At 45.2% G+C, this 72,089-nt stretch overlaps 1 protein-coding gene across 1 annotated transcript; it reads left to right on the forward strand.

Annotated features, from left to right (window-relative positions):
* The first annotated feature begins 20,571 nt into the window (after positions 1-20,571).
* Positions 20,572-31,439, forward strand: LOC118476916 (nuclear pore complex protein NUP43). The gene is made up of 5 exons (XM_035967284.1): positions 20,572-21,450; positions 22,549-22,618; positions 30,269-30,503; positions 30,598-30,671; positions 30,753-31,439. Exons 1-5 carry the CDS (start codon positions 20,855-20,857, stop codon positions 30,825-30,827), a joined length of 1,050 nt encoding a protein of 349 aa, XP_035823177.1. The 5' UTR covers positions 20,572-20,854; the 3' UTR covers positions 30,828-31,439.
* Positions 31,440-72,089: the final 40,650 nt, after the last annotated feature.

Consider the following 72,089-nt stretch of genomic DNA (forward strand, 5'->3'; position numbering starts at 1 on the left):
CGTCCAGGCCTCACCGCCTTGGCATACAATGCTCCACTGACCCCGGCTGCCGCCGTGCAGTGACCGCACTTGTATCCACCATAGCTAGCATGGGAGACCCAGTCTCAGGTCGCATGAGGGATAAAGTCCGCGCCCGGCTTCACTCAGGTACTAGGTTTACCGGTTACCATTTTTCCCGGCATGTGCTTAGTACGTTCAAAAGCTTGACTCAGGTATCCACACATTAATCCTTAATTCATTTTTCCCATCTCATGGACAAGGCATCCTCCCTGGATCCAAGTCCATAGACCAACATATATCCCATTATCAAGATGAATACAATCAATTCCTGACCTCGCGCGAGTGCTAGAAAAATCACTCGACTTCTACCGAGATCCTGATTAGCAAGCAGCTACTCGACCTAGCATACTAGTATTCATCTCAAAAAGGAGTCCTAAGTTCATGCAACTAGAGGTTTCAAGCAACTCCTACACTTAAGTGCACATTACAGTCCTACAAGCATTAAGTGTAGTAAAGTAGCATATAATAACATGGTTATGCATAAAACCGGGGCTTGCCTTCAACTGCTGGGGCTGCGGGGAGATCCTCAATAGCAGCCTCTGAAGCCTGCTCCTGGTCCTCCTCTTGGACAGGTCCTTGCTCGGGGATGAGCACGTACTCTCCGTCGGCAAGATTACAATCTAATGAATGCAATGCGTAAGATATATGCATGATACCATATGTGCTTTAGAATTTACAACTTTTAAAGATGTAGGGTCTTTTGAATTTAAACAAGTTAACCTTACTTATGTAAAACCCTTTTAGTGGTATACTTAGTAAATTGGGTTGGTTTTAATGGGATGAGGTTTATTCCTTCTTCTCTTTTCTTTTATTCTCTTTAATGTTTTGGAGTAGGTTTGAACTACAAGTTGCTTTTATAGAATTCCAAAAATTCTGAAAAAATTACAGTGGCTTGCTACTGGTGTGTGCTTTTCTGTCACAAAATTTGGGGTTCAGAAAGTGAATGGTTTTCTCTGGACAAAATTACCAAATTTTAGGGCAGAAGGGGTACTTTGAACTACAACTATTATTTAACAGTGAGTAATTCTCTAAAACTTATTTTTGCTGGCTTTTAGGTGTCATAACATGACTTGATACAAATTTCTAGTCATTAATACCCTTTAATTCTTTCCCTATGATTTTCTTAAGGTTTCTAGCCAAAGGGGTGCTTTCTACTACCACTATGTTTGAAAAACATCAAACAACAGAGTTCTTATTTTTCTTAGCTAGTATTTTGTGCAAGAGCAATCATTCTGAAGTTTGGTTTCTTTTTGCTTAAGGGAAGGGGTGGTTTGCATTATTTAAGTCAAATGGTCTTTCTCACAAATTGCTAGCAAAAGGCATGGGTTCACTTCTTTTTCATGGGTTTGTATTTTTCTCTGGTGGTTTATCTCATCATGGACTTAGCTAATTTTTGGTTGCCCATTATCTCATTATTTGAGGTTGTTTATGATTTATTGGGAAAATGCCTTATTACCACTTTATATTTATTTTCCTTACTTAAAAAGTTAGGCTGGGGTGCTCTGTATTTTTGTAGTGGGGCTCTGGTGGTTATAAGTTCACTGGATTTTTGTTAACCACTTTGGTTATAGTTTTGCAATTCTAATAATTGATTTTCAGTCTACATAAGGCTAATTAAAGCATCTTAATTAGAAACTAGTCCTAATTAATGGTCTCTGCATTTTTCCTAGGTTCTTGGTTGCATAAGTAAACTAGGAAAAATATTACTAATCACTGTTCAACATTTTCTAATGCTTTTCTGATTTTCTCTAAATTGTGGACAAAATGGCTTTAAATGAAAAACTACATCATAATCTCTAGTGCTGGGGATCCTACTATTTTTAAACAGTGTCTAATTAGGGTATAAGCATCTACAAATTTTCTTAAGCTCAGCACAAAAGAAAAACTAATTTTCCTTAATTAAACAAGGTTTAGGGGGTTTCTGTTTTTAATTTTTAACTCTAAAATTTAGAACAGAAAGCATATGGTTTAATAATTTTAAATGATAGATCATAATATTCCAGAGCTAGCAAAATTGGTTTGACAGTTTTTCATTAAGATTTCATCGAGTTATGAATTTTCTAAGTTCTCTGGTTATTTTAAAAGAATAATAGAATTGATTAAAGGGAAAACCACTTTGCACTGGGGTCCCTGGCGGTTTTTCTAGGTTTTCCTCGCGAATCAGTCCTTAGGTTACTATTCATATGGGTCGCTGACATTACAGAAAACCCCTCGGGTTCTACAAAACCTAACCCGAGGTCCTTCTTCTACCTCAAACAGTAGCCGCGGCGAAGAAAAGGGCGGAGGGGCTTACCGGCGGCGAGACTGTTCCGGTGAAGTGGTCGAGGATGAAGGGGAGGTCGCGGGGATCACAACGGTGTGCGGAACGTCGACGGAGATGGCCGGAGTTGGTCGGTCCACGCGCGCAGGCGGGGATGCTCGTCGGCGGCGAGGAGACCGGCCTGGTCACGGCGAGGTAGTTCAATCAAATAGGTCAGAGAGGTCCACGGGATGCCAAAGAAGACATGAGCGAAAGGAATTGGGCGGAGACTCACTGGATAGCTCGGTCCACGCGCGGCGGCGGAAGACCGAAGTCCGATGAGGTTGATCTCGGGCCTCCGGTGAAGTCCGGTCGGGTCCGAGGGCTTGGCGAGCTTCACGGGCTACTGGCGGAGCTAGCCGAAGCACAGGTTGGGCTGGAGGGCGGCTGGAGTGGGCTGGCCACGGTGGCCGTAGCTCTAGCGGCAATGGCGGGCGGAAATATGCTCGCCGGAGCTAAGGAACGGTGGCTGGCCGGTGAGGGTGAGTGCGGGGCGAAGAGAGGTGCGCTCGGGGAGGCTTTATAGGCGCGGGCGGGCACGGCCGAGGGCGTGGGCGCGCGGCGGACTTGACCGGACGCCGGGGCGAGCGCGCGCGCGGGTTGGGCGAGCTCTGGCGTGCCGACCAGGGTCGAACACGTGTGCCCGTGCGTTCTGCCCAAGCTCTGGCGCGTGTGGTCGCTCATCCGAGCCTGCTCTCGCCTTGGTCAGTGCACGAAACCTCTTCTCCTCCCTACAAGCTACCATTCTTGTGTGGAGGTCATAGGATTTTGCCTACTGGTTGCAGAGATATGGAGCCAGGAAATCTGGTCTGTCTCCCTGCCTAAACCCGAGGCAAATCCCAAGTTTTGTCGTGTCTAGGGCTCGCGTCCCAATGCCATCTTCTGGCACACGACAGAGGGGTTAGTTAGACACAAATTTGTCAATGGGGCCATTAGGATTCGAGTTAGGGATCAAGGTGAACATCCCTGATCTTTGGCTCAAGGTCTGAATTTCAGAATTCTGAAATTCAGAATTCCCAATGAGTCCCAACAAAAGAAGCTTGATTTGGGGGTTTTCTTGAATTATTTTGGCTAAGCTTTCTCAATCTATTTTGTTGCTTATCAAATATACTTTAACTTATATAATTGGCTTAACTCAAAATTTTAAACTTTTCATTCCCTTTTGCTTATTTTCTTGAATTTTGTTCATGGGGTTCACTTAGAGTTCTTAATTAGGGTTGCACATTCTTATCTTTTCAAAGACTCAATTGTTTTGATCATGACACTTTTAAACATATACTTGGTGAATTCTTTATCACTTAAGTTATCTTGATGCTCATGCTTACTTTGGTTCACATAAAATAATGGCTCTTGGTGTGGCTTTTTAAGAGAAACCCTAGGTGACACTGGGGTGTCACATTGACTATCTTTATACCTTGTTTCACCACTGGTTTTACTACTAAACTTTTGGGTAGTACATGCTATTGCTTTATGTGGTTTTCGGTATAGAGATATTTATTACTGATGATTACACTTGTTATTATCTGTTCATTATTTTCTGTTCATGATAAGATCATTATGTTAATGGGAACATGGAGAACCACCCGGGAAAACAGTGCTACCACAAGGGTATAATGGGACGCCCTTGGCTGATTAACTAGGAAAGCTAGTGGATGACTATCTTACCTGAAAGGGGCAAGGGCAGTAGGGGAGTGGTCAGTGTAGGGAGGTCCTTGGGTTGATTTTGCTGCGATGGCGGTCAGGCGAGGGATTCCTGCACTGGAGCTTCCTATAAACTGTAGCGGGTTTTCTGAAGCTAGTGGAACTTTGTAAAGGCCTCGTAGTGGTACCCTGCCTCGCTTCCTAGGTAGAGGTGTATGGGGTCTGATCAACTCCGTGGCAAATGGGTAACACGACTTGTGGGTAAAGATGTGCAACCTCTGCAGAGTGTAAAACTGGTATACTAGCCGTGCTCACGGTCATGAGCGGCTCGGACACTCACATGATTAATTTATGGAACTTAAACTTAATCTGTCATTTCATTGCATTTGGGATTATTTTATTATTACTTTTACGTATTATTTCTAAGGTTTGGTATTTACTTACACTTAGTAACTGCTAATAAAATTTTGACCAACTTATAAAAGCAATGCTCAGCTTCAGCCTTTATTTCATTGATCAGCCTTACACTTCATGAACTCCCACCTTTGGTGAGTTCATGCCACATTATTCCCCATGACTTGTTGAGCTATGAACGTATGTGAGCTCACTCTTGTTGTCTCACACCCCCTCCACAGGAGAAGAGCAGGTGGTTCAGGAGGAGCCACAAGGCGAGGAGTTTGATCTGATCTAGGTGGCGTTTCTCAGTTGACATTGGCGCCAATTACGATCCTTAGTTCGTGTTATATTTATCTTTTATTTTGTAAGACTTCCGCTATGTAATAAATACTCTAATGTTTTGTGACATTTATCTCTATACACTCTGTTATTATATATGGTGTCTTCTTGGCGCATGTATGAGATGCACCTGGCTTTGTCCCTTAAAGTCGGGTGTGGCAGAAGTGGTATCAGAGGAATGTTGACTGTAGGACGAAACCTAAATAGAAATGGACAAACCCTTACCTACTTATCTTATTCTGATTCATTCTACACTTACCTTACTCTGATTCTCTATATACTTATCTTGATCATGTCTCACCTTCTACTGTTCTACTCTGATTACTCTTATCTTCTCTACTCTGAGACAAGATGGATTACACACTTTGAAATCCTACATTTATGACCTTTTTAAGAGATAAGAGGCCTAAGACCAAAAAAACCCAAAAATATTTTTTTATTTAAAAATGTTGGTTGATTGTTCTGATGATCAATGCCTGATTTGCTTCTTTGATTGATTGGAATAGTATAGACGGGCATCTTAGCATGTACCACCATAAGGTAATGTATTATCTTTAGTAGGACACACTTAGCTAATAAATCCCCAAAGTAACATGCTTCGTAATTACATGCCTTGTCTACAATCCTTTCTTTCTTACCTTGTGTTTCTAAACCAGATGGGCTACCCCTATAGTGTTAGAAGAGAGCACTATAGACGTGATCCTTGGTATGTCATGGATAAGAAAGGCAAAGGCAGTTTATATATTGTGCTAAAGGAACCATAGAACTCACCAGTTCCAAAGGAGAAAGATTTGAAGTTGGAATTGCAGTAACTACCGCCACCAGACTAGCGGCATTCTTAGTAGATGGGAAATTTGTTGGTGACAACATCCGTGTGGTTAAGGATTTTTCGGATGTCTTTCCAGAGGAGTTACCAGGGATGCCACCAGATAGGGAAGTTGAGTTTGTCATTGATCCCTTACCTGGGACTGTCCTACTTTCAAACGGCCATACAGGATGTCTGTAGAAGAGTTAAAGGGACTGAAGAAGTAGTTAACGGAATTACAGGAGGCTGGGAATATTCGTCTGAGTTCCTCGCCTTGGGGAGCGCCGGTTTTGTTTGTACAGAAGAAGGATGGATCACAAAGAATGTGTGTGGATTATAGATCCCTTAATGATGTTACTATGAAGAACAAGTATCTGTTACCCCGCATTGAGGATTTATTTGATCAAATGAGAGATACTAGGGTATTCTCGAAGATTGATCTCCGATCGGGTTATCACCAAATGAAGATTAGGCCATCGGATTTTCCCAAGACGGATTTCTCAACCCGATATGGATTATATGAGTTCACTGTTATGTCGTTTGGATTAACTAATGCACTAGCTTATTTTATGAATTTGATGAATAAGGTGTTCATGGAGTATTTGGACAGATTCGTCGTAGTAGTTATCGACGATATTCTTATCTATTATAAGAGTGAAAGTGATCATGAGGAACACCTGAGATTGGTGCTACGGAAGCTACGAGATAATCAACTCTACGCCAAGTACAGTAAATGCGAGTTCTGGATTGACGAGGTGTCATTCCTTGGACATATCATTCCTAATGGAGGGATATCAGTGGATCCTGCTAAAGTCAAGGAGATAGTGGTGTGGAGCATACCCACTACAGTTATGGAGATTCGGAGTTTTTGGGACTTGCAGGATATTATCGAAGATTTATTGAAGGATTCTCTAAGATTGCCAAACCTATGACCTCGCTTCTGGAGAAAGGAAGAGAATTTAAGTGGGACGAGAAGTGCCAAGAAAGCTTTGATCAATTAAAGAAGAGATTGATGTCACCACCAGTGTTGGTTATGATAGATCCACAGAAGGGATTTGACATTTATTGTGATGCATGTGGCCAAGGATTGGGATGTGTGCTCATGCAAGAAGGACATGTGATCGCCTATGTGTCTCGTCAGTTGCGGAAACATGAATTGAACTACCCCACTCATGACTTGGAACTGGCAGCAGTTGTGCATGCTCTTAAGATTTGGAGACATTATATTATGGGAACCAGGTGTCAAGTGTACACGGATCATAAGAGTTTGAAGTATATATTCACTCAGAAGGATCTCAACCTCAGACAACGTCGTTGGTTGGAGCTCATTAAGGATTATGATTTGGAGATTCACTATCACCCGGGCAAGGCGAATTTGGTTGCAGATGCCTTGAGTCGGAAGGAGCATGTTCACTCCGCTTTTGTTGTCCAACTACCCGATGAATTAGCAAAAGATTTTGAGAGACTCAACCTGGGAATTGTTACACACACTAAAGGAGTCACCATTGAATTGGAACCTACCTTGGAGCAAGAAATTCGTAAAGGCCAAGTGGGTGATGCTAAAATTCAAGAGATTAAGGATCTGATTACGGAAGGTAGAGTTCCGGAATTCACGGAGGATGAGCAAGGTACTATATGGTTCAAGGATCGGATATGTGTTCCGAATATTGATAGCCTTCTTGAGACTATATTGAAAGAAGCTCATGATTCTGATTACTCTATCCACCCTGGTAGCACTAAGATGTATCAGGATTTGAAGCAGAAATACTGGTGGTATGGATTAAAGAGAGATGTTGCTGCTCATGTGGCTAAGTGTGATGTATGTCAAAGAGTAAAGGTCGAACATCAGAAACCAGCTGGATTATTGCACCCATTGAAGATACCCGAGTGGAAATGGGAAGAAATTGGTATGGATTTCATTGTTGGATTACCCCGCATTCCAGCAGGATACGATTCTATTTGGGTAATTGTGGACAGATTGACAAAAGTGGCTCATTTCATACCTGTGAGGACTAATTACACGGGAGCCAAGCTAGCAGAATTGTATATGACTCGGATAGTTTGTCTACATGGAGTGCCTAAGAAGATCGTGTCTGATCGAGGATCACAGTTTACTTCTCGATTTTGGAAAAAGTTGCATGAGAGCTTGGATACATAGTTGAATTTCAGTTCAACCTACCATCCCCAAACTGATGGGCAGACCGAGAGGACAAATCAAGTACTGGAGGATATGTTAAGAGCTTGTGCTCTTAAACATGGTGGAAGTTGGGATAAGAGCTTACCATATGCTGAGTTTTCTTATAATAACAGTTACCAGGCCAGTTTGAAGATGTCACTGTTTGAGGCTCTGTATGGCAGAAAGTGCAGGACACCACTGTATTGGGATCAAACTGGAGAAAGACAGTTCTTTGGACCTGAACTTATTCAAGAGGCAGAAGAACAAGTTCGAATGATAAGGGAAAATTTTAGAATTGCACAATCCAGGCAAAAGAGCTATGCTGATAATAGGAGAAGACTACTGGAGTTTAAGGAGGGTGATCACGTGTATCTGAAGGTGTCACCACTCCGGGGTATGAGGAGATTTAAAGTTAAAGGAAAGTTGTCCCCTCGCTTCATTGGACCCTTCTTGATCTTAAAGCGAGTGGGTGAAGTTGCATATCAGCTAGAACTACCCGATCACCTGTCAGATGTACATGATGTATTCCATGTATCTCAGCTGAAGAAATGTCTCAGGGTACCTGAGGAGCAACTACCAATGGAGGACCTTAGTGTTCAAGATGACCTGACTTATGCTGAGTACCCTATCAAGGTTCTGGACACCCTGACTCGAGTTACAAGAAATAAGGTGATAAAGATGTGCAAGGTACAATGGAGCCACCATGGTGAAGATGAAGCCACTTGGGAAAGAGAAGAAGAGCTTCACATAGACTTCCCCCATCTTTTCCTTAGATCTTCTTAAATCTCGAGGACGAGATTCTTTTTAAGGGGGGTAGGATTTGTAATACTCAAAATTGTATAAAAGGATTATATAGTGAATTCCTTATTTTATGTGCCATATTTGCATCATAAAAAGAGCATACATAAAAGTTGGAGATGAATTAAAACAAATGATAAAAAGAATATGCATCATGTTGGAGTTTTATATGTTTGCACATTAAATAAAATAATAAGGATAATAACAATGAGATAATAATTCTAAAGGTTGGATCAAACCCTAAATGGAAATTAGAGTTTGGAAATAAGAAAAAGAGAAGGGATATAAAAAATATAAATAATATATATATATAAATAAATATATTCAGAATTAATATCCCTAATTTCACAAATATAAGGTGAAGTGATGAGCCATAGAAGTTTGAATTTAAGTTTGAATTCAAATTTAACTTGGAAATGGAGAAAAGAAATTAGAGCATAAATGGAAAAGAATAGAAGGGCTTCATGGGCCGTTTCTGCCTGATTTCGGCCCAAGACCAACACCCTCACACGCGCACCACTCGCACTTACACGCGGGGTCATCACGCCAGCCTCCCCGCGCGCACTGGGCGACAGCGCCGACCCATGGGACCCACTGCCAACCACACCTATGATCCACCCGCGCGATCGGCGTGGCCCGCTGACCGGTAGGCCCGGCCGGTCGGAGGCGTCTCCTACGCCTAACTCGCGCAACGGATGGCACGATTACAGCCGCCATGACCGGGTCGCCTCCTTCACGCTCGGGGGGTTAAAGGCCGGGGCTCTTGAGCCTCACGGCATCCCTCCTTGCTCTCGCCTCTTTCTTCCATCACGAATTACCCGAAAGTCGTTGCTCTGCGCCTATCGCCCTACGCGCCGGAGTAGGAGCTCACGCCGCCGCCTTGGCTTTCCTTCTTCTGCTCCTTCCGGTGCTCGCAGAGAAGAAAGTGAGGTTCACCAACGGGCGGGTGGCTGTGCGTGCTCGTACTTCGGCACTCGGAGCCATCAGTGTGACGGTAATTCCTCACCGTGCCCCTCCTCCGCTGCGGAATTGCCCCTCATCGTGGGCAGCGCCGTCTCGGCCACCGTCTCTGGTGAGCCTCTGCCCATACGAATCACTATATTCTTCTCTTCGTGTAGCACCCTCTTAGCTTGAGGTTGGGATCGGGGAGCGCGTAATCGCTTAGTTCCGGCGGGGCTCCGCCGCATGCCGTGGGCGGCGCCGTCGTCGCGTTGGAGGAAGGGGGCGGACAACTCCTGACCGTCCGATCTAGATGTGTGGGTAGGATTAGATCCTGATACCGATTCGGCCATATTCACCCATGACCGTCGATCGGAGATCCAAGGGTTTCGAATTGGGCGCGTGGTCAGATGGCCAGTCACCGTTGATCCTACCATGGGTGGCTAGGATGGCATGGAATAATTCAGTTTAACAGATCTGATATAACGCGTTCAAATCTAATTCAACGGCCAGGATTGATGTATACCCCTTCGCGGGTGCGAATTGCTAAAGAGACCCTGGTTAAAGTGAAAATCAACCCGCTGTCCCATAGGGAGTGTAGACTGTGTCTTGGATTAATTTCGCAGAGACCCCTGCGCTTCACAGATTTTGGGGCCCGATCCAGAGACTTGGGAAAATAGGAAATAATCATAGAAATCGATTTTTAATGCATAAATAAATGTTAAAACTTGTTTAATTTGTAGAAAATTCTTATGAACTCCAATTTGGACCATTCCAGTTCCTAAATTTTTATAATATTATTATCTAACCATTAGTGCCTCTGTTTTAACATGAAAGATGATTTAAAATTTATCTAGCACTTAATCTTGTTTTAAATACATAAAACCTAGGAAAAATCATAACTTAAAATCTATACCTCCAAAATTAATAATTCCAGCTCCTATGATCTCATTTTAATGTGTAGATTTTTACTGTATATTTTATTTTCATGTTTGATGTGATGTTAATTTATGCTATGCTATGTATGTATTGTGTTGATGCGAGTAGACGAGCAATCCACTGTGGAATCTGAGGTTCAACAAGTAGAGATAGCTGAGCAGGAGCTCATTGAAGGCAAGTTGTTCCCTTGATCACTTCTTTTACCCATTCATGTTCTTATTAATCATAATGATCTGCATAGGTTAATTTTGCTGGGACCCAATAGGTTACCCTAGATTTTGACTATCTTTATACCTTGTTTCACCACTGGTTTTACTACTAAACTTTTGGGTAGTACATGCTATTGCTTTATGTGGTTTTGGGTATAGAGATATTTATTACTGATGATTACACTTGTTATTATCTGTTCATTATTTTCTGTTCATGATAAGATCATTATGTTAATGGGAACATGGAGAACCACCCGGGAAAACAGTGCTACCACAAGGGTATAATGGGACGCCCTTGGCTGATTAACTAGGAAAGCTAGTGGATGACTACCTTACCTGAAAGGGGCAAGGGCAGTAGGGGAGTGGTCAGTGTAGGGAGGTCCTTGGGTTGATTTTGCTGCGATGGCGGTCAGGCGAGGGATTCCTGCACTGGAGCTTCCTATAAACTGTAGCGGGTTTTCTGAAGCTAGTGGAACTTTGTAAAGGCCTCATAGTGGTACCCTGCCTCGCTTCCTAGGTGTGTATGGGGTCTGATCAACTCCGTGGCAAATGGGTAACACGTCTTGTGGGTAAAGATGTGCAACCTCTGCAGAGTGTAAAACTGGTATACTAGCCGTGCTCACGGTCATGAGCGGCTCAGACACTCACATGATTAATTTATGGAACTTAAACTTAATCTGTCATTTCATTGCATTTGGGATTATTTTATTATTACTTTTACGTATTATTTCTAAGGTTTGGTATTTACTTACACTTAGTAACTGCTAATAAAATTTTGACCAACTTATAAAAGCAATGCTCAGCTTCAGCCTTTATTTCATTGATCAGCCTTACACTTCATGAACTCCCACCTTTGGTGAGTTCATGCCACATTATTCCCCACGACTTGTTGAGCTATGAACGTATGTGAGCTCACTCTTGCTGTCTCACACCCCCTCCACAGGAGAAGAGCAGGTGGTTCAGGAGGAGCCACAAGGCGAGGAGTTTGATCTGATCTAGGTGGCGTTTCTCAGTTGACATTGGCGCCAATTACGATCCTTAGTTCGTGTTATATTTATCTTTTATTTTGTAAGACTTCCGCTATGTAATAAATACTCTGATGTTTTGTGACATTTATCTCTATACACTCTGTTATTATATATGTTGTCTTCTTGGCGCATGTATGAGATGCACCTGGCTTTGTCCCTTAAAGTCGGGTGTGACAGTTGTATTAGTTGGGTGAGAGACGAAGGCTGTTTCTGGTCTCTTGCACATTTTTGACAATTTTCACATTTTTGAATTAGCTCTGCTACATCCGAAGCTGCCTTCGGCCAGTAAAATCCTTGTCTAAATACTTTTCCCAGCAAGGGCCTAGACCCAATATGAGATCCACACAGACCCGCATATATCTCCTTCATTAATTCAATACCTTCAGTTCTTGATAAACACTTGAGGAGTGGAGAACAGACTCCATGTTTATATAATTCCCCTTCTATTATCACATACGGTCTTGTCCTTGCTTCCATTCTCTTATTGTAAGCTTCGTCGTCCGAAAGACAATTTCCTTGGAGGAAAGATATGATTTCAGTCCTCCAATCTTCACTATGTACTGAGGAAATTGCAAGCACTGCTCTCTCCATGAGTTCGACCGAAGGTGCTTTTATTGTTTCAAAAAATACTTCCGAAGGTAGAGGGAGCCCCTGTGCCACTGACTTTGCTAGCAGATCTGCATGCTCATTTTCTCCTCTTGGAATATTCTTGACAGAAAAACCTTCGAAAGAAGCCTCCAACCTTCGAACTGTATCCAAATATTTTTTAAGCTTCGGGTCTCTTGCCTTGCTACTTTTGTCTATATGACCAGAAATGACTTGAGAATCAGTTTTTAGAATGGCCCTTCTTATTCCCATTGCCCTTAACTTCTGAAGCCCCAACAGAAGTGCTTCGTATTAAACAATATTGTTTGTGCAACTGAAATCAAGTCTTGTTGCATAACATGTTTTGACTTTTGAAGGCGCAACTAGGACAACAGCTGGTCCTGCACCGAAGGTTCCCCAAGAACCATCGCAGAACATCGTCCAAGCTTCGGCGTCTTTGTTTCTTTCTTCTTCCTGAGCCCCTGGCGTCCAATCAACGACGAAGTCTGCTAACGCATGGGACTGAATTGAGGATCTATGCACATAGTCAATGGTGAATTCGTTAAGTTCTGCAGCCCATTTTCCAATCCTTCCAGTAGCTTCTCTGTTCCTCATTATGTTCTTCAGAGGTTGTGACAAAGGAACAATTATGTGATATGCTTGAAAATAATGCCGAAGCTTCCTGGAGGCCATTAACACAGCATACAACACTTTCTCCAATTCTGTATAATTTTTCTTTGATAAACTTAAAACTTCAAAGACGAAGTACACTAGAGCTTGCTTTTTGACTTGGCCATCTAGCTTCTCCTGTACAAGCGCCGCACTCACTGCAGAGTGCGAAGTCGCCACATATAAGAGCAATGGAGCCCCTGGCGCAGGTGGAGTTAGTGTTGTTAAGTCAATCAAGTATTGCTTCAGCTCTTCGAAGGTTTTTTGTTGAGCCGAACCCCATTGAAAAACTTCGGCTAACTTCAATATTTCAAAGAATGGCAGATTTCTTTCTGCTGATCTAGATATGAATCTATTTAATGATGCCAGTCTTCCTGTCAGGCGTTGGGCCCCCTTCTTTGTGCTTGGCGGCTCCATCCGAAGGATGGCTTTAATCTTGCTTGGGTTGACTTCAATTCCCTTCGTTGATACCAAACAACCAAGAAACTTGCCCTTCTTTACCCCAAAAACACACTTTTCTAGATTTAATTTCAGGCCAGCTTGCCTGAAATTGGCAAATGTCTCTTGCAAATCAGCAATGTGATTCTTGCTTCGTGCTTTTCACTATGATATCATCAACATAGGTGTACATTCCTGCCTATTTGAGAATGAAGGACCTTAGCTGTCATTCTGCTGAAGCTTCCTCTAGCATTTTTGAGCCCCTCAGGCATCCGAAGATAGCAATAGGTGCCACTAGGAGTTATGAAGCTGGTCTTCGGCTCATCTTCCTTCTTCATCCATATTTGATGATAGCCTGAGTAACAATCTAGTAGACTCATGAGCTCTAAAGAAGCTGTTGCATCTACTAGAGAATCTATTCTTGGCAATGGGAATTCGTCCTTTGGACAAGCCTTGTTGAGATCTGTAAAATCAATGCACATTCTCCATTTATCGCTGGCCTTCTTCACCATAACAGTGTTGGCTAGCCATTCTAGGTATTTCACTTCTCTGATAACACCAGCACTAAGAAGTCTCTTCACTTCATTACGAGCACCTTTAGCTTTGTCTTCAGACATTTTCCGAAGCCTTTGTTTTCTTGGCCTGAAAGATGGATCCACATTGAGTGAATGTTCAATGACATCCTTGTTGACACCAAAGAGATCATTGGCTGACCAAGCAAAGACATCTTTGTTGTTGAATAGAAATCTTAGCAAAGTCTTCTCTTGCTCTTCAAATAGCTGAGACCCCAGCAGTACCCTTTGTTCTAATATATCTTCACATAGGAGCATAGGCTTCGGCTGATCCACCGAAGCAGCCTTCTCTCTTTTGTATTTATACTGCTCACAGGCTTTGGCTCCATCTATATTATGAATTGCCTTTGAATCTGTCTAGTTTCCTTCGGCTCTTCTGGCAGCTTCTTGACTCCCATGGACAGCAATGGGCCCTTGTTCCGAAGGTATCTTCATGCATAGATATGCTGGATGAAGTATCGCTTCGAAAGCATTAAGTGTCCCTCGACCAATGGTTGCATTATAGGGGTACTCCATGTCAAGAATGTCAAAGACAACCTGTTCAGTCCTTATGTTATGGATGAAGTCGAAGGTCACTGGCATTGTGATTTTGCCGAGTGCTACAATCTACCTTCCTCCGAAGCCATAAAGAGGGTGTGTAGCATCATGAATCTTATCTTCTGGTTCTTGCATCTGTCTGAAGGCCTTAGTAAATATGATATCCGCTGCACTGCCTGTATCAACCAGAACATTATGGACCAGAAATCCCTTGATGACACAAGATATGATCATAGCATCATTGTGAGGGTAATCTTTGAGCTGAAGGTCCTCCTGGGAGAAGGTTATTGGGATGTGGGACCATTTTGACTTGATGAAGGGTCCCTGCACCCCAACATGATGCACCCTTCTCTGCGCTTCTTTCTTCTGCTTCTTGTTAGCCAGCTCTAAGCTTGATCTGCCTGTTATCGGTAGCACCAGCTTCATAGCCGAAGGTGCTTCGAGTTGGTTGTTAAATGAAGCCATCAGCTCAAAAGTGGGCACCAATGTTGGGGACTTGTTCTCAAATGCTATGAATTAAGAACAATGCAACACAAAAATAGGTTAATGGTTAATTTCATTCGTCCTTCGAAGCATTATTTCCCTAAGGATATAACGATCTTCGGACGAAGGTCATGAAGGACGTATCTTCATCATCATAGCATATATTAATGAAAGACGAAGCATATGAAACATGAGAAATAACATGAATAATCATATGACACTGTTAATATATCTTTTATTATATGATCATGAATGAATAAGAACAATATTGAATTACATTTGTACCTTCGGCTTGACAGAAGGCAAAGGTACCAGCGTGACACACGAGCGAGTACCAGTCCAACGTGAACAATACAGGGGTATTGTTCACCTATTTATAGGCACGGGACGCAGCCCGGTCAAAATTACATTTATGTCCTTGATAACTAATCATAACCATGACACAAACTATCAAGGACTAAGCGGTCTTTTCCTCTTTAAGTCGGCGCAGCCCTTCGTATTAAGGCATGTCGCTATGCCAAAGCTCCCTGGAAGGTAGCTTCGGCGTGTACCTTCACGCTATGTTTGCTTCTGTGCTGATCTTCCGAAGGTGTTTCTTCTTGAAGGACCTTTGGCGACGAAGCAGACCCCCAACAAACATGTCTATCATCTTATAAACCCTTAATCTTAGACATATCACATATGACATTTTTATAAAAGATTAAATGGTGAACCTAATATTTGTATATTTTAATTAAGATATTTTTAAGCTCATGTCTTGTTTTATAAAGTATAGATCACACATTTTTGAAAAGAATACCCCCTTATTATAACCATTACTTGTGATGTTTTTAAAAAACGAATGCTCTTTTCGTTAAGCTTTCTTTTAGCTTTGCGTATGGTGAATGTTGTATGTTATTGAGTGGTGTTTGTTTTTTCTTGATTGTTTGTGTGATATTCAGTGGTTGATCTAATAGTTAAGAATCAAGGTCTATTCCTATTCGTGGAAGAACCTCAAGTTTTCAATAAGCAAGGCAAGTGGACTTCTCCCTCTGCATACTCTGTTTGATCCCAAACAATACATTTAATAAAGTTTATTCTTTGATATATATATGCATAATTTGATGGGTTACCTATTCGGATACACCTAACCTTTTCTACCATATTCCTTGATCAAACTTGGGTATTATACTTTCATAGCTATGTTATTGCTACAACTTAACTTTATGCAGTCATACGGGCATAGTTCCCAAAGCTTTACCCTGTAGTCTGGACTATAAGTTGGTTACGTTAGATGTGCTCTATGCAGTTTGACCATTTTCAATATTTGCATAATGAGGACTCTAGGGAAAAGCCTCGTAGTGAGACCCTAGCCATTCACCTCGGAAGTGAATACAGGTCTAGCTAACTCGCGCTAGAAGGGAATCGTGACTCATGGGTTAAGATGCGCCACCTCTGCAGAGTGTAAAACTGATATATCAGTCGTGCTCACGGTTAAGAGCAGCCTGGACTCCTCACATGATAATTGAACCTTGAAGATGGAAATAAATCGAGATCCGATGATCTGCCAATGGTTTGCTTAAGTGGTTTCACTTAAGTGCTTTTGATATACTCTTATACCTTTGTTTAATGGGAATACTTGGGATTCACACTTATTAGTAAGACAGGTGTTGTTAATAAAATGTTGACCAACTAAAATGCTTACTGCTCAACCTTAGCCTCACCTTGTTAAACTTGCATTAGTTTCCCCCCACATGCTGAGCCCCGACCATAAGTGAGCTCACCCTTGCTTAAATTTTGATCAGAAGTTTGTAGATGAAGTTATGATGCTGAGCTCCATGGATGCTAGTCTAGTGATACCCCGGTCATCTTTCTGTGGATGGATGTCCATGTTTTGCTGTACTTTGATGAATAAAGGTTAAGACATTATGTCTGTTCGAAGTGTAATATGTTATTATAATCGCTATTTACGCTTTTATGCATTGTTCTTTTGACATATTGCACTTGTGACGTCAACATATGTGTGGAAATAGATCCTGGCACACATATGCTATGCACCCGGCTCTGCCCCTCTGGAACCGGGTGTGACACAATTGAAGCATAATTGAAGTATTATACCAATTGTAGTATTTCAAAATGTCAATTGATGTATCATTTTCTTAGGAATATTGAATAAGCTATGTGCCATGCTTAATTAAACATTTTAAACCATGTAGGTTTGCTCAAGAATATGAATTGAAAGTGAGCAACCCTACCATATGATTTACCTAGAATGCATGCATTTTTAAACAAAAGTAAATACCAATTGAAATGCTAGGTATGAAAGGTAAAACTAGATACAAGGAAAAATAGATACGCATATCTAAAAACAAGGAATACAGTAAATCTAGTTACCTTAGTCATGGGTGGGGAAATTTGGGTCCAAAGTATTCACTAACCCACTTGGCAATAGACTTGATCCATTATGATGTATCCCATGATATACATCCAATTTTGCCAACTCTCCAAATTCCCGACGTCCTTCGGACTCCTCACTTCCCTCTCGGGATCCAAACCTTCTTGGTGCTTTTCATGGTTGAAATAATTTTCTTTGGCACCCAGATGCATTTGGCCCCCTCTTTTGTTGGCTTGCTTGTTGGCCTTGATTGCTATCACCTTTCCATTCTTTTTCTTCTTGATTAAGTATGGTGTAGCAGCTTTTTTGTCCACCTTGTTGATGTAGGTGTTGGAGATTTTGCTTGAGCTTTTGCTTATCCCCGGTCATCGCCTTGCATTGGAAAGACTTGTGGCCTTCCTTGTGGCACAACCTACAAATCACAGTTTCTCCCTCCACAGGCTTGTTCACTCCCGCAGTGGTGTTGTCCTGTGGAGGTTGGATTTGTTTGGCTTTGCCTTTCTTGTCATATAAAGCCTTGCCAAGGCAAGCCACCTCTTGCTTTAATTGCTCATTCTTCATTGCGATCTCATCCAAACATGTTTCTATAACACCATTCTTAACAAGAACTTGATTGCAGAGGTTAGAATCATCAATTAAATCAAAGCAAGAAGTAGAAGCATATTTCTTAATAATTTTAGGTATTTCAACCAAAGATACTTCTGTGGTGCTACCAATGTTTTCCAGCTTAGTAGTTAGCTCATTATTGTATATGCTAAGAATTTCCATTTTCCCTAGCAAATTTTCAATAGCTTCTTGGGAGCTAGCTAACTTAGCCTTAATTTTTTCATTCTTTTTAATAAGACCCTCGTCGGCAGCAGTGGATGGAGCACTAGATTCTAATTGCTCAATTTTAGTTGATAGCTCACAATTTAAATTTGCAAATGTTTCAATTTTTTCTAGCAAACCTTTATAGTCATTTTGAGAGCTAATCAACTTATTTTTCAAAGTTTTAAGTTGAGCCTTTTGTTTAGGTAAACATCCTGGAAAAATTTAATAGCTTCCGCAAGCTCATCTATGGAGGGCTTTCCCTCACCTTCATCATCACTACTGCTATCATCACTAGAGGATGGAATACTCATTTTACCTCTTGCCATAAGGCACTTGCGTGATGACTGTGATGATCATGATGAGGATCGGTGGCTGCGCGTCCTTGGAGGTTCATCTTCGCTTGAAGAGTCATCCCAAGTCTTGACACTAAGTCGGTGAACAAATCAGCTATGAAGAGTTATATTATGTTGATGCATCAGTAAAGTGACTTGAAGCTATGAGTTGAACTCATATATGGTGAAATGGTTCAAGTTACAAACTCGATTTGTGTTTGCTTGAAAAGGTGAGACAAAAATGTTTGTGATCCTTATAAAAAACACCATGGAGAACTCACACACGAGACACCAATGACTCAATGAGTTTACTTAATTATATTTGATTTAACTTGAGTATAGGAATCGTTGTACTATTAAGGGGACCCAAAAAAAAGATTGGTGTTGGTACTAAAGCTCAAAATCCTTATTCAAAACTTCGATTTACCCTTGTTAATCCTTAGTGGAAGTATGTAGTACAACCTTTTATACTTTATCTCGACCAAAATTACTCTATGGAAAAACCAGGTTGAGCTGGCCTCTAGGCGGTTCAACATGTTTTTGTCTAGAATCCTCTCTGGAAAATCTGGCTCTGCCGACTTTAGACCCGGCTCAGCTGGTATGGGCTCGGTCGAGTTAGGTGCTCATCCGAGCACTCGATCGAGATCCTCTCTAGTCGAAATTGGCTCAGCCGGTTTTAGTCCCGACTTAGCCAAGATCAACTCGGTCTACCTGGATACTCAGCCGGTAAGGTGAGTCCGGATCAGCTCTAGTGGAAACCAGCTCAACCAGGTTTTGCGCATAACTTCCTAAACGACTAGATTTGGAGCCCCACCTATATATACTCACCCTACTCTCCTCCATAGAAGATCACACATTGAACTCCATTTCTAACCTGAGAAACATCCCCACTCTCTCTCACACATCTCTTGCCTCTCCCATTTTAAATCTTTGTAGAGAAATCTTTGAGTGAGATTGAGAGTTGCAGGTTTTTGTGCTTCATCACTAAATCCATCTTATTCTTCTTGATTTGAGCTTTGGTACTACATCGAGATCTTTGCGGATCCATTACTCTAGGAGCTTCTAGCTGCTATACGACTAGGTGCCGCTTATGAGTCTCCAAATCTTGTGGAAGACCACAAGAAAGTTTGTATTACCCGCTCGTTTGAGCAAAGATTAGTGTGACCTTGACCTTTGTGGTCGGCGAAGGGAGTATTTGGGTTGAAAAAGAGCCGGTTTTTTTGGTGTTTGGATTTTGAGAAGTGCCCTTCTCAGATCTACTACTTTGAACCATGTGGATCATCTAGGACATATTATTTTCAAAGTTAACCGGGTGATTTTCGAAATCAATTCAGTTTTATATCTCACTCTTTAGTTGAACTTGTGCAATGCGATTGAACTGGTCTTAGCACCGGTTGAACCGGTTTTACCCAGTCTGTTTCTAATTTTTGTTGAAAAATTTCTGCTGGCCTATTCACCCCTCTCTGGGTAACTTTTAGACTGCCTCTAAAGAACACCCTAAATTTAGGGGTGGGTCCTCTGCCCCTAAATCTAAGGTGTTCTCTCTTTCCCTACTTTTCAATACTCTAAACTATGATTAAATACAAAATTAATATGTGCATATCATTTTATGCTATGACAAATACATATGTAAAAAATCTTAGGAATATGGTGTATTATATATAGAGGTGTGGCTCTAGAGGGAGCTGAGATTTAGGGGCTATAATATGTTAGTGGGTGGTGAAAAAGAGGGATTTAGATAGATGACTAGTATAATTTATCAATCTAGTCTAATACTCATGCTAACGCTACGGTCCTAGGAAGAGAAGGAAAGGGGAAAGGTCAACAGCAGCAGTCCTCACAAGAGAGAGGCCAATGGCGGGAGTGGGGGGGGGGGGGGCGACGAGATCACATGGGAGGGCGGAGGCGTGAGTGAGAGATGTTGGAGGAAGAATGAGTAAAATAACATTAATCGTTGAATTTGAGTAAGAGAGATGATGATTATCCAGCGACCTGAACTGTTGGTTTTAAGGATGTGTGCGTGTAATTCCTTTGGTGAATCTAGTAGAGCTCATAGGTGTGGGGTAATTTGTTTGTGTGGGTTTTGCAAAACTTAAACTAGTAAGTTATATAGAAATATAAATATAGAGAAAACCGTTACAACACCGTTACAACAGTCTTATTTCTTGAGCATACATGTACACCACTTATGTTCATCAACTACCAACACCCATAAATCATTGTATTAACCCTATATATAAACATGAGCTGCATACTAACTTTACAATTTTAATTATTTTAAAAACAAAACCACATATAAGCATCTGAGTATTTTTTTAATTGCTTAAGATTTACAAAATCCATGGGAACAGTTGCAGTTCGGATTTCCGTCCATTTCCCAGGTTCTCACCGGTTCCTCAAACCCTAAAACCTCCAAACCCCAGCAATGGCGGATTCCCCTTCGTTCCGTCGCTACCCGCTCGCCTCCTCCGTCGACCTCGTCCGCTGGCTCCCTTCCTCCTCCATCTCCCCTTCCGGTCGCCTCCTCGCCGCCGCCGTCCACGATCCCACCTCCGGCTCCTTCGCCTCCAGCATCCGCCTTCTCCCCCTCTCCGACCCTGTCTCCCGGCTCGCCTCCGTCCCGCTCCCGTCCCGCGCCACGGCACTCCGCTGCTCCAATGCTGCGCTCGCCGCTGCCACCTCCTCGGGCTCGCTCCACTTCGTTCCCTCCTCATTCGACTCGGACGCCGCAGTGTCCGTCCCCGGCGGCGCGGGCTTCCATGTCGGTCCTGTCCGGGGCCTCGACTGCGGCGGGGAGGAGTGGGTCACAGCGGGAGAAGACGGAAGAGTGCATGTGGTCGGCGGTGTAGCTGACGGGAGAGTGGTAACGAGGAGGGTGTGGGACGGGAAAGGAATGTCAGGGTATGAAGCTGCCAGATGGGCTTCGCCGGTGGAGTTTGCCACGGGTGGAGCCGGATGTGGTGTTCAGTGGTGGGATCGGAGGAAAGGGGACGCCATCGTGGCGCAGTGTAACGGCATCTGGTGAGTATACGAAAGCTAGATATTTAGGATTGTCTTTCTGGTTTCCTGTTAATGATAGATTTCTTGTAGGGAACATATCCGGTACAACCATATAACCATGCAACAAGACACAAACGAGGACCTTTTAAAAAAATATTATGCTTCAAAACATTTGTGTTTTGGTTGCATGGTTACACGTATGGTTTTACCTGATATGTTCCCTTTCTTGTAGTAGTAATAGATTACTTTTGCGGCTTTCTTTTGGATTGGTACATTATGTCAGTATCTTTCGAAATATTGGCACATCCACACATTACTTCGGTGAACAATTTTCACGGGCATTTTAATTATGTCAGTACCTTTCAAAATATTGACACGTCCATATCTTCTACTATGAAAGGCTAACTCATGTTCACAATTTGTAATAAATGTGCCTAGCTATTCATAAGCTCTGGTGCAGAGTTCGGTTTATTGTGCATCTCTATCAATTTTGGTTTGGATTGTGCACTACCAAAGATGCTTTCAGTACTGTTTGGTGCATGCCTGTTAATATCAAAAATACTTTCTGGATGGTTTGATGCATGTCTGTTACTGTCTTTGTTCTGAACTGATTAATGGGACTGTCATTTAATTTTATTGTCGTTGTGCAATAGTAGTCGCTGCTTGGTTCATTCCACTCTCACCGACTATGCTTTTATGTGAGTTTGTTAGATATTGATGACATCTGTAAATTATGATTAAAAGAAAATCTGGTGTATGAAAAACATGCTTATTCTCCGAAACTCATGTCATGCGTTAGAGGTTTCCGGTCCATACACAGAAAGTTTGTTTACATTGATCCATTGAGGCGAAATTTATAGATTTGAATTTGTTTTCAACTGGTGGCTGAACCATGTATTCTACAAGATCGAAGTAGTTCGGTATTTTGGTTGAAAATCCCAGCTCTGGTGGCCTCCTGTAACTGCGCTCTTTAAAGTAAGCTGGCAATTATGCTGCTAACAGATGAGATAAAATACAAAATAATGAACTTCAAACATTCTTGTTGCCATATGTTTTTCATTGTATATGTTATGTCAATCGCTGTTATCTTGCTGACAATGGGTGAACTTACAAGTACAGGGGCCGTGGCATAGTTACTGGCATGGTGCATTCCATTGACATTCATCCATCAAGAAAGCATATCTGCGTGGTAAGAACAATATATGGTAGCAAATGCAAGTTTACTTTGAAAAAAAATGAGTCAGTTAATTGTTCTGTTTCATCTAAATAGTTTTGAGGACCTAACCTCTAGGATAAGAAATCGTCCCAAGTACCATGTAACTTAGTGATGAACTGTTTTAGGTGGTCGATGGTTGAGCAAATTAATGTACATCAATAAGCTTCCATTTGAAATATGAAATTCATTCGGGAAATAAGCTCAGGTGTCAACTATATCAAGCAACATTCGATCTTTTTCCTCAAAATTCGTTTGAAATTCATATGTATATCCCAAACAGGTTTTAGTTTTTCAATAAGAGGCAACCTTCATCAGCGCACAATTTAGATAAATCTTGCAAGTGAAGTTACACAAATGGAAAAGAAGCCACATCACCTTGTTTGTCAGTATCAGTTGTGTTATTTTCTGATTTCAGCAGATTGGCCAGTGGTGTTCTTTCCGACTTCAGTCTGAGAAGTCGGAAAGAACACAGTCTGAGAGTTAATGGTATTTAATACATTTGTAATGATTTCCATGTTAAGAAGAAACATTGTGAATGGCACCAGTAGCCATGGCGGTTCCGCTCCCCTCCCCTGCTCCCGCCCCCTCCGCTCCCGCCCCCTCCCCTTCCCCCGACGCTTCGTTTCTCCCACAAACCACGCCGGCGTCCACTCCGGGCCCGGCGGCCACCGTGCACCTGCCGCCGTCGGGGCAGGCATCGCCTACTGGGTCGGGCGGGCGCTCCCGTTTTGAGCGGTGGCGGGATGCCTCCCCACGTTCGGCAGAGTCGTCCAAATCGTTCTGTGAAGTGGTTGCGGCTGGCCGGATGGTTACGGCTCCTGCTCCGGCGGTGCGACCTGCCTGCAACCGGGAGAAATGCGATTCCGGCGTCCAGAAGAGGTTTGTGTCGTCGACGGGTGTTGCTCAGGTTGATCGGAACACAGAGAAAACAGAGCAGCTAGTGGATGGATGGCAGTTGGTGGAATCCAAGCAGTCAAAGCGACGCCGATTGAAGTTGGAGCGGCAACGTCAGAAACGGCCCGTACCAGAGGACCTGGCTGGCAGGTGCTTTAACTGCCTCTCTCATGATCACTTTGCCTTCCAGTGTACGCAGAAGACGAGGTGTTTTCGGTGCCGGAAGCAGGGGCATCGCTCCTTTGACTGCAATCTACTTAAAAGGCCGATGAGGCTTGAGGCTGTGAAGGTGGCGGTGAACAACAGTGCTGCTTCTCGACCTGAGACTAAGATCTCGGTTTGGAGGAGGATCAATCTTCCGGAGCCAAGTACGACCAATGGAGACAGACTAAGGGAGCAACCTCGACCTGAGACACGGCTCTCGGTCTGGAGGAGGCTCTCTTCGTCTTCAGCAACCTCTGTGATCAAGGTGAAGAAGAAGAGACTGGTGTGGAGAAGGAAAGACAACCAGCATCCTCCTAGTGATTCAGGTATCGCTGTTCGACACCAGGAAACATCAACAATGGAGGGCGACGGAGGAGGCTTGATTTCACTTGATGCTGTCGGTGTCCAATCAAAAAGACAGCGGACTCGCAAGAGACGGCGTAGAGCCAAACCGATTTCTGATTTGGATAAGCGCCCCGCTGGACCGGTGTCGCCTACTGAAGATGATAAGCCTTGCATCTTGAGATGGAGTCAGCAGATGACCAGAGCTGAGGATGATCTTCAGAAGGCAGTGGTGATTACTGTTATCAGCGATCGTGAGAAAGTACCGGTTGAAGAGATTGCTGAGTTAATTGCTCCTAGGCTGGAGCTGGAAGAGGGGACACTGATAATTCGGCAATATTCCCAGTCAAGTTTCATTCTCTTTCTACCTGGCTGTGACATGGTGGAGATGCTAGTGGGCAATTGGCCTTTTCTCAGGGCAGCCACGTTCACAATCACCTGCAGGAAATGGTCCCGGTTTCTGAACTCCAGGGGTGCTGTGTTACCTGTCTTGTTGGACTTCGAGCTTCAGGGTATCCCCATTCATGCATGGGAAACCATAACTGTGGAACAATTGCTTAATCCCTTTGCTAGTGTTCATCAGGTTCATCCTGACACCCTGGAGCTTAAGGATGTGGCTGTTTACCGATGTTCTGCTTGGTGTTTAGACCCGTCCTTGGTGCCTGCTTCAAGGGAGCTTTGGATCGTCGAACCTCCCTTTGCCGTTGATGGGATATCTTCTGGCAGGAGAACGCTGATGTATCCAATCCGCATCACATTCTCGTCTGCACCACGGAGGGATGGATCCGATCCTAAGCTTCATGCTATTACTTCGGGCGGGGATGGTTCTGGTCACGTGCAGCAGGGATCCCCTCCTTTTTCAAGACCTCCCCATTCGAGTGGGAGAAGGGGGGATCATGGTCATTCGGGACGTCTCTCAGTTCATGAGCGTTTGGGCCCAAGAGATGAGAGCATGCAGCAGCGGAGCATTAGTTCCGGGGTGGCAGTTTCAGATTTGAAGAGAACTTTGGAATCTGATGGGGGGAACTTGCCTCCTAGGCTGGCAGAGATGACTGATGACATGGTTATTGTTTCACCGGTGAAGGCGAAGCAGCTGAAAGTTTATTTTCGTCAAAGACTCAAGAATGTCCTGAACCAGGAGGAAGCTGGAACTCCCAATTCTGTCACTGTGCTTCCTCCATCACCCTCAGACGTGGCAGCTGCTGACACAGATCCATCTGAGTATCCTGTTTCAGATGTTGACGCTGTGTTGGCAACTCCGTCTAGAACATTAACTTCCTCCCTGTCTGATGTGGCAGCAGCACACGCGGCTCCGTCGGAGGCTAATGCCTTAGACGTTGAGGCTGAGTTGGCTGCTCCATCTGAGGAGGACATTTCAGCAACAACAATTGCTGCGTTGGCTGCTCCATCTGAGGACCCTCCAGCAACAACACAAGATTCTGTGGAGATTTGTGCTCAAGAGCAATTCATCAGCAAATTGTCAAACCAGATCACACGCATATTACCAATCCCAAAATCTGTCAGACGTCAGTCCTCTATCCCCCTGGCAGTTCCAAGACGCAGCCGACGTGTGGCGGGGGTTGGAGTTGAATTTAAAATTCAGGATTGGGGAAAAAGATCTAAGAAACAAGCTATGGTGGCTCTAAATATTATTGAGGACAATGAAGGATTCAGCCGTCAAGCTTTAGATGACTACGCCAAGCTCTTCAAGAATACTCTTTCTCGTAGTCATGTGCAGGCTCTTGCTGCCCTTTTTGGGTGGTCTGTCCCAGATAATTTAGAATATATAACTGGGACTGGGGATATTACCGCAGCAAGCTTAGTTTAGCTGGCGATGTTGCTGATATTGTTTGTCGATTTACCTCTCACTGTTTCTACATGGATCCGGAAAAAATAATTGTTTGGAATGTTAGAGGTCTTAATTCTCTAGCTCGACAGAATTCTGTCCGTGAGCTCCTCAATTGTTATGGAGCAGATATAATCTGTCTTCAAGAAACTAAGATGGCACAACCTTCTTCGCGTGTTCTCCTCTCTATGTTGGGGTCTGATTTTACCGGTTCTTTGGCCCTGCCTTCTAATGGTTCAAGGGGTGGAATCCTTAATGCTTGGAGACGACACTTGGGGATAACTGGAGCTACCAGGATAGACATCCATAGTATTTCTGTGCAGTTTTGTTCAGTGGAGGGACACCAGTGGTGGCTTACTTGTGTGTATGGACCTCAATCTAATGAAGCCAAGATTGAATTTCTGCAAGAGCTGAGACATATTAGAGCAGCCAGTCAGGGCCCTTGGATGATTACTGGGGATTTCAATCTCATTTTGCATGCCGAGGATAAAAACAACTCGCATATTAATCGGGCTATGATGGGTCGATTCAAAAAATTGGTAGATGATCTCGCTCTTAAAGAAATTCCACTCCATGGGCGCAAGTTTACTTTGTCTAATCAGCAGAACCAGCCTACTCTTGTCAAACTTGATAGAGTCCTGTGCTCTATTGATTGGGAGGAGCTGTTTCCTGGTGCAGTGTTACAAAGTGCGGCTTCTGAAGATTCTGATCACTGTCCTTTATTATTGGGTTTCAAAGATTGCAAAGGTGATAAAAGGCGCTTCCACTTTGAATCATTCTGGACGAAAATTGAAGGATTCCACGATGTGGTGCACAGCGCCTGGAATTCGGTTCCTGTTGGCCACTGCCCCTTCTCCACTTTTGATTTAAAACTCAAAGGGACAGCCAAAGCCCTTCAAGGATGGAGCAGCAAGAAGGTGGGGCACATTGAGACTCAACTGCATCTTGCTAGAGATTTGATCCATCAGCTTGAGATTGCGCAGGATGGCCGTATTCTGTCTGTGTTGGAAAGGTGGCTGCTAAATAAATTGAAGAAGCTTGCTCTGGCTTTGGCCTCAACCAAACGTACCATTGCCCGCCTTAGATCAAGAATTTCTTGGCTCAAGGAAGGAGATGCAAATTCTAAGTTGTTCCATTCCTTTGCAAGGTACAGAAAGAAGAAAAACAGTGTTTCCAAGCTCACTGTTGGAAATCAAGTCCTTACTGCTCATAGCGACATTGCTGCAGCAGTGGATCAGTTTTACTTTGATTTAATTGGGGCTAGTAAAGACAGAAATATTTCGATTAACCTTGAGGCTCTGGAAACTGCTGGCACTCCATTCCCAAATTTGATCGAGTTGGACAGCCCCATTGCTGAGCAAGAAGTGTGCAATGCTATAAATTCTCTGCCCTCTGATAAATCTCCTGGACCGGATGGATTTACTGGTAGATTTTACAAAATTTGCTGGTCCATTATTAAAGAGGATCTTATGGCTGCGGTGATTGCGATTTGGAACAGAAAATTTGATAATTTTCATAAGCTGAATTCTGCTTTTATTACTCTAATCCCAAAGAAAGATAATGCTGATCAAGTCAAAGATTTTAGACCTATCAGCCTTGTTCACAGCTTTGCAAAATTAATCACAAAGATATTGGCTTCTCGATTGGCTTCAAGGCTCAACGATTTGGTCTCTCCAAACCAAAATGCCTTCATTAAGGGTCGCTTTATCCAGGATAATTTCATGTTGGTTCAGCAGACGGCTAAATTACTTCATCAACAAAGGCATCCTTGCCTGATGCTCAAGCTGGATATTACTAAAGCTTTTGATTCGGTTTCCTGGCCCTTCCTTATTGAGGTCATGCAGAATCTAGGGTTTGGGCAGATCTGGAGAGATATCATTTCAGGGCTGCTTCTCACTTCCTCTACTCGAGTGTTAGTTAATGGTCATCCGGGAAGCATAATTTCTCATAGAAGAGGGCTGCGACAGGGGGATCCTCTTTCTCCGATGCTGTTTGTGCTTGTCATGGATGTGCTTGGTCAACTTATCTCTAAAGCAGATGAGGAAGGTTTATTACAACCTCTTTCTACTAGGCAGCTTCAACACCGGGTTTCTCTTTATGCTGATGATGTGGTTCTTTTTATTAATCCCGTGGCAGAGGACATGACTATGATTTCAGACATCCTTCAGCTTTTTGGTGAGGCTTCTGGTCTATATAATAATAATCAGAAATCTAGTGTCTACCCCATCAGATGCCATGAAAACAATTTAGAGATTATTCAACAGTTTTGGCCCTGCGAGATTTCTTGCTTTCCTTGCAAGTACCTTGGGCTGCCCCTGTCGTTACATAAATTAAGAAGGGAGCAGGTGCAGCCCATTGTGGATAAAATAGCTAATCAACTACCTGGATGGAAAGCTGATTTGTTGACTAAAGCAGGAAGAAGCGTATTGGTGCAATCTGTTTTGACAGGGGTGCTGATTTATAGTGTTATGGCTGTAGACTTGCCTTCTACTACTTTGAAGGACATTGATAAAATTCGAAGAGGGTTCCTTTGGCGTGGTCGTAAAAATGCCATGGGTGGACATTGTGCAGTGGCCTGGGGCAGTGTGTGCAGACCTCGAGAGCTTGGTGGACTGGGTATTTTCAGCATCACTGAACTGAGTTGGGCCCTTAAAATGCGTTGGGCTTGGCTGCAAAAAACTGAGCCAGGTCGGCCCTGGGCATCCCTGCCTTTGCATACCCCGAAAAAAATTCGAGAGTTTCTACAAGTAGCCTTGTATTCTGAGATTGGAAATGGAGCTTCTACCCTTTTCTGGAGTGATCGATGGTTGGATGGGCAGCGGATTAGTGAAATCGCTCCCCGACTTATTGAGACCATTCCTATGAAGCTGATTAACAAAAGGACAGTTCAAGAGGCGTTTGAGGATAATGGCTGGATTAATGATATTCCTGGGAGTTTATCTGTTGGTGCACTTGCAGATTTCCTGCGTATTTGGGATTTGGTGGCACATGTTGATCTGGACCCCCATAAGGACAAACATATTTTTCGGTTGGCTGCTAATGGCAAATATTCGACTAAAGCCGCTTATGAGGGGCTCTTCATTGGATCTGTGGAGTTTGAACCTTTTGAGCGGATTTGGAAAACTTGGGCTCCGCCCAAATGTCGATTCTTCTTGTGGCTGGTGGCTCACAAGAAATGTTGGACAGCAGATAGACTTGAGAAGCGGGGGCTGGATCATCCGGAAAAATGTCCTTTATGTGAGCAGGAAAGGGAGACAATTGACCATCTGCTAGTGAATTGTGTTTTCTCAAGAGAATGTTGGTTCCTCCTTCTAAGGCAATTCGGGCTGCAGGGTTTGGCCCCCCAACCAACGGATATTAATTTTATGGAGTGGTGGCATCAAACAAATGAAGCTATTCAGGGGTCCTTCAGAGATGGCCTAAACTCCCTCATTATGCTGGGCGCTTGGATTTTGTGGAATCTCCGGAACAGATGCATCTTTGATGGCCTTTCCCCTAATGTTGCTAATTTCCTAATCCATGTGGGGGATGAGCGCCGTCTGTGGGAGACTGCCGGGGCCAAGGGGTTGACATCCCTTGTTGCCTCCCTATCTCATGTAGCCTAGAGTTTTTATAGATGAGTCAATCTATGCTAGTTTCGTTCAGGCCGCCGTAAGGCGTCAGTTGTACCCCGGTCTATTTTAGACCTTGTGTATTTCTTCCTTTAATATAATGATACGCAGCTCTCCTGCGTGTTCGAGAAAAAAAAAAGAAAAAAGAAACATTGTGAATAATCCAAATTATTAAAATGAAAAAAATACAAGATTATGATCCATATACACTGAAGTCATTAGGTTCTATTTATCAAAGCAGTTTCACTTTCTATATTTTTCAAGAGTAAAATGTTCTTAAGAGAGCAGCTTTTTCATGCAATCAAGAATCAGAAGTCTATGTTGGTTTACCTCTTTTCTGAAAGTGATTTGCTGTTTTATACTCGAGTTATTCTGTCCTATGATATGAGATATCAAATTTCATCTAAATTGAGATGAGTTGCTTATACCAGTGTCTGTGCACTCTATTGTATGCTCTTGGACCCACATATACCTAATAAGTGAACCTGAGCAGTGAGGCGTACTGGACCTAGAGGACTCTAGCTAACATAGTCACAGGGAGCATGAACTATATGGATGCAGGTCATTGCATTGCTGATAGTGAGGAGCAGAACACTCATGTTATTGCTAGTGTGCAGACCCGTACCACTCCAATTTTAGTCCACACCTGTTTAACACATAGTTGAAATGAATTTTATGGGCACACGAGTCATATCTACAGCATGGTTCATTTCTGAATGTTTGCAGGTGGGAGGTTCATCGGGGACCGTATTTGCCTGGGATCTGCGGCAGCCACAGGAGCCGATACCAATCTCTGTTCTAGGTCTTAATGAAACAGCTGAGCCTGTGTGTGAAAGTGAGGTTTGGGAGGTTCTTTTCGACACTTACACTAAGTCTTCCGATATCATCTCATCTGCATCTGCAAGAATATTGCCAGTGATGATGTGTTCAGAGGATGGGATCCTTGCAGTCGTCGAACAAGGCAAGTGAGATTTACATGTAGGCATGTAGCATTCGGATTGTCGTGTTCAGTGTTAACTCATCTTTTTTAAAGGGGCTTCTTTTTCTATTAGCAGATAAGAGACCCCTTGAATTGCTTGCTGAATCTTGTGCCATCAACTCCTTCGACATAGATCCTCAGAACCCCTCTGTAAGTCCTTGGCTTCACCTGGTCAAATGAACAGTTTTTCTTATTTGTAGATAATGTTACTACTGTTATGGATTTGTGCAGGATGTTGTTTGCGCATTAGAATGGGAATCGGTCGGTGTCCTAACTCGTGGTAGAGATGCAATGTCAGAAGAATGAAAATTTTCATCACCCAGGGATCTCAATCAGATTTTTTTCCAAGGTGGATGAAACTGCTATCAGAAAGAATCTTCTGAATTCTGAGGGCTTCCATATTCAGTCACCATTCTAATGCCCGTGACCATGGGCAACGGTAGAAGGAATAAAGCGTGCATGACGAATGCCTTTTCCTGTCTTTGCATACTAACCAACACTGTCTTGTACCGTTGGAAGTTTTACTCTGTTGTCATGGGTAGTTGCAGATTGCAGAAACCTTTTCTGGGCTAGCTTCAAGATGTGTAATTGCTCTTGGATGCCAACTGCTGACAGTTTGAAGGAGTGGTCACAAACAATTCAATCCTTTTAGCTGGGGGCTGATGAACTGAAGCTATAATTAGTTTCATAATGTTTGCTTGTGGTATTAAATTGGCTCCTGAACAATATGGACTCCGATACATATTTTATTTATCTGGCTTACCATTTAGATTCCATTAGATTTTTAACTCTAGAGTCTAGACTACCTTAACTTGTTTGAGACAAGTTGGGATAAAAGGTTTTGTTATTAATATGTTTTTTTATAACCTCAGATAAAGATGGTTTTTATATGAAAATTGTAACCTTTGATGAGATTTACAACTTTATACTTTTTGAGTTTTGCTTTCGAGATAATTAAAATGCTTGAAAAAATAATATAAACTTTTAGCAGCATATTAATCACATACCCATAAAATCAAATGTTACATTTTAGCACTTGATAAAATCAAAGGATAAACTTTATACTTTGTATATGAAAATTCTAGCTCTTGATAAAATCTATAAGGTCTTAGTTTTCATTTTTATCGCCTAAGGTCGTTGAGATCCCCATAAAATCAAATAAAATCTCAGCGGCATACTAATCGCGTACTAAGACTTGTCACCTTAGAAAAAATAGACATAAAAAACATCTCTCTTGTATGGTGTTTGATAAATATGCTTTGTATACTGAAGTTGTAGCGCTGAAAACCCTGGTTTAAATTTGGAAGCTGAGTGTCAACCATATAGATAATGCTTTTAGTAAGTATGATTTGTTTCATTTGTTGGTCATGAACAAAGCATAGAAGTGATGAAGATGGATATTACAATGTGTTCATTATATATAGAGAAGTTGGCGCAAAAATAAGCTACAAGATAAAGGTATATGATAGGCTATGCTTTTGCCAACCAAGGTACAATATAGTGTATGATTGGTTTTAAGATAGATAGTCGTAATATAAATAGGAAAAAAAAATCTTTAGTTGCAACAATCATCTAGTTCCCCTAAGTGTGAATCTCATGTGCATTTGCATTATCTAGTTTCACTAAGTGTGAATATCATGTGTATATGTCTTATGCTTAATGACGTGATGAGTTGCAAGAGAAAAGTCTTCCAAAATGCTTGAAGAATGCTAGCTCACACATATAAAATGATAAATATTGTCCTCACCTGGTTTTAAGAATAAAACCAAATGCTCACTTTATTTGTGCCAAGATCGTTATCACATGTATAGTTTCGTTGTACAATGTAAATGACAAGAAAACACAATATTGCAATAATATCGAATACTAATGTTATACAACTAATTGTCTTAACAAAACAAGTAAATTAAACGACACTAGTAGACGACTTTTATAGACGACTACAATGGAAGACAACTTAAAACTCATCAAAGTCTTAGAACTTTTGAGAACAATCTCTAGGTTCTTCTGAGCACGAGTTGCAATGGATGTAATATAGTTATGAAAGTAACAAGGATGAGCACTCTGCAAGTATCCCATCCTAGGAAAGAGTGGAGTGGATTGTAATGGACTAGTGAAACAATTGCTTTTAGTTGTTTGATTTTAATTTAATTAAGATATAACATAACTATATTGTAAGTGCAATCAACCCCAATTGATGGTTTTGGTGATTAAATGACAAAACGAATAAAATTTCTAACAAAGTTTGCTGTTAGTGTTTGTTCAGTTATTACTAAGACAAAAGGTGTATCAACTCTAATAGTGAAAGAAACAGAAGTGCTGAAGTCAAAGAATATACATCTTATGGCACCGTGATGAGATTCCATACGACAATGGCAAATAATTTTGTACTTCTTGAGTCGTAGGATTCATCTTTCGTTTAAGTGTTTTTTGCCAAGGTAAATGTGTTTGCAAAGCTCAAAGTTTCTCTGAATTTAAAAGTTATTTCGAAAATCAAATTCTTTTGACACTTTGTGGTTCAACTGGAGTGAGGTTTTGGGGGTTAGAGAACCTCCCTGCTTAAAAGCAATTGAACCTGTCCTCAGGGATAGTTTAACTTGTTTTGAGCAGAGGAGTTCTCTCCTCAAAACCGGTTGAACTGGCCCGAGGCGGTTCAACCGGGGTTTTCTCCTCGGACCTCTCTGGTCAAAACTGGTTCAACCGGCCCTAGGGCGGTTCAACCGGTGTCAGGGTCAGACGATCGTTCTGACCTCTGTCTACCAATTAGACTAGCAGATTGACAGGCCAGGTGGTTGAACCAGCCCTAGGGGTGGTTCTCTACCGGTTTTTCCTTTTGACTTCCAGTCAAACAAAGCCATTTGAACTTGGTTCGACTCTGGTCTGGTTTTGGAGCGTGGTTCAACCGCCCTTCACGTAGAAAGTTCAAAGCTTCAGCACCTTTTAAGGAACCTCTATAAATACCCCTAGGTGTCTCTCTCCTCATTTACTCTAACAACTCCCCGCATTAATTGTTGACATAACTTGAGACAAAAGCTCACACCCTATATCTCACACCCAAAATCGCTCCCAAATAGCTTGATTGAAGAGCCCTTGGTGTGGTGTTCGTGTTCGTGACTCTCGGATTTGGTTTTCCTCTCATCCTCCCTTTCTCATCTCTTGAGCTTGTTGCAAACACCTCTTGGGCGAATTTGTTGTTCTTGAAACATTCGAGTTCCTTGATGAATTGAGGTTACTTGGGAGTCTCCAAACTTGTGAATGACTCCAAGAAGTTTGTATCACCCACTCTTTTGAGCCGATTTGAGAAAAGAGGTTGCCTTGACCTTTGTGGTCAGCTTGTAAAGGATTAGGGTTGGAAAATACATGACCCTTTGTGGTCTCCTCAACGAGGAGTACTGAATGCATCTAGGCCCCTGGATGGTTATAGTGATTAATGACAACAGAAGATTATATGTGACTAACGTGTGTTTTGCAGAGCAAATGGTAAGTTAGGTCGCATTAGAGGAGGTTGCGCTGCAACGGTGAAAACAATCCCTCAGATGAGAACTTGAAGCGATGGCTGGAAAAGGCGAATCAAAAGATGAAGGTCTTCATATTTCAAGTGTCGAAGGAATTGTGGACACTTGTTATAGATTTAGGTCTTCTATTTTTATTTTAGTCGTACTATAAAGAGGGGTTGTGGATCAGTAGTTTGACCAAGAGAATTCTAGTGTAGTGTTGGTGCATATTCACACTCACAACTAGGGCTAGGTGTCACTCTATAACATACTCACGAGTTAGAGCAAAATCGGGTTAGAAAAACCTAAGGAAAAGAAACTAGGGTTGTTGTCTTAGGGGCACTCAGGAGCAGGCTCACCTGGCAGCAGAGCAGGCCCGATAGGCAACCATCTAGCAGCAGCTTTCTAAGCGAATGTTGTCCATGTTTTAGAGCATTCAGGACCACGAAGACACTCTTCAACAGCAGCTCTTAGCAGACAGGGCAGAGCACCGGGCGTTCATGACTCATATCCTTCAGCACACCGGTGTTCCTATTCCTCCAGTGCAGTCTGCTCCACCTCCTGCTCTTCAGGCTACAGTTGTGCCCGCTATACAGTCAGGAACCCAGCTCCACTCCTTTGGTCCTACCATCTCTCTGCTCAGGCCGGTCACCCTAGATTTCTCTACCCAGGTCATCGGACCAGTCAGTGCTCAATCACCAGTGCCTCCAGCGTCTCCTGTTGCTGAAAGGGAAATGTGCCCTTGGACCATTTCTATATTGTTTTAGTGATTAAATGCACAACACAATATGTTTATACTAACAAGATGAATGAACCAAGGTACATGAAGCAAATTGAGCTTGGGAGAGGACATAGTGCAAGTCTATATGGACCAAGTAAAAAGGTAAGCTCTGGGAGAGGACATATAAGTGTCGGGGACTTTATAAAGTCAAGACAAAAGGAGCAAAAAAGAACAAGAAAGAAAAAGGAAAAGGTGTGCTGAACTGAAGAGCACCAGACGGTCCGGTGTCACACACCGGATAGTCCGGCACATGGTGCGGCCAACTGCCCGCTCTCGAGAATTCTAACCTACGTCGACTATAATTCATTAGACCATCCGCGTAGAGCGCCGGATAGTCCTGTGTACCAGCCGCCAATGGCTAGCTGCCACATCGGCCGAGGGCCAACGGTCAAATGGTGCACTGGACAGTCCGGTGCCCCCACTGTACGGTCCGGTGCCCCCTAGAACAGGAAACCAGCCAATCACGCGATTATCTACTCGCGCACTATTCACTGTCCGACGTGCACCGGATAGTCTGATGCACCCGCGAACAGAAGGCAACTAGGGCCTTCCAAATGGAGCTCCAATGGCTCCTAGATCCCTTGGGGCTATAAAAGGGACCCCTAGGCGCATGGAGCACTACACCAAGCACCTATTGAACATTCTACAATGCCGAGACTTTGCAAGCACGCAATTGTTTCATTGAGATAGAGATTTGAGCGCTTCTTTGAGTTGTGACTCTGCTGTGTTGATTTCGTGTGCTCGTTTCTTGACTTGTGTGCGTGTTGTTGCTGCAACTTAAGTACTTGCATGTGTTTCTACTCCCCCTTACTCTTGTGTTCATTCGAGATCAATTATGTAAGGCGTGAGAGACTCAAAAATTGTGGAGATTCCTCACAACGGGATATTATTGAGATAAAGAAAGAACTATGGTATTCAAGTTGATCCTTGGATCACTTGATCCATCGGGACACCACAACATGGAGTAGACAAGTATATTATACTTAACCGAACCATAGGATAAAAATCGTTGTGTCACTTGTCTCTATTTTATTGAGATTCCTCTCTCTCTCTCACTTCACTTATATAATTGCTATAAGTTCAATACTCACCTTGTGAAAGCAATTAAGTGAAGAAGTCTTCTCCTCACACTCCTTTCATTCGGCCTTGGTTCTTGATATATCTAATCTAATATTAGACCAAGTTTGTTTTGTTGAGCTATTTTTTACAGGATCACCTATTCACCCCCTCTAGGTGCTCTCAATTGGTATCAGAACCGTTCTCTTCATCAAGGGACTAACTGCCTAAAGAGATGGATCCTACAGGCAAGGGGATGGTGATCAATGACAAGGAGGCTCTCAACATCAATGAGCCAAAAGGTGACAAGCCCACCGACTTAGGCTCAATTAGCAAGAGAAAGGATGGGAAGAATAAAAGGAGCATCAAGAATATTTTCTACTACGACAGCGACACCTCCTCTTCTTCACCAAGGGACGATGATGACGAAGACTCGTCCATGAAAAAAGAAAACGGTTAATCAAAATTATTCATTTGATTATTCTCGCATTCCGTACAATTCAAATGCACATTTATTATATATTCCACTTGGTAAACCCCCACTTTGATGGAGACGACTACTCTTTTTGGAGTCATAAAATGCGTAGTCATTTATTTTCTCTCCATCCTAGCATTTGGGAAATAGTGGAAAATGGAATGCATTTTGATAGTAGTGATAATCTTGTTTTTGTTAATGAGCAAATTCATAAGAATGCCTAGGCTACTACTGTTTTGTTAGCATCTCTATGCAGGGATGAGTACAACAAGGTTAGTGGCTTGGACAATGCCAAACAAATATGGGATACCCTTAAAATCTCTCATGAGGGTAACGACGCCACCAAGATCACAAAAATGGAACTGGTGGAAGGAGAGCTGGGAAGGTTCGCCATGAAACGGGGAGAAAAGCCAACTGAAACCTACAACAGCTCAAGACCCTGGTGAACAAGATCCGGAGGTATGGGAGTACAAGATGGACGAATTATGATGTCGTTCGACTCATGCTAAGGTCATTTACCGTTATTGATCCTCATCTTGTAAACCTTATTCGTGAGAATCCCAGGTACACCAAGATGACGCCCGAGGAAATTCTCGAAAGATTCGTAAGTGGGCGTATGATGGTAAAAGAGGCAAGGTACGTTGATGATATTGCCAACACACCACTTCCTCTCTACGAGCCACAACTTGTTGCTCTCAAAGCAACAAACAGTAAGGAGGCGCTACCTAATAAGGTGGCACAAGTGGAGGCTGTCGGGCTCAATGAGGAAGAAATTGCGCTTGTGATTAAGCGCTTGAAGTCCGCATTAAAAGGACGCAAGGAGTACCACAACAAGAATAAATCAAAGGGAAATCGTTCGTACTTCAAATGCGGTAAGTCTGGTCATTTTATTGCATAATGTCCCGATAATGAAAATGACCAGGGACAAGAAAAGAAATGGAAGAAGGAGAAGAAAAAGAACTACCGGAAGGCAAAGTCCGGCTCACATTGGCAAGGAGTGAGACTCGGGCTGCTCTTCATCTGACTTCGACGATGAGGGACTTGCCGCCTCCGCCTTCAACAAGTCCTCCCTCTTCCCCAACGAACATCACACATGCCTCATGGCTAAGGAGAAGAAGGTATGTATACGAGACACCCCCTAAGTACACTTCTTCTAGTGATGAGGAATCTGATGATGATGTAGACTATAGTGATCTCTTTAAGGGTTTAGATAGATCAAAAGTAAACAAAATCAGTGAATTAATTGATGCCCTTAATGAGAAGGATAGGTTGTTAGAAAAACAAGAAGATATTATTTATGAAGAACATGATAAACTTGTTAATGTTGAAAAATCTCTTGCTTTAGAGACTAAGAAAAATGAAATTCTGTCTTCTGAATTGTCTTCTTGCCATGAGTCTATTTCTAGCCTTAAGATATCAAATGCTGATTTAAATACTAGAATAGAAAAAATAGATATTGCTAGTTCATCTGTGGAGCATGTTTCTATTTGCAATAGATGTAAAGATTTTGATGTTGATGCTTGCAATAATCATGCTTACACTATCTCTAAGTTGAATGATGAAATTGCAAATCTTAATGCTCAACTTAAAACTTGCAAGAATGAGTATGAAAAAAATAAAATTTGCCAGGGATGCCTACAACTTTGGTAGACATACCTCCATTAAGGATGGACTTGGTTTCCAAAAGGGAACCAAGAACTTAACAAGCCAAAGGGCCTCCAATCTCATCAAGGAGAAAGGAAAGGCACCTATGGCTAGTAGCTCTCATTCTTTTCATGACAAAAATAATCATGCTTATTTGTACGCTCATGTTAAGAATGCCACTAATGTTGCTCATCATGATGATTGCTATGATCATACTATTTTTCTGTACGTCATGATGTTGTCTTTAATTCTCATGCCATGTTTGCATCCTCTAGTTCCTCACATGTTCATGGTAGGAGTAGACCTAGGCGCCATGTTCATCATGTAGTTTCAAATGCGCCTAGAAATGCATCTAATGGGCCAACTATGCTTTATATGACTTATGATGCTTCATATGTGCTAATTTGCAAAAATGATAAAGTAGTTGCTAAAAAATTGGGGCCTAAGTGCAAGAGAGGCAATACTTGCATTTGTATTCCAAAGTCTTATGTGACTAACCTTGCAGGACCCAACAAGAGTTGGGTACCTAAATCCCAAGCTTAAATGACCTTGCAGGTTTATGCATCCGAGGGCACAAGTTGGATTATTAACATCGGATGTACAAACCACATGACGGGGAGAAGATGTTCACCTCCTACATCAAGTACAAGGATTCCCAAGATACAATTATCTTTGGAGATGAGAATCATGACAAGGTCAAAGGTTTGGGTAAAATAGCCATCACTACCGAGCATTCCATTTCCAATATATTCTTAGTAGAATCGCTTGGTTACAATTTGCTTTCTAAGTCAATTATGTCATATGGGCTATAATTGCTTGTTTACAAATATTGATGTATCTGTCTTTAGAAGAAGTGATGGTTCACTAGCTTTTAAAGGTGTATTAGACGACAAGCTTTACTTAGTTGATTTCACTAAAGAGAATGCCGATCTAGATGCATGTTTAACCGCTAAGACTAATATGGGCTAGCTCTAGCACCGCCATCTAGCGCATGTTGGAATGAAGAATCTTAATAAGCTTCTAAAGGGAGAACATGTGTTAGGACTAACCAATGTTTGTTTTGAGAAAGATAGACCTTGTGCAGCGTATCAGGCAGGGAAGCAGGTGGGAACTACTCATCCAAGTAAGAATGCGATGACAACATAAAGACCGCTGGAACTTCTCCATATGGATCTCTTCGGGCCTGTTGCTTATCTTAGCATCAGGGGAAGTAAGTATGGTCTTGTAATTGTTGATGATTTTTCCCGCTTCACTTGGGTATTCTTTTTGCAGGATAAATCAGAAACCAAAGTACATTATAGCGCATCCTAAAGAGAGCTCAAAATAAGTTTGAGCTCAAGGTGAAGAAAATCAGAAGCGACAATGGATCTGATTTCAAGAATCTCCAAGTAGAAGAATATCTTGAGGAGGAAGGCATCAAGCATGAGTTCTTGGCTCCCTACACACCACAACAAAATGGTGTTCTAGAGAGGAAGAACATGACGCTAATTGACATGGCAAGGACGATGCTGGGTGAATACAAGACACCGGAGCAGTTTTGGTCGGAAGCCGTGAATACGGCTTTCCATGCCATAAACCGTCTCTATCTTCATCGCCTACTCAAGAAGACATCATACGAGCTCTTAACTGGTAACAAACCTAATGTTTCATACTTTCGTGTATTTGGAAGCAAATGCTACATCTTGGTTAAGAGAGGTAGGCATTCAAAGTTTGCTCCCAAAGCTGTAGAAAGGTTTTTACTAGGTTATGATTCAAATACAAAGGCATATAAGGTCTTCAATAAATCTTTGGATTTAGTTGAAGTCACTAGTGACGTTTTATTTGATGAGACTAATGGCTCTCCAAGCGAGCAAGTTGATCTTGATGATATAGATGAAGGTGAAGTTCCAACGGCCGCCATGAGAACTATGGCAATCGGTGATGTGCGACCACAGGAACAACAAGTACATGATCAACCATCCTCCTCAACAATGGTGCAACCCCGACTCAAGATGAGAAATAGGTACCTCAAGATGAAGGCATGAATCAAGGGAGAGCACATGAAGAAAAGGATAAGGAGGAAGAAGTACCACAGGCTCCTCCAACTCAAGTCCGGGCCACCCTCCAAAGGAATCATCCAGTGGATCAGCTTCTGGGTGATATCAGCAAGGGAGTAACTACTCATTTGTGATTAGCTATTTTTGTGAGCATTACTCATTTGTTTCTTCTATTGAGCCTTTTAGGGTAGAAGAAGCCTTGTAGGATCCATACTGGGTGTTGGCCATGTAGGAAGAACTCAACAACTTCAAGAGAAATGAAGTGTGGATCCTGGTGCCACTTCCAAAGCAAAATGTTGTGAGAACCAAGTGGGTGTTCCGCAACAAGCAAGATGAGCATAGGGTGGTGCCAAGAAACAAGGCTCGACTTGTGGCAAAAGGTTATGCCCAAGTCGCAGGTTTGGATTTTGAGAGATTTTTGCTCATGTAGCTAGGCTCGAGTCAATTCGCATACTATTGGCCTATGCTACTCACCACTCTTTTAAGTTGTTTCAAATGGACGTAAAGAGTGCCTTCCTCAACGGACCAATCAAGGAGGAGGTGTACGTGGAACAACCCCCTGTCTTTGAGGATGACAAGTATCCTGACCATGTTTATAAGCTCTCTAAGGCGCTTTATGGGCTTAAGAAAGCTCTAAGAGCATGGTATGAATGCCTTGATTTTCTCATTTCCAAAGCTTTCAAGGTCGGGAAAGCATAGCCTACTCTTTTTACCAAGACATAATATTTGGTTCTACTAATCAAAAGTCTTGTGAAGAGTTTAGCAGGGTAATGATGCAAAAATTCGAGATGTCAATGATGGGCGAGTTGAACTACTTCCTTGGATTTCAAGTGAAGCAACTCAAGGATGGAACGTTCATATCCTAAACAAAGTACACTCAATACTTGCTCAAAAGGTTTGGGATGAAGGACACAAATCCCGCCAAGACGCCAATGGGAACCGACGGACACTTAGACCTTGACAAGGGAGGTAAGTCCGTTGATCAAAAGGCATACCGGTCTATGATAGGTTCTTTACTTTATCTTTGTGCTAGTAGACTAGATATAATTCTTAACATATGCATATGTGCGAGATTTCAATCCGACCCCAAGGAATGTCATCTTGTGGTCGTCAAGTAAATTCTTAGATATTTAGTTCATACGCCTTGCTTCGGGATCTGGTATCTAAAAGGGTTTACCTTTGACTTAATCGGATATTCAGATTCCGACTATGTTGGGTGCAAGGTTGATAGGAAGAGCACAACCGTGACTTGTCAGTTTCTGGGAAGGTCCCTGGTGTCTTGGAGCTCTAAGAAACAAACATCCATTGCCCTATCCACCGCTGAGGCCGAGTATGTTGTTGCAGGCCAGTGTTGTGTGCAACTACTTTAGATGAGGAAAACCCTCCGGGACTTTGGCTACAATCTGAGCAAAGTCTCACTACTATGTGATAATGATAATGCAATTTGTTTGGCAGATAATCCTGTTGAACACAATCACACTAAGCACATAGACATCCGACATCACTTTTTGAGAGACCACCAACAAAGGGGAGATATCGATGTTCGCCACATTAGCACCAAGAACTAGTAGCCGATATCTTCACCAAGCCTTTAGACGAGAAAAGGTTTTGCAGGCTACATAGTGAGCTAAATGTCTTAGATTCGTGAAACTTCGATTGATTTATAACATACATGTGTCTTCATGCCTTTGATTAGATTCCTTAAGCATCATTGTCTTTACTTGCTTATTTTGGTGCTCAAGTTGTACAAGTCATCCCCAGACCTCACAAGTCCTTATGCAAATGATGCATATGTTTAGGGGGAGGATGTGCTACAACTTGACCCTTTGATTCTAATGTATTTGCTTGAGTACTTGTGATGTAGTCTCAAAGATGGATTGAAAGAGAAAAATGTGAACTTGGACAAAGAAGAGGCTTCCACTGCATTACAGTATCAATGATCTTTGCTCCAAGTCCCTATTATGTTCTCTCGTTGCCCTTGGTTTTTAGTTGCAATTTTTGTAAGGCAATGGGGTTAAAGGACAAATAGTTCTTCTATTTTGGTGCTTAATGCCAAAGGGGGAGAAATTAAGGCCAAAGCAACTGGATCAACTACCACTTGCGTATTTTTCAAAATTTAGTATAAGTATACTTGGTTTGTGTACAAAACCTTTTTATTGCAAAAACTGCTCTCTTGTGGGGATAGAAATTTAATTATGGGAAAAAGGGGAGTTTTCTGATTCTTAATCAAAAACTAGCCTTGAAAGTTATTCTAATTTGCCAAAGGAAAGTGTTTATGCCATAGAGATAGGAAAATGAACTTGTTTTGCAAAAACAAACCAAGTGGTGGCAAAAATGATCCAAATATGCCAAATCCTATGATAAGTTTATTGGTCTTTAGTTTGACATCAATTTGCAATTTTTAGCTCACATTTGGATATGTTAGCACATTTTGAGTTGCTTTTGATGTGTTGGCATGAATCACCAAAATGGAGAGATTGAAAGGGAAATGCGCCCTTTGACCATTTCTATATTGTTTTGGTGATTAAATGCACAACACATTATGTTTAGACTAACAAGATGAATGCGTAAAGGTACATGAAGCAAATTGAGCTTGGGAGAGGACATAGTGCAAATCTATATGGACCAAGTAAAAAGGTAAGCTCTGGACACTTAGTCAATTGTTTTGTGTGATGATCATATTTGTCTAAGTATCACAGACTTTATAAAGTCAAGACAAAAGGAGCAAAAGAGAATAAGAAAGAAAAAGGAAAAGGTGTGCCGAACTAAAGAGCACCAGACGATCCAGTGCCACCCACCGGATAGTCCGTTGTGCACCCGACAGTTCGGCGCACGGTCCTGCCAACTGCCTGCTCTCGGGAACTCTAGCCTGCATCGGCTATAATTCACTGGGTCGTCTGCACAGAGCGTCGGATAGTCTAGTGTGCCAGCCGCCAACGACTAGCTGCCACGTCGGTCGAGGGCCAACGATCAAGTGGTGCACCGACCGGTACGATGCTCCCCACCGGACGATCTGGTGCCCCCTAGGACAGGAAACCAGCCAATCACGTGATTCTCTTCTCGCGCACTATTCATTGTCCGGTGTGCACCGGATAGTCTGGTGCACCCGCGGACAGAAGGCAACCAGTGCCTTCCAAATGGAGCTCCAACGGCTCCTAGGTCCCTTAGGGCTATAAAAGGGACCCCTAGGCACATGGAGCACTACACTAAGCACCTATTGAACATTCTACAACGCCGAGACTTCGCAAGCACGCAATTGTTTCATTGAGATAGAGATTTGAGCGCTTCTTTGAGTTGTGACTCTGCCGTGTTGATTTCGTGTGCTCGTTTCTTGACTTGTGTGTGTGTTGTTGCTACAACTTAAGTACTTGTGTGTGTGTTCCTACTTCCCCTTACTCTTGTGTTCATTCGAGATCAATTGTGTAAGGCATGAAAGACTCCAAAATTGTGGAGATTCCTCACAACGGGATATTATTGAGATAAAGAAAGAACCGTGGTATTCAAGTTGATCTTTGGATCACTTGAAAGGGGTTGAGTGCAACCCTCGTCCATTAGGACGCCACAACATGGAGTAGGCAAGTATATTATACTTGACTGAACCATGGGATCAAAATCGTCGTGTCACCTTTCTCTATTTTATTGCGATTCCTCTGTCTCACTTCACTTATATAATTGTTATAAGTTCAGTACTCACCTTGTGAAAGCAATTAAGTGAAAAAGTCTTCTCCACACACTCCTTTCGTTCGGACTTGGTTCTTGATATATCTAATCCAATATTAGACCAAGTTTGTATTGTTGAGCTATTTTTACAGGATCACCTATTCATCCCCCCTCTAGGTGCTCTCAGTCGCCACTCCTACCACGGTTGTTTCTGTGACTGCTCCAGCTCTAGCAGATCCTGCACCGCAGCCTTCGTCCGAGTCAGCACCAACTCCAGCTCGAGCCTCTACCACAGATATTAGATCCGAGACTGACTCTGACACCTTGCTCGCGTTTGTGTTGCTTCCTCGACCTCGACCTGATGCACTTGCTCCTCCTCGTTCTTCCTCTAGGCTCTAGGTTAGGGTAACCCTTTTGGTGCTTGACGCCAAAGGGGGAGAGATGCGAGTTGTGAGAGTTAGGGGGAGTTAGTTGAGAGCTCATGATCTTTTGATGTAATATATGCATGATACTCTCTATATTAGCTCTTTGCTTTTGTATGATGTTTACCTGACAAACTCTATGACATGCTCTCAGGGTGTTTTTAATGACTGCGTGTGTTATGTTTTCACCTATGATGTTGTCACCAGTCTTGCAATTATTGTTCATGGATTTATCTCACACTTTTGTGAACAAGATACTTATGTTGTGTATGCGCTTATACTTCCTATACTATTACATGACTTTTCTCTATCAAACTTATTGAGTATCACTAACTATCTTTAGTATTTACAAAAAAACAAACAAATCACTCTCACACTCTTGTAGGGTTGTCATCAATCACCAAAAAGGGGAACATTGAAAGCATCTAGGCCTCTGGATGGTTTTAGTGATTAATGACAACATAAGATTATATGTGACTAACGTGTGTTTTGCAGAGCAAATGGTAAGTTAGGTCGCATTATAGGAGGTTGCGTTGCAACGGTGACAACAATTCATCAGATGAGAACTTGAAGTGACGGCTGAAAGAGGCGAATCAAAATATGAAGGTCTTCATATTCCAAGTGTCGAAGGAGTTGTGGACACTTGGAATAGATTTAGGTCTTTGTTGGAACTTGCTCTCTGCTGCAAGTGGGCCAACGGGGGTGAACAATGGCGACAACAGGGTTACGTGCACGGGGGCAATAGCTCTGTTCATCTAGCCTCTCACGGGCACTGTGCGGGGGTATTTATAGGTGTCTGAGTGCCCAGCGTCTTGTCTCAAGGACGCATGTGCCCTCAGACGCCTAGTTTATCCCCGGAATATTCCCATAAAGCAGGGTTACAAGCTGTAATTACAAGTATGCCTTTACAAGTCAGGCCCGTAATACAGAGGCGGCCACGCGGGGCCCGTTACAATGGGCCAGATCACACGTGGGCCTTGGGGCTGAATGAGGCCGCGCCGTGTGAGGACGTCGCCGCAGGTCTTCGTCAAAGTGTCGAGTCCTGCGAAGGGTGTCCCTGCCCGCTTTGCCTCCGTCGGACCAGCGGCTGCAGCGAAGGCCTGGAGCGAAGGGTGGCGTCTTTGCCTTCGCCCCAACATTTGCCCTCCGAGGGACCAGTTCGACAAAGTCACCTGGTGCCGAAGACGTCGCTAGATGGCGGAGACGCTGCCCTCGCTCGAAGTGGTTCCGCGGGGGTTTTTGATGTGACCGTTGATGGACGGCGTACTGTTGGATTGCGGGTTTCCCGAAGCGTCGCGGCCTGTCGGGTTGTGGGTTTCCCGAGGAGCCGCGCCCTGCCTATAAAAGGGGGGCGGGGGCGGCGCTGTTTGAATTCTGCTTTCCGCGCTCCGTAAAACCCTAGCCGCCCGCCGCCTTGCTGCTCCTTTTCCTCCGCTGCTCCCTTTGCTCGCCGTCGTTCTGGCTCGAGTGAAGCAAACCGCCCGCCGCCGCCGACGGTACGTAGCCATGCCATCCTCTTCTTCTTCCGCCACCGCCACGCCGCCGGCCGCCGCCTCGTCTGAGGAGACGTTGAGTGACGCGATGGTGGAAGAGTTGCGCGCCGGCGACTCTGTTGAATTCGGTGTGTCACGGATGACGTCAGGCCGTATTGAAGATATGCAGCGGTTGGGCTACTTTGGCGACGGAGTCGCTCGGGCCCCGGGGACGGAGGAAGTCCCCGAGCCGGAGGGCGAGTTGGTTGTTTTCGAGGCGTTCTTCGCCGCCGGACTCCGCCTGCCTGCGCACCGGTTTGTCAGCGAAGTCCTGCGCAGATTCAGTGTTCAAATACATCAGCTTACGCCGAACGCCATAGTGGCGCTGGCGAAGTATGTCTGGGCGACGACTTCGTACGGCGGGCAGCCGTCGGTTGAAGTTTTCGCGAAGAATTATTGCTTGCATTGGCAGAAAAGGGTGGTTGAGGGCGGAGTTGCGCAGTTCGGGTCGTGCACTTTCACGCCGAAGACCGGCAAGACCACGATGCCAGTAGTGGAGTTGGTCCCGTGCGCCCGCAACAAGTGGGGCAGTTGGAATGAGTTTTGGTTTTATGTTTCTGAGGCGACTGTCGAAGGCCATCAAGGGCTCCCCGTGTCCTTAATGTGCTCTCACTATTACTCTGCGTATCCGCCTTTCGAAGTGGCAGAAGAGGATACAGACGAAGAGGCCCTACGGTACGCCGCCGGACAGAGCAGCGGGCGTGATTTGGTTGAAGAGTTTGCGGCGTACGGGGTCTGGCCCTTGGCGCACGGCTGGGCGCTGGGCGAAGTATGCCCTTGCCAGATGCCCTTTCACGGAGGAAGGGAGGTGCGAAGTCCTGCCTTCGCACTGAGTTTGCGGAACCGTGACCCGGCCGCCTTCGTGCGCGATGCAGAAGACTTGGCGGTGCGACTCGTGGGGCGCTACGTGCCGAAGACGGAAGGCCAGCGCAGTTTCGATATCCGTGGGTCAAACGATCGCTTGAACAGGGTCTTTGAATTAAATCAACTGCCGTACGACGGCTACCCTGGTCAGGACGAAGCAGACCGCCGCGGGAAGAAACCGGCGGTGGAGGCCGGAGGCGACCCTGCGCTGGCGGCCGCCACCTCTTCGAAAAAGAGAAAATTAGGTACTGCGATGGGAGGGCTTGGGGTGTCTGATAGTTTCGCTAGAGAGTTAATGAGGACGTGTGCGGCCCCGGGGGAGAGGATGTCTTCGCCCGAGCTCCGGGAGTCTTCGGCTCGGATGCTGAGGGTTACCGGGGGTTGCTGGCCTAAAAACATTCCTATCCCCTGGGATGAAGAGGACTGTTTTACATCTCGTATGGCTCGTCGGTGGAAAGTTTTTCCTTATGGGCGAAATATCGGTCATGTTGTGTGGGCAGTGATGGACAAGGATCGCCAAGCGGCGGCGCGGAAACGCCAGGCGACCGTGAGGGTTCATGAAGCCCGGCCGAAAAGGCAGCGGGGAGCATCGAAGGCTGAGGCCTCCGGCGGAGGCAAGCCGCCATTGCCGGCGAAGGCGGGTGCCTCCGCGCCTGGCAAGGCGCCGGAGGCGACGGTGGGCGCCGGAGGCCCCAAGCTGTCGAAGGTGGTGCCGTCCGCCAGCGGAGTGGCGGAGGCTGCGAAGGCGGCCCGATCGCTACCGCCGCCCGGCAAACGCGTTGCCGACTTCGGCACTGAGATTGATGTGGAGGATTATCTTGGGGGTGAGTCTGTATGTATACACTTTTTTTTTTTTTTTTTTTTTAATCTGTTGATGCGTTGCAGGGTTGGACGAGGGCCCGCTCGCTCTAGTTGTGCCTGGCGCGGCGGTCGCGACGGCTGCGCCAGCGCCGAAGGCGGGGGTAGAGACCCTTGGCGCTGGAGGCGAGGTGACTGCCCTCGCGTTGGTCAGAGACGAGGCGGACGCGGCGACCCGCCGGCTGAAAGAAGCAATGGAGGCGCTGAGTCAGGTCTGCCGAGCTTCTCTTTTTTTTTTTTTTTTTTTTTTTTTTTTAACACGGGCCTTATGTGTGTTCTGCAGGTGGCTGACTTCACCAGCCGTACTGCGTCGGGGGCCCTTACGGCGACGTTGTCTGCCGAGGTCGAGAGACTTCGGACGCAACACGCGGACGCTGTCCGTGAGAAGTCGGCCTCCGACAGCAAGTGCCGCAAGCTGGCGGAGAAGGTGGCCGCCCTTGAGAAGGAGAAGGCAGACCTCCGGCGCCAGCTGATGGAGGAGAGAAGGGAGGCCAACGAAGCCATCGCCAAGGAGCAGTCTGCGCAGGCGGAGGCCAGGCTGGCGCGGGCGGAGGGCAATGTCGCCAAGGAGCTCGCCGGGGAGCTGCAGCGGCGGCTTGCTGCCTTCGAGAGCCGCGCGGAGGGGGCCGAGGCCGCGGCGCGAGCGGAGGCCGAACGGACGCGCACGCAGCTCATGACCTCATATCGCGAGCTGGGTGTGCGGACGAGCGACTTCGAGGTGCCGGAGCGAGAGGCCGGACTTCGCTGTCTGGAGTGGGTGCAGGAGGAACTGCAGGAGCTCCCCACTGTCTTGGCGGGGTTGATGTCGTTCACCTCCCTGGTCACCTGCGAGGCAGCGATGAACGCGCTCTCTCGCGAAGGCTGCCGGCACTTTGAGGCCCTCGACCAGGTGGATGAAGATTTTGGGCGAGATATCTTTGAGGTCGAAGACCCCGTGGTGAAGGAGTCCGGCGGGGCCCTCTTTGACCGGATGTGGGGTTCATACGGTCGAGAGGTGGTCCGGGCGCGGGCCGAGGCTGCAAGGGCTCAGGTAACGTTGTCGTTTGCTCGGTGCTTGCTGGATGCGGTTTGTGCGTGTGTTTGCTGAATTTTTTGTACGTTTTGTCTTAGGCGGAGCGCGGCGAGCGGGTGGACGATTTTGGGGCGCTGAACAGCGCGCCGCCTGAGCCGGAGACCACCCCTGCGGAGGCCGCCACTGGGGTCGCCCTGGTGACCGCGGAAGATGCACCAGGCGTCCTTGTACCTGCTGCGGCCGGCGAAGGCCTACTCCCAAGGGTGGCCGAAGGCGCGTCTGATGCCCCCGCAGCTGCTGTGCCGGGCGTTGAAGATCCAGCGGAGACAACGGCGGAGGCGGCGGCGGAGGCTCCCGCAGCGGCAGGGCCTTCGCAGGTGGCGTAGGTGGTGTTTAGGGTTGAGGGATTTTTGGATGATGTACTGAATTTTGGTTGCTGCGCAGGTTCAAGATTTTGGGCCTGCGCACGCAACCGCTACTACTGGTTTTTTGGCGGCTTCGACCGCGGAAGGTGGAAATGAATGTGGTGGGTCTGTTTCTGAGTTTTTTGATTTTACTGACTCTGGGAGCTCGGCTGAATGGACCGAGGAGTCGTCCGAGGAGGACTTGGACTATTTTGCGGCCCTGGACGAGGCTGCGGCGGAGGCTGCGCTACATGCTGTGGACGCGCCAGGCGTGCCCGGTCCTAGCACCGGGCACCGACGGCGAAGGGCGGTTGCGAAGCGTAGGATTAGTGCGGAGGAAGGGGCTCGTCTTCGCGTTAGTAGGGTTGGTCGGCAGGGGCTGCTGTCTTTGCCGGCCGTCTCGGGTGTGGGGGAAGGGGAGCTGCGAAGCCTTTTTGCTGGTGAGGAGCTTAGGATAATGTTATTTAATTATAGAGAGATGGGGATTATTCCTAAGGTTGAGCCGATGTAGGGCGTGGTGCCCTCGCTTGTGTATGTGCAAGGGTTTGTAAAATGGAGTGGTGTGCCCTCGCGTGCTTGTGCCTGCGAGGGCGCTGTGTACTTTGACTGGTGTGATTGATTGTGCTGTGCCAGTGTGATTATAATTGGTCTTGCTGTCGCTTCTGCTTTTGCCATACTGGGTCGGCTGCGCCCTTGGGCGGTTTTTGCGGTAGGCTCCGGCTGCGCCTTTTAGGCGACTTCTGCGCGAAAAGCCTTCGCGATAGACTTTGATTTTTGCGCACTTGTGGAGCTAAGTCCGGCTGCACCCTTGGGCGACTTCTGCGCGGTTAGTCTTCGCGATAGACTTCGATTCTTGCGCACTTGTTGTGCTAAGTCCGGCTGCACCCTTAGGCGACTTCTGCGCGGATAGTCTTCGCGATAGACTTTGATTTTTGCGCACTTGTTGTGCTAAGTCCGGCTGCACCCTTAGGCGACTTCTGCGCGGATAGTCTTCGCGATAGACTTTGATTTTTGCGCTCTTGTTGTGCTAAGTCCGGCTGCACCCTTAGGCGACTTCTGCGCGGATAGTCTTTGCGATAGACTTTGATTTTTGCGCACTTGTTGTGCTAAATCCGGCTGCACCCTTAGGCGACTTCTGCGCGGATAGTCTTCGCGATAGACTTTGATTTTTGCGCACTTGTTGTGCTAAATCCGGCTGCACCCTTAGGCGACTTCTGCGCGGATAGTCTTCGCGATAGACTTTGATTTTTGCGCACTTGTTGTGCTAAATCCGGCTGCACCCTTAGGCGACTTCTGCGCGGATAGTCTTCGCGATAGACTTTGATTTTTGCGCACTTGTTGTGCTAAATCCGGCTGCACCCTTAGGCGACTTCTGCGCGGATAGTCTTCGCGATAGACTTTGATTTTTGCGCACTTGTTGTGCTAAATCCGGCTGCACCCTTAGGCGACTTCTGCGCGGATTGGTCGCACGCGAGGGTGGCTAGCGCTTAGCCTCGCGGTGACTTCGAATTGGTCGAATGCCGAAGACCGTTGTCGCGGTCTTTTTTCGACACATGCTTTTGCGGGGGATTTTTCTCACATATATTACATGGCTCCGCCTCGTTAAAAACCTCACCCCCCGGGAGGAAAAGAGTGCGGGCCGGTACAAGATTGTTTGCGGTGAATTACAAGGGCGAACTCAGCCCTAGGAATTAAACAAAAAATTTACGAAGGTTGTCAATGTTCCAGGAGTGCTCCAGGTCCTCGCCATCTGGCGTTGCGAGCCTGTAGGCGCTGGGGGAAGCTCTTGTCTTGACTATGAAGGGGCCCTCCCACTTGGGCTCCAGCTTGCCCTTGGACTCCGTCCGAGCTGTTCGGATGAGTACGAGGTCCCCCGCGCTGAACTCCTTTGGGATGACTGCGCGGTCGCGCCATGCTTTGGTCTGGGCTTGGTATTTGTTCAGGGCCTGCAGGGCGAAGACCCGGTCTCCGTCAATGAGATCTTTGGAGGTTGGCTCATCGACGTCAGGGGTGGCTGACGGAGCTGTGCGCGGAGACCCATGTTTTATTTCTTGCGGAGTCATTGCCTCTGATCCGTATAGAAGGCGGAAAGGAGTGAACCCGGTCGCCCTGCATTCGGTTGTGTTTAGCGCCCAGACTGCCTCCGGTAACAAGTCGGTCCATCTGCCTTTTTTCTCGTCGAGGAGCATCTTCTTGATGGCTGTGAAGATTTTCCCATTGGCACGCTCCACAACTCCGTTGGACTGCGGATGATAGACTGAAGCGAAGGCAAGCTTGGTGCCGATGGAAAAACAGAAATCCTTGAAATCTTGATTGTCAAACTGCTTGCCGTTGTCAACTGTTAGCTCGGACGGTACTCCGAAGCGGCAAACAATGTTCTGCCAAAAGAATTTTTGGGCAGTCTTTGATGTGATTGTGGACACAGCCCTCGCTTCAATCCACTTGGTGAAGTATTCGACGGCTACGAAGGCGAACTTGAGGTTCCCCTGAGCGGTGGGCAAGGGCCCGACAATGTCCAGGCCCCAGCGCTGAAGAGGCCATGTATGGGCGATCAGCTTTGTGTATTGCGAGGGGTTGCCTGACCGAGGAGAGAACTTCTGGCAAGCTTCGCAGGACCTTGTGACTCGATTTGCGGCGCAGATCATTGCAGGCCAGTAAAACCCTTGTCGGATCACCTTAGCAGCCAGGGCCCTTGGCCCCGCGTGCGAGCCGCAAGTTCCACTGTGGACCTCGCGCAAGATTTGGATGCCTTCGGTCTCGGTGACGCATTTAAGCATTGGCTGACTGACCCCCTTCTTGTATAATTGGCCCTCGATTAGTGCGAAGTCCCGGCTCCGATGTTCGAGGCGCTTCGCCTCACTGACGTCGGTTGGGTGATAGTATCCCTGTAGAAACAGGGTTATTGGGGCCCGCCAGTCTTCGGTCATGATTAGGTGGACTATACGGTGGCCCTCGCTATCATTTGTTATTTGGAGCCCTTCGGGGCTCCGGACGGCTGGCGTGCCGATGGTGTGAAAGAATACGTCGGAGGGCAGGGGCTCGCCCCTGGCGGCGGCCTTGGCTAATGCATCAGCCTCCTCATTCTTGGCCCTGTCCACATGCTGTAGGGTGAATCCCTTGAACTGCCTCTCGAGACTTCGGATAGCCGCGAGGTATTGCATGAGCGCGGGGTCTTTTGCTGCATAGTCTTTTTCGACCTGACCGGCGACTATCTTGGAGTCTGTTTTGATGATACATGTGGTGACTCCGAGGGCCCTTAGCTTGCGGAGGCCGAGGATGACTGCTTCATACTCTGCTATGTTGTTTGTACATTTGTCGGATTCCAGAGCGAAGCTGAGGCGTGCTGCATATCTGTGTTTGACTCCGGCTGGTGAGGTGATGACTGCAGCGACGCCTGCCCCCGCATGACACCATGCACCGTCGCAATGGATAGTCCAGACCTTTTCTGTGGATGGGTCCGGCTGTGTTACTGGCCCAGTCCAGTCGACGACGAAGTCTGCCAGGACTTGCGATTTGATGGCTGTCCTGGGCTCGAAGCTGATATGGTAGCCGGAGAGCTCGGCTGCCCACTTGGCGATTCTCACTGATGCCTCCGGGTTCCTGAATAGTTCGCCGAGTCCCCTGTCCGAGGTGACTCGGACCTTGAATGCTTCAAAATAATGGCGCAGCTTGCGCGAGGACATAACAACTGCGTAAGCAATCTTCTCCAGCTCTGTCATGTTGCATTTGGATGGTGTCAGGACTTCGGAGACATAATAAACAGGGCACTGTCTGACTGCGCCTTCGACTGTCTGCTCCTGCACTAGTGCCGCGCTGACCGCGTGCGGCGAAGCCGCGACATAGAGCAATAAGGGGAGCGAGGAGTCTGGGCTTGTGAGGATGGCCAGCTCCGCCAGGTACTGTTTTAATGAGGCGAAGGCCGCTGCTTGCTCCGGTCCCCAAGCGAAGTCCTTCGCGCCACGGAGGGTTTTGAGGAAGGGGAGACTTCGCTCGGCGGACCTGGAGATGAATCTATTGAGGGCGGCCATCCTGCCTGTCCGTCCCTGGCGGACTGCGGAGGCGACATGTCGACGATGGCCTGGATCTTGGTTGGGTTGGCCTCGATGCCTCGGCGGGACACCAGGTAGCCCAATATCTTGCCCTGGCGGACACCGAAAACGCACTTTTCCGGGTTTAGGCGGAGTCGTGCATCTCGCCTGCTCGCGAATGTTTCCGCCAGGTCGGCGAGGTGGTCCTCCTTATTTTTGCTGGCGACGACGATGTCGTCCACATATGTGAATACGTTTCTGCCGACCTGCCCTTCGAGCACCGTTTTGGTGAGTCTGGAGAAGGTGGACCCGGCATTCTTGAGACCCTCCGGCATTCTGACAAAGCAATAAGTGCCGAAGGGTGTTATAAAGCTGGTGCTGGCCTTGTCTTCTTCCTTCATGTATATCTGGTGATAGCCGGAGAAGCAGTCGAGGAGGGACATGACCTCGCATCCGGCCGCGCTATCGACTATTTTGTCGATCCGTGGCAACGGGAAATTGTCCTTTGGGCAGGACTTATTGAGACTGGTGAAGTCTATGCACATGCGCCATTTTCCGCTTTTCTTCTGCACCATCACAACATTGGAGAGCCACGTGGGGTAAGCCACCGGCTCGATGAATTTAGCCTCCAGGAGGCGATGCACCTCCGCCTTGGCGGCTTCTGTCTTTTCATCTGACATCTTGCGAAGTTTCTGCTTTTTGGGTCGCACCGAAGGGTCAATCCCCAGGCTGTGTTCGATTATGGCTCGGCTGACTCCGACCAGATCGAGGGCAGACCAGGCGAAGACATCTTTATTCTTGGCCAGGCAGCAGAGAAGTTTCTCTTCTTCAAGTGACGTGAGGTCTTCGCTGATAGTTACAGTCTGTTTGGGCGTGGCCTGATCGAGGGGGACAGTCTTGGTCCCGTCTTGGCACTGCAACTGTGCCTTGTCGTGCTGCTTGTCGGTTGGGCTAGCCGGCGCAGGGACTTCGCGCTGGGTCGTGAGACAGTGTACATTTCTCTGACCGGGCACGAAGTCCCGCTCTATGTTGTGCGCCGTCTGCTGGTTGCCGTAGATTGTGATGGCGCCCAGCGGGCCTGGTATCTTCATACATAGGTACAACCCGTGGATGGCGGCTTCGAATTTGTTGATGGAGCCTCGGCCCATGATGGCGTTGTATGGATATACCATGTCGACAATGTCGAAGGTTATTTGCTCACTTCGGGCATTGGGTGCTACACCGAAGGAGAGGGGCAACTCTATCTTGCCAACTGGAAAGGTGCCCTTGCCGCCGAAACCATACAACGGGTTGTCCGAAGGCTTCAGCAAGCTGTGGCTTATGCCCATGCGGTCGAAGGCGTGGAGGAAGATGATGTCCGCCTGACTGCCGTTGTCGACGAGGACTTTGTGTAAGTCCCAGCCTGCCACGCTGCAGTTGATGACCATTGCGTCGATGTGGGGGGCGCTGCGCAGGTCGACGTCTCGCGCGTCGAAGGTTAGCGGTATGTGGGACCACTTCGTCTGCACGACTGGGCCAGTGACGGCGACATGGTTGATGCTGCGGTAGTGGTCCCGCTTCTGCCGCTTGGTGTCGAAGTCGGTGCTTGACCCCCCTGTTATCATGTGAATGACTCCGCGATAAGGTTGATCGGTGAAGTCTTCTTGCTTTGGGGGATGGGGAATGTTTTGGTGTTGTTGGTGTGGTGGTGGGGGTGGAGGAGGTACGATTTGTACTTCCTGATGATGTTGGTAAGCGTGGTGCGGTGGATGCGGAGCGGGGGCGTGGACGTATGGTGGAGGGGGTGGCTGGTAGTTATGCGCGACAATTCTGGGATTGTCGGCCGGCTGCGCCCTCGCCATTCTATCTCTGGTGGCCTTCGTCTCGGGGCAGTCTTTGGTCTGGTGGGCGCAGTCTTCGCCGTGGAAAAGGCAATAGAACCGGCGCGGCGGCTGCTGCGCCCGCCCTCGACCCCTGCCGCGCGTTCCATTTCCGCGGCCTTGTGGGGGATATTCCTGGCGGCGAGGGGGGTCAGCAGCAGGCTGTTGGTTGACGATGTTGTGGACTTGCTGCTGACTGCGGCTGTCTCGACTGGAGTCTGGCTGCGAAGTCCTTGTCCACGTGCGGCTGGACTGCGGAGTCTGACTGTTGGGTTTCCGTTGCGACTCGACCTTGCGCTGGTGGAGCTCTTCGGATTTGGCATATTTTTCGAAGAGCTGATATAGCTCCTGCAAGCTCTTGGGTGGATCCCTGATACAATGGCTGTAGAGGACGCCGGCCCGAAGGCCATTGATGGCGTAGTGGATAGCGATCTGATCGTCGACAGAGGGCAGCTGTGACTTGAGTGTTAAGAACTTGCGGTAATACTCCCGCAGAGTCTCCTTTTCCAGCTGTTTGCAAAGCGAGAGCTCGGCCAAAGCGTCGGTGTCTGGACGGTACCCTTGGAAGTTGAGGAGGAACTTGTCCCTGAGACTTCGCCACGAATCAATGGACAGCGGGGGCAATCTGGTGAACCAGGTGAGTGCTGGGCCCTCTAGGGCGATGATGAAAGACTTTGCCATTGTGGCCTCGTCCCCTCCGGCTGATGCAACGGCGACTTGGTAACTCATGATGTATTGCGCCGGATCGGTGCTGCCGTTGTACTTGGGGTATGCCCCCGCTCGAAAGTTGGCTGGCCAAGGCGTCACTTGCAGGTGTGGCGCCAGGGGACTTCGCTCGTCGAGGTAGTTGATCCCTTGGAATGGCGCGCCGTGCTGGGGGGCGTAGTCATGCTGGGGGAAACGCGGGTTCTCCGGCTGCGCCCGGTGCTGCAGGGGTTGGCCGTGCTGTCGGCCGAGGTAGCCTTCGCGCATGTCCTCCGGCTGAGCGCGTTGTTGGAGGGGTGGTTCTTGCTGCAAACCGAGGTGGCCTTCGCGCTGCATCAGCGCTATCTCGCGCTCGAGGTCTTGGGCTTTCTGCTCCTCGTCGCGTATCATTTGCCGCACTTTGGCTAATGCGGAAACACGTTGGCGCTTGGCCTCCAGTATCTCTTTCTGCCTCTGGAGATTGCGGTTCCTGAGGCGCAGGGCGCGCAGCTGCAGCTGTTCTTCTGTTGAGACGCCGAGGGCCTCACCATCCTCGGTGAGGTCGGCGCCTTCCAGTGGGGCGAAGCCTGGGGGCGGCTGCGACTGTCCTTCGGTTCCGCAGGTGCGGAAGGTGTCGTCTTCGCCGGTGTGGGGGACATTGTCCTCAATGGGCTCTTGGTGGGTGGATTGGGTGAGGGCGAGGGCCTTGCCCTTTCTTGCGGCCAGCAGTGCTGCCTTCGCAGCCTCGTCAGCCTTGGGGTTAGCTCTCTTGGGTGCCATCGCGGGTGGTTTTGTCGTAGCACGAACGGTGGGCGCCAAATGTTGGAACTTGCTCTCTGCTGCAAGTGGGCCAACGGGGGTGAACAATGGCGACAACAGGGTTACGTGCACGGGGGCAATAGCTCTGTTCATCTAGCCTCTCACGGGCACTGTGCGGGGGTATTTATAGGTGTCTGAGTGCCCAGCGTCTTGTCTCAAGGACGCATGTGCCCTCAGACGCCTAGTTTATCCCCGGAATATTCCCATAAAGCAGGGTTACAAGCTGTAATTACAAGTATGCCTTTACAAGTCAGGCCCGTAATACAGAGGCGGCCACGCGGGGCCCGTTACAATGGGCCAGATCACACGTGGGCCTTGGGGCTGAATGAGGCCGCGCCGTGTGAGGACGTCGCCGCAGGTCTTCGTCAAAGTGTCGAGTCCTGCGAAGGGTGTCCCTGCCCGCTTTGCCTCCGTCGGACCAGCGGCTGCAGCGAAGGCCTGGAGCGAAGGGTGGCGTCTTTGCCTTCGCCCCAACAGTCTTCTATTTTTATTTTAGCCGTAATGTAAATAGAGGTTGTGGATGAGTAGTTTGACCAAGAGAATTCTAGTGTAGTGTTGGTGCATATTCACAGTCACAACTAGTGCTAGGTGTTACTATATAACACACTCACGAGTTAGAATGAAATTGTGTTAGAAAAACCTAAGGAAAAGAAACTAGGGTTGCTATCTTAGGGGCACCGGACTGTTCGGTGCGACCCCTGACAGTGGGCCCTGGATGCCCCGGGGGTAGCCTCTCCCCCTCGAGAAAACCCGAGAGCGAGTAGTTCATGGAACTTAATTTTAGCCACGCACAGGACTGTCCAGTGCACACTGGACAATCACAATTCACTGTCCGGTGCGCCGTCAGAGCAACGACTAGCTGTCAGAACTAGCCGTTGGCGTGCAATGTTGGCACACCAGGGACACACCGGACTGTCCGGTGCGCCCATGCGCTGTAGCCACAATAACAACTAGTTTTGACTGGTGAGGGTATTTATAACCCCTATACCAGCCACATTTAGTGTCTTGCTGCCCACATACACTTGTATTCATTGCTAGTGCATTGCAAGCCCACAAAGCATAGTGAGGTGATTAGGAAAATCATAATCCCATGTTAGGACCTCATTAGTGCGCATGAGAGCCACCTAGAGCACACACCATATGCATTAGGCTTCTCTTAGTCAAGTGAAAGTCTATAACTTGTTACTCTTGGTGATCGGCATCACCTAGATGGTTTGGTGGCGATTGGAGTTCGGTGATCACCCCAGAGGACTTGTTGGTGACCCAACTCAAGATTGTACGCGGTCGTGAGGGATCCACCGCGCCGGAGGCAAAGGATCATATCATAGAGAACACTTGGTTCTTGCGAGGACCAAGGGGGATTGATGCCCTTGCGCGGGTGCTCCAACGAGGACTAGGGAAGAGTGCCGACTCTTCGATACCTCGACAAAAAAATGGAGGAGTCTTCTTGCCCTTACTTTACATTCCGCATTTACTTTGAGCATTTTACTTTGTGCAATTTCTTAGTTAGTATTTGTAGTAATGACTTAGGGTTGTTGTCTATCTAGTAGTATTTACTTATTGCTAATAGTTTGGGTGAAGTTGAGCTCATGCTTAGGGTTTAACTTTTGTTGGAAATTTAGAAAATCCCAATCCACACCCCCTATTGGGCATCATGATCCTTTCAATTGGTATCAGAGCCTTATTGCTCCTAGTTTAGCTTAACCGTTAGAGTAACAATGTCTGGCGGGGATGGACCTCCTCCCGTTTTTATGGTGATGATTTTCCTTATTGGAAAATTCGTATGGAAGCTTATTTAGAGGCTATAGACATTGGAGTCTATAAAGCCGCCACCCAAGGGTTCCCCAAACCTAGAGATGCCACAAATCTTGTGGGTGATGAGTACAACTATGAAAAATGGAATGCAAATGCCAAAAACACTCTTTTTAGGGGTCTTTGCAAGGATGTATTCATTAGAGTTAGAAATCACAAAATGCTCATGTTTTGTGGTTAGATATTTGTGCTCTTCATGAAGGAACCAAAAGTGAGCATGAGGAAAGATATCATATTTCCATAAAAATTAATTTCTTTTGAAATCTTGCCAATGAGAATGCAAATGATATATACTCATGACTTAATATTCTGGTAGAGGAAGTCAATGGTTTGGGACTCACTCAAATTTCACAACCGGATGTTGTGAGAAAAATTCTCAGTGTCTTGCCAATTGAGAAGTATGGACACATTATCACCGTGCTACACCAAATGGATCTTTTTATCACTACACCAACTCAAATATTGGGAAAGATCAATGCTCATGAAATGTATATGCACATCAATGACAAAGATGGGTCTTCCTGCAAGAAGAAAGATTGGCTCTCAAAGCTAGTCAAGAAATAAAGGCAAGACCAAAATCCAAGTTGAGGAAGAATCCTCAAGTGATGATGATCTTGATACAAACATTGCCTTGATGGTGTGTAAGACAACAAAGATGTTGAAGAAACTCAATCGAGAAGGCATCAAATTTGATTCAAGAAAGAAGAAATTTTTCTCTAGCAAGAGAAAGCCCATCTCCGATATTGATTGCTACAATTGTGGAGAACTTGGACATCTTGCTCATCAATGCAACAAGCCCAAGAAAAACAAATTCAAGGGCAAGCAAGATGATGAAAGTGATGATGAGAAGAAAGAAAAGAAGTCCTTCAAGAAGAAAGAAGGCAAGCACAAGAGGTTTCACAAAAAGAAGAATGGAAAAGCATATATTGTTGGTGATTGGCTCACCAACATTGAATACTCAAGTGGCTCTTCTTCAAGTGAAGAAGAAGATGATAAAAAGGTCGCCGCCATCGCCGGGGATTTCTCTTCACCACCATCATCACCTTCATCTACTTCACACCTATGCCTTATGGCTAAAGGTGAACGAAGGTACAACATGAAAATGTCAATGTTGAAGATTGTGATAGTGATAGTGATGATGAATATGCTTCTCCTACTTATGATGAATTAGCGGACTTGCTTAAAGAATATACTCAAATCATTAGAAAGTCCAAAGCTAAATGTGACAAGCTAAAAGATGAAAATGAATTCTTAACTGCTAAGTATGACATAGTTATTAAAACTAGTGAATAAATGATGGAAGAAAACAAAACTATGTCATCCACCAAAATGAGCTCAAGACCTCCCTTAAAGATGCTAAAGAAAAATGTGAAAAATTAAGTGAGGCAAATAGGGAGCTAAAAGATAGTCTTGTCAAAATAAAGCAAGATTACACAAAGATTAAAATCGATTATGATAATATTCTTATTGCAAATGAACTTTTATCTTGTGACACACATGAGGCTATTAACCATGTTGTTAAGATTGATGTAGCAACCTCATGTGATGATCTGAGCAATGTTGATTAGTCTAGTCTCCATGATGAATTGATTGAAAAAGTTGAAGTCATGACACTAGAGAATCAGAAATTGAAGAAGTACTTGACCGATGCAACCACTAAAGGAAAAATTGCCCTAGAAAGCAATGATGTTACTAATGAGTTGGCAGTGGATAATGAAAGGCTTAGAGATGAAATCAAGAAACTCAAGCTTGATAAAGAACATCTTGCAACTAGTGTGCAAAAGTTCAACAAAGGCCAATACCTTCAAAATGAGCTCCTCATGACCACTGTCATGAAAAATAATGAGAGTTGTATTGGATACAATTCTTCTGTGCAAAAGAAAGCAACAAATCAATACAAGGCAAAACAAACTCCTAAGCCAATCAAGTGTTATGAGTGTGGGAAAGAAGGATATTTTGCCCACAACTGCAAAGCCACACCACCAACTCCCTTGCCAAAGCACTCAAGACTATTTGCATTCAATGCTCACTATGTACTAAGAAAAGTTGCAAATGGAAAGGTCAAAGTAACATTCTTAGGTCCACCAATCAAGAGTAGTCCTAGACAAATTTGGGTTGCAAAGTCCTTGATTGAGAAAGTTACTGGTCCTATGCAAAAGAGGACCTCCAAGATTGAAGCTTGATTTATTTGTTCATGTAGGTGAACTACAAGACCGGTGGGAGTCATTGGGTAATTGAAAGTGGATGCACTCAACATATGACTAGCAACCCACGGATGTTCACCTCACTAGATGAAGATGTTGATGAACAAGATAAAATCACTTTTGGGGATAATTCAAAAGGAAAGTTCAAGGGCTTAGCAAGGTGGCAATTTCAAATGATCTTTCAATTTCAAATGTTCTCTTGGTTGCACCATTAAGCTTCAACTTACTATCAGTGGGTCAACTTTGTGATCTTGGCCTTCAGTGCTTATTCACTCCTACAACGACTGTTGTGTCTAAAATGGATGATGAGTCAGTGATATTCAAAGGATTTAGATATAGCAACCTATACTTTGTGGATTTCTCTTCCAAAGATGCCAACCTAAGGACTTGCCTCTTTACCAAAGAATCTCTTGGATGGCTATGGCATAGAAGGCTTTCATATGTTGGAATGAGCACACTCAAGAAAATTCTAAAGAAAGACATGGTTAGAGGATTGAAGGATGTTGTATTTGAAAAGGACAAGCTTTGTAGTGCATGTCAAGCTGGAAAGCAAGTTGCTAACACTCATCCTGCAAAAGCTTTTATGTCAACATCAAGGCCACTAGAGTTACTTCACATGGACCTATTTGGACCAACAACTTATGCTAGTGCTGGTGGCAACCTCTATTGTCTGGTTATTGTTGCTGATTTTTCAAGATACACTTGGCTGTTCTTTCTTCATGACAAGTCTGAGGTTGCATCAATATTCAAGAAATTTGCCAAGAAAGCTCAAAATGAATTTGACTGCAAAATCAAGAAAATCAGAAGTGACAACATAAAGGAATTTGACAACACCAACATTCATGAATAATGTGATGAAATTGGGATCAAGCATGAAGTTTCTGCAACATATACACCTCAACAAAATGGAGTTGTAGAAAGAAAGAATAGAACTTTGATCACTCTTGCAAGGACAATGATTGACGAGTATAACACACCAGAGAGATTTTGGGCTGAAGTTGTCAACACTGAATGCTATGCATCAAACAGACTGTTTCCTCACCGGCTACTTGAGAAGACTCCCTATGAACTGCTAAATGGGAAAACCTAGATGTCTCCTTCTTCCGGTTGTTTGGATGCAAATGCTACATCTACAAGAAACACCATCACCTAGGGAGGTTTCAAAGACGTTGTGACATTGGTTTCTTACTTGGTTATTCATCAAAATCCAAAGCATATCGAGCATTCAATCATGCGACTGTCGTGGTGGAAGAAACATATGATGTGGAATTTGATGAGACTAATAGCTCCCAAGGAGCACTTGAAAATCTTGATGATGTAGGTGATGATCCACTTAGGAAATCCATGAAGAATATGCCAATTGGAGCCATCAAACCAAAAGAAGATGAAGAAGAGGTGCAAGATATCAACATGTTGTCTTCATCAAATGTACCATAAGATGATGAAAAATATGAGAGACATGCAAATGAAGATACATTTGTCTCTCATGGACAAGCGATGGTACAAGCCGAAGATGTTGATGCTCCAAGATCTTCTTCCCAAGTGGTTGACAGGAGGAACTCATCACTACTACAATCACATCCACAAGATCTCATCATTGGGAGTCCTTCACAAGGGGTTATCACTCGTTCACAAAGATATGATTCATTTATTGAACATCACTCTTTTGTTTCTTGTGTTGAGCCTACATGTATAGATGAGGCGCTACAGAATCCAGTCTGGGTGAATGCCATGCATGAAGAATTAAACAACTTCACTCGGAATCAAGTTTGGAGCCTGGAGAAGCCTCCACAAGATGCAAGAATCATTGGAGCAAAGTGGGTGTTTCAAAACAAACAAGATGACCAAGGTGTAATTGTGCAGAACAAGGCAAGGCTAGTTGTGAAAGTCGCCTAGAGGGGGGTGAATAGGGCGAATATGAAATTTACAAACTTAATCACAACTACAAGCCGGGTTAGCGTTAGCAATAGAAACGAGTCCGAGAGAGAGGACGCAAAACAAATCATGAGCGAATAAGAAGTGAGACACAAGGATTTGTTTTACCGAGGTTCGGTTCTTGCAAACCTACTCCCCGTTGAGGTGGTCACAAAGACCGGGTCTCTTTCAACCCTTTCCCTCTCTCAAACGGTCCCTCAGACCGAGTGACCTTCTCTTCTCAATCAAACGGGAACCAAACTTCCCCGCAAGGACCACCACACAATTGGTGTCTCTTGCCTCGGTTACAATTGAGTTGATCACAAGAAAGAATGAGAAAAAGAAGCAATCCAAGTGCAAGAGCTCAAATGAACACAACAAATCTCTCTCACTAATCACTAAAGCTTTGTGTGGAGTTGGGAGAGGATTTGATCTCTTTGGTGTGTCTTGTATTGAATGCTAGCTCTTGTAAGTAGTTGGAAGGTGGAAAACTTGGATGCCAATGAATGTGGGGTGGTTGGGGTATTTATAGCCCCAACCACCACAAAGTGGCCGTTGGAAGGCTGCAGTCGCATGGCGCACCGGACAGTCTGGTGCGCCACCGGACACTGTCCAGTGCACCAGCCACGTCAGCAGACCGTTGGGTTCTGACCGTTGGAGCTCTGACTTGTGGGCCCGCCTGGCTGTCCGGTGGTGCACCGGACAGGTCCTGTAGGCTGTCCGGTGTGCCACCCGCGCGTGCTCTGCTCCTCTACGTGCACAGGCGCGCATTTAATGCGTTGCAGTCGACCGTTGCGCGCGAAGTAGTCGTTGCTCCGCTGTCACACCGGACAGTCCGGTGTGCACCGGACAGTCCGGTGAATTATAGCGGAGCGGATTCCCGAAGCTGGCGAGTTCAGAGTTGCTCTCCCTTGGGGCACCGGGCACTGTCCGGTGGTGCACCGGACAGTCCGGTGAATTATAGCGGAGCCCACTGAAAATTCCCGAAGGTGAAGAGTTGGACGTCTAGTTCCCTGGTGCACCGGACACTGTCCGGTGGCACACCGGACAGTCCGGTGCGCCAGACCAGGGCACACTTCGGTTGTCCCTTGCTCACTTTGTTCGAACCCATTCTTGGTCTTTTTATTGACTTATTGTGAACCTTTGGCACCTGTAGAACTTATAGACTAGAGCAAACTAGTTAGTCCAATTATTTGTGTTGGGCAATTCAACCACCAAAATCAATTAGGAAATAGGTGTAAGCCTAATTCCCTTTCAATCTCCCCCTTTTTGGTGATTGATGCCAACACAAACCAAAGCAAGTATAGAAGTGCATAATTGAATTAGTTTGCATAATTGTAAGTGCAAAGGTTACTTAGAATTGAGCCAATATAAATTCATAAGATATGCATGGATTGTTTCTTTTATTTTTAACATTTTGGACCACGCTTGCACCACATGTTTTGTTTTTGCAAATTCTTTTGTAAATTCTTTTCAAAGTTCTTTTGCAAATAGTCAAAGGTAAATGAATAAGATTTTGAGAAGCATTTTCAAGATTTGAAATTTTCTCCCCCTGTTTCAAATGCTTTTCCTTTGACTTAAACAAAACTCCCCCTCAATAAATTCCTCCTCTTAGTGTTCAAGAGGGTTTTAAGATATCAATTTTGAAGGTGCTAATTTCTCCCCCTTTTGAACATAATATTATACCAATTTGAAAAACTCTTTTTAAAATAAGGGTGGTGGTGCAGTCCTTTTGCTTTGGGCTAATACTTTCTCCCCCTTTGGCATGAATCGCCAAAAACGGATACTTTGAGTGAAATATAAGCCCTTCAAACTACTTTCTCCCCTTTGGTAAACAAAATAGAAGTGAAGGTTATACCAAATACGGAGAGTTGCTCAGAGCGACGAAGAAGTATGAGTTGATGGAGTGGAAGTCTTTTGTCTTCGCCGAAGACTCCAATTCCCTTTCAATACACCTATGACTTGGTTTGAACTATACTTGAAAACACATTAGTCGTAGCATATGAAAGAGACATGATCAAAGGTATGTGTATGAGTTATGTGTGCAAAACATCAAAAGAAATTCCTAGAATCAAGAATATTTAGCTCATGCCTAAGTTTGTTAAAAGTTTGTTCATCTAGTGGCTTGGTAAAGATATCGGCTAATTGATCTTTAGTGTTAATATAAGCAATCTCGATATCTTCCTTTTGTTGGTGATCCCTTAGAAAATGATACTGAATGGCTATGTGTTTAGTGCGGCTATGCTCAACGGGATTATCCGCCATGCGGATTGCACTCTCATTATCACATAGAAGAGGAACTTTGGTTAATTTGTAATCGTAGTCCCTAAGGGTTTGCCTCATCCAAAGTAGTTGCGCGCAACAATGGCCTGCGGCAATATACTCGGCTTCGGCGGTAGAAAGAGATACGGAATTTTGCTTCTTTGAAGCCCAAGACACCAAGGATCTTCCCAAGAACTGACAAGTCCCCGATGTGCTCTTTCTATTAATCTTACACCTCGCCCAATCGGCATCCGAATAACCAATTAAATCAAAAGTGGATCCCCGAGGGTACCAAAGCCCAAACTTAGGAGTATAAACTAAATATCTCAAGATTCGTTTTACGGCCGTAAGGTGAGCTTCCTTAGGGTCGGCTTGGAATCTTGCACACATGCATACGGAAAGCATTATATCCGGTCGTTAAGCACATAAATAGAGTAAAGAACCTATCATCGACCGGTATACCTTTTGATCTACGGATTTACCTCCCGTGTCGAGGTCGAGATGCCCATTGGTTCCCATGGGTGTCTTGATGGGCTTGGCATCCTTCATCCCAAACTTGTTTAGAATGTCTTGAATATACTTTGTTTGGCTAATGAAGGTGCCCTCTTGGAGTTGCTTCACTTGAAATCCCAAGAAGTACTTCAACTCCCCCATCATAGACATCTCGAATTTTTGTGTCATGATCCTACTAAATTCTTCACATGTAGATTCGTTAGTAGACCCAAATATAATATCATCAACATAAATTTGGCATACGAACAAATCATTGTCAAGAGTTTTAGTAAATAAAGTAGGATCGGCTTTTCTGACTTTGAAGCCATTAGCAATAAGAAAATATCTTAGGCATTCATACCATGCTCTTGGGGCTTGCTTGAGCCCATAAAGCGCCTTAGAGAGCCTATAGACATGGTTAGGATACTCACTGTCTTCAAAGCCGGGAGGTTGCTCAACATAGACCTCTTCCTTGATTGGTCCATTGAGGAAGGCACTTTTCACGTCCATTTGGTAAAGCTTAAATCCATGGTAAGTAGCATAGGCAAGTAAAATGCGAATTGATTCTAGCCTAGCTACGGGTGCATAGGTTTCACCGAAATCCAAACCTTCGACTTGTGAATATCCCTTGGCCACAAGTCGGGCTTTGTTCCTTGTCACCACACCATGCTCATCTTGCTTGTTGCAGAAAACCCACTTGGTTCCTACAACATTTTGGTTAGGACGTGGAACTAAATGTCATACCTCGTTCCTAGTGAAGTTGTTGAGCTCCTCTTGCATTGCCACCACCCAATCCGAATCTTGTAGTGCTTCCTCTACCCTGTGTGCCTCAATAGAGGAAACAAAAGAGTAATGTTCACAAAAATGTGCAACACGAGATCTAGTGGTTACCCCCTTATGAATGTCGCCGAGGATGGTGTCGACGGGGTGATCTTGTTGAATTGCTTGGTGGACTCTTGGGTGTGGCGGCCTTGGTTCTTCATCCTCCTTGTCTTGATCATTTGCATCTCCCCCTTGATCATTTCCGTCATCTTGAGGTGGCTCATCTCTTTGATCTTCTCCTTCATCAATTTGAGCCTCATCCTCATTTTGAGTTGGTGGAGATGCTTGCGTGGAGGAGGATGGTTGATCTTGTGCATTTGGAGCCTCTTCGGATTCCTTAGGACACACATCCCCAATGGACATGTTCCTTAGCGCGACGCACAGAGCCTCTTCATCACCTATCTCATCAAGATCAACTTGCTCTACTTGAGAGCCGTTAGTCTCATCAAACACAACGTCACAAGAAACTTCAACTAGTCCTGAGGACTTGTTAAAGACTCTATATGCCCTTGTGTTTGAATCATATCCTAGTAAAAGGCCTTCTACAGTCTTAGGAGCAAATTTAGATTTTCTACCTCTTTTAACAAGAATAAAGCATTTGCTACCAAAGACTCTAAAATATGAAATATTGGGCTTTTTACCGGTTAGGAGTTCATATGATGTCTTCTTGAGGATTCGGTGTAGATACAACCGGTTGATGGCGTAGCATGCGGTGTTGACCGCCTCGGCCCAAAACTGATCCGAAGTCTTGTACTCATCAAGCATGGTTCTTGCCATGTCCAAAAGAGTTCGATTCTTCCTCTCCACTACACCATTTTGTTGTGGGGTGTAGGGAGAAGAGAACTCATGCTTGATGCCCTCCTCCTCAAGGAAGCCTTCGATTTGTGAGTTCTTGAACTCCGTTCTGTTGTCGCTTCTAATCTTTTTGATCCTCAAGCCGAACTCATTTTGAGCCCGTCTCAAGAATCCCTTTAAGATCTCTTGGGTATGAGATTTTTCCTGCAAAAAGAACACCCAAGTGAAGCGAGAATAGTCATCCACAATAACTAGACAGTACTTACTCCCGCCAATGCTTATTTAAGCTATCGGGCCGAATAGGTCCATGTGTAGGAGCTCCAGTGGCCTGTCAGTCGTCATGATGTTCTTGTGTGGATGATGAACACCAACTTGCTTCCCTGCCTGACATGCGCTACAAATCCTGTCTTTCTCAAAATGAACATTTGTTAATCCTAAAATGTGCTCTCCCTTTAGAAGCTTATGAAGATTCTTCATCCCAACATGGGCTAGTCGGCGGTGCCAGAGCCAACCCATGTTAGTCTTAGCAATTAAGCAAGTGTCGAGTTCAGCTCTATCAAAATCTACCAAGTATAACTGACCTTCTAACACTCCCTTAAATGCTATTGAATCATCACTTCTTCTAAAGACAGTGACACCTACATCAGTAAAAAGACAGTTGTAGCCCATTTGACATAATTGAAATACGGAAAGCAAATTGTAGTCTAAAGAATCTACACGAAAAACATTGGAAATGGAATGGTCAGGTGATATAGCAATTTTACCCAAACCTTTGACCAAACCTTGATTTCCATCCCCGAATGTGATAGCTCGTTGGGGATCTTGGTTTTTCTCATAGGAGGAGAACATCTTCTTCTCCCCTATCATGTGGTTTGTGCACCCGCTATCAATGATCCAACTTGAGCCCCCGGATGCATAAACCTACAAAACAAGTTTAGTTCTTGATTTTAGGTACCCAAATGGTTTTGGGTCCTTTGGCATTAGACACAAGAACATTGGGTACCCAAACACAAGGCTTTGACCCCTTGTGCTTGCCCCCAACATACTTGGCAACTACCTTGCCGGATTTGTTAGTTAAAACATAAGATGCATCAAAAGTTTTAAAGGAAATGTCATGATCAATTGATGCACTAGGAGTTTTCTTCTTAGGCAATTTAGCACGGGCTGATTGCCTAGAGCTAGATGTCTCACCCTTATACATAAACGCATGATTAGGGCCGGAGTGAGACTTCCTAGAGTGAATTCTCCTAATCTTGCTCTCGGGATAACCGGCAGGGTACAAAATGTAACCCTCGTTATCCTGAGGCATGGGAGCCTTGCCCTTAACAAAATTAGACAATCTTTTAGGGGGGGCATTAAGTTTGACATTGTCTCCCTTTTGGAAGCCAATGCCATCCTTTATACCAGGGCGTCTCCCACTATAGAGCATGCTTCTAGCAAATTTAAACTTTTCATTTTCTAAGTCATGCTCGGCAATTTTTGCATCTAATTTTGCTATATGATCATTTTGTTGCTTAATTAAGACCATATGATCATGAATAGCATCAATATCAACATCTCTACATCTAGTGCAAATAGAAGTATGCTCAATGGTAGATGTAGAGGGTTTGCAAGATTTTAATTCTACAACCTTAGCATGTAATATATCATTTTCACTTCTAAGGTTAGAAATGGAAGCATTGCAAACATCTAATTCTTTAGCCTTAGCAAGCAATTTTTCATTTTCAATCCTAAGGCTAGCAAGAGAGATATTCAATTCTTCAATCTTAGCAAGCAAATCAACATTATCATTTGTAAAATTTGGAATTGAAGCATCACAAACATTTGAATCAACCTTAGCAATTAAATTTGCATTCTCATTTCTAAGGTTGGTAATAACATCATGGCAAGTGCTTAGCTCACTAGATAGTTTTTCACATTTTTCTACTTTTAGAGCATAAGCATTTTTAACCTTAACATGCTTCTTATTTTCTTTAATTAGGAAGTCCTCTTGAGAGTCCAAGAGATCATCCTTCTCATGAATAGCACTAATTAACTCATTTAGTTTTTCCTTTTGTTGCATGTTTAGGTTGGCAAAAAGGGTACACAAATTATCCTCCTCATCACTAGCATTATCCTCATCACTAGAGGTTTCATATTTAGTGGAGGATCTTGATTTTACCTTCTTCTTTTTGCCGTCCTTAGCCATGAGGCACTTGTGGCCGACGTTGGGGAAGAGAAGACCCTTGGTGACGGCGATGTTTGCGGCGTCCTCATCGGAGGAGGAGTCGGTGGAGCTCTCGTCGGAGTCCCATTCCTGGCAAACATGGGCATCGCCGCCCTTCTTCTTGTAGTATCTTTTCTTCTCCTTTCTTGTCCCCTTCTTGTCGTCGCCCCTGTCACTATCACTAGATAATGGACATTTTGCAATAAAATGACCGGGCTTACCACATTTGTAGCACACTTTCTTGGAGCGGGATTTGTAGTCCTTCACCCTCCTTTGCTTGAGGATTTGGTGGAAGCTCTTGATGATGAGCGCCATCTCCTCATTGTCGAGCTTTGAGGCATCGATTGGTTGTCTACTTGGTGTAGACTCCTCCTTCTTCTCATCCGTCGCTTTGAATGCGACTGGTTGTGCTTCGGACGTGGAGGGGCCGTCAAGCTCGTTGATCTTCTTTGAGCCTTTGATCATCAATTCAAAGCTCAAAAAATTCCCAATTACCTCCTCGGGAGACATTAGTGTATATCTAGGATTTCCTCGAATTAATTGAACTTGCGTAGGGTTAAGAAAAACGAGGGATCTTAGAATAACCTTAACCATCTCATGGTCATCCCATTTCTTACTCCCGAGGTTGCGCACTTGGTTCACCAAAGTCTTGAGCCGGTTGTACATTTCTTGTGGCTCTTCACCTTGGCGAAGCCGAAAGCGACCGAGCTCCCCCTCGATCATCTCCCGCTTGGTGATCTCGGTCACCTCGTCTCCTTCGTGCGCGGTCTTAAGCACGTCCCAAATTTCTTTTGCGCTCTTCAACCCTTGCACCTTATTATACTCCTCTCTACTTAGAGAGGCGAGGAGTATAGTGGTGGCTTGGGAGTTGAAGTGCACGATTTGGGCTACTTCGTCCTCATCATAATATTCATCCCCTACGGATGGTACCTGTACACCAAACTCAACAACATCCCACATACTTTTGTGGAGTGAGGTTAGGTGATATCACATCATATCACTCCACCTAGCATAATCTTCACCATCAAATGTTGGTGGTTTGCCTAATGGGACGGAAAGTAAAGGCGTATGTTTAGGAATGCGAGGATAGCGTAGGGGGATCTTACTAAACTTCTTGAGCTCATGACGCTTAGAAGTTACGGACGGCGTGTCAGAGCCGGAGGTGGATGGCGATGAGGTGTCGGTCTCGTAGTAGACCACCTTCCTCATCTTCTTCTTCTTGTCACCGCTCCGACACGACTTGTGTGAAGGGGATTTCTTCTCCTTCCCTTTCCCTTTGTTGCGGGACTCTTCCGATGAAGCCTTCCCGTGGCTTGTAGTGGGCTTGTCGCCGGTCTCCATCTCCCTCTTGGTGTGATCTCCCAACATCACTTCGAGCGGTTAGGCTCTAATGAAGCACCTGCTCTGATACCAATTGAAAGTCGCCTAGAGGGGGGGTGAATAGGGCAAATCTGAAATTTACAAACTTAATCACAACTACAAGCCTGGTTAGCGTTAGAAATAGAAACGAGTCCGAGAGAGAGGGCGCAAAACAAATCGTGAGTGAATAAGAAGTGAGACACAAGTATTTGTTTTACCGAGGTTCGGTTCTTGCAAACCTACTCCCCGTTGAGGTGGTCACAAAGACCGGGTCTCTTTCAACCCTTTCCCTCTCTCAAACGGTCCCTCGGACCGAGTGAGCTTCTCTTCTCAATCAAACGGGAACCAAACTTCCCCGCAAGGACCACCACACAATTGGTGTCTCTTGCCTCGGTTACAATTGAGTTGATCACAAGAAAGAATGAGAAAAAGAAGCAATCCAAGTGCAAGAGCTCAAATGAACACAACAAATCTCTCTCACTAATCACTAAAGCTTTGTGTGGAGTTGGGAGAGGATTTGATCTCTTTGGTGTGTCTTGTATTGAATGCTAGCTCTTGTAAGTAGTTGGAAGGTGGAAAACTTGGATGCCAATGAATGTGGGGTGGTTGGGTTATTTATAGCCCCAACCACCACAAAGTGGCCGTTGGAAGGCTACAGTCGCATGGCGCACCGGACAGTTCGGTGCGCCACCGGACACTGTCCGGTGCGCCAGCCACGTCAGCAGACCGTTGGGTTCCGATCGTTGGAGCTCTGACTTGTGGGCCCGCCTGGCTGTCCGGTGGTGCACCGGATAGGTCCTGTAGGCTGTCCGGTGTGGCCACCCGCACGTGCTCTGCTCCTCTGCGCGCGCAGGCGCGCATTTAATGCGTTGCAGTCGACCGTTGCGCGCGAAGTAGTTGTTGCTCCGCTGTCACACCGGACAGTCCGGTGAATTATAGCGGAGCAGATTCCCGAAGCTGGCGAGTTCAGAGTTGCTCTCCCTTGGGGCACCGGACAGTCTGGTGAATTATAGCGTAGCCCTCTGAAAATTCCTGAAGGTGAAGAGTTGGGCGTCTAGTTCCCTGGTGCACCGGACACTGTCCGGTGGGGCACCGGACAGTCCGGTGCGCCAGACCAGGGCACACTTCGGTTGTCCCTTGCTCACTTTGTTCGAACCCATTCTTGGTCTTTTTATTGACTTATTGTGAACCTTTGGCACCTGTAGAACTTATAGACTAGAGCAAACTAGTTAGTCCAATTATTTGTGTTGGGCAATTCAACCACCAAAATCAATTAGGAAATAGGTGTAAGCCTAATTCCCTTTCAAGTTGCAAAGGGGTTCTCTCAAGTTGAAGGCTTGGATTTTGGAGAGACCTTTGCACCTGTTGCTCGACTTGAAGCCATCCATATCCTTCTTGCATATGCATCCTTCTATGACATAAAACTAAATCAAATGGATGTAAAACATGCATTTTTTAATGGCTTCATAAATGAACTTGTATATGTTGAGCAACCACCCGGGTTTGAAGAACCTAGATATCCTAATCATGCTTACATGTTGTCCAAGGCGCTATATGGTCTAAAGCAAGCTCCAAGGGCTTGGTATGAGCGTCTTCGCGACTTCCTCATTGAGAATGGCTTCAAGATCGGGACCGTCAACACCACTCTATTCACAAAGAAACATAACAATGATATTTTCATTTGTCAAGTTTATGTTGATGATATAATTTTTGGCTCGACAAATGATTATCACTGCAAGGAATTTGGTGAGTTGATGTCGAAGGAGTTTGAAATGTCAATGATTGGTGAACTAACCTTCTTCCTCGGCTTCCAAGTCAAGCAAATTAAAGATGGCAACTTGCTCTCATAAGAGAATTACACCAAAGACTTGTTGAAAAGTTTCAAAATGGAGAAGTGCAAACCAATGAAGACACCCATGCCTACTAATGGACATCTCGACATAGATGAGGGAGGTAACCCGGTTGATCAAACTCACTACCGTTCTATGATTGGTAGTTTATTGTATCTTACCACATCTAGGCCCGATATCATGTTTAGTGTCTGTATGTGTGCTTGATTTCAAGCAATCCCTAA

Source organism: Zea mays, chromosome 4 (genome assembly GCF_902167145.1).
Source record: "Zea mays cultivar B73 chromosome 4, Zm-B73-REFERENCE-NAM-5.0, whole genome shotgun sequence".
Classification (NCBI taxonomy): Eukaryota; Viridiplantae; Streptophyta; class Magnoliopsida; order Poales; family Poaceae; genus Zea; species Zea mays.

Bases quoted from the DNA above. Each gene is read 5' to 3' on its own strand.
- LOC118476916 (XM_035967284.1), top strand. From the start codon at position 20,855: ATGGCGGATTCCCCTTCGTTCCGTCGCTACCCGCTCGCCTCCTCCGTC. The intron at 21,451-22,548 runs GTGAGTATACGA...TTACAAGTACAG, and splicing joins GCGCAGTGTAACGGCATCTG to GGGCCGTGGCATAGTTACTG. The intron at 22,619-30,268 runs GTAAGAACAATA...GAATGTTTGCAG, and splicing joins CAAGAAAGCATATCTGCGTG to GTGGGAGGTTCATCGGGGAC.